Source organism: Acipenser ruthenus, chromosome 40 (assembly GCF_902713425.1).
Source record: "Acipenser ruthenus chromosome 40, fAciRut3.2 maternal haplotype, whole genome shotgun sequence".
Lineage (NCBI taxonomy): Eukaryota > Metazoa > Chordata > Actinopteri > Acipenseriformes > Acipenseridae > Acipenser > Acipenser ruthenus.
In genome coordinates, this window is record NC_081228.1 from 10422347 (window position 1) to 10493656 (window position 71310).

At 43.2% G+C, this 71310-nt stretch overlaps 4 protein-coding genes and 1 long non-coding RNA gene across 6 annotated transcripts; 2 read left to right on the forward strand and 3 right to left on the reverse strand.

Moving 5' to 3' along the window:
- Positions 1-8167: 8167 nt before the first annotated feature.
- LOC131708054 (NAD(P)(+)--arginine ADP-ribosyltransferase 2-like) lies at positions 8168-8829 on the reverse strand. Its single transcript, XM_059009970.1, has one exon. The coding sequence runs from the start codon at positions 8822-8824 to the stop codon at positions 8168-8170; it is 657 nt and encodes a 218-aa protein (XP_058865953.1). The 5' UTR covers positions 8825-8829.
- Positions 8830-14452: 5623 nt separating this feature from the next.
- On the reverse strand, positions 14453-19036 carry LOC131708055 (T-cell ecto-ADP-ribosyltransferase 1-like). Its single transcript, XM_059009971.1, has 2 exons — positions 18394-19036; positions 14453-14460 (listed from the first exon to the last, which is right to left on the reverse strand). The coding sequence occupies exons 1-2, from the start codon at positions 19034-19036 to the stop codon at positions 14453-14455; spliced, it is 651 nt and encodes a 216-aa protein (XP_058865954.1).
- Positions 19037-25573: 6537 nt separating this feature from the next.
- LOC131708056 (N-acyl-aromatic-L-amino acid amidohydrolase (carboxylate-forming)-like) lies at positions 25574-29775 on the forward strand. Its single transcript, XM_059009972.1, has 4 exons — positions 25574-25598; positions 26790-26857; positions 28128-28372; positions 29743-29775. The coding sequence occupies exons 1-4, from the start codon at positions 25574-25576 to the stop codon at positions 29747-29749; spliced, it is 345 nt and encodes a 114-aa protein (XP_058865955.1). The 3' UTR covers positions 29750-29775.
- Positions 29775-32617, forward strand: LOC131708108 (uncharacterized). The gene is made up of 3 exons (XR_009311260.1): positions 29775-29842; positions 30577-30686; positions 32507-32617. It is a non-coding gene; the product is annotated as an uncharacterized LOC131708108 (long non-coding RNA).
- Positions 32618-53985: 21368 nt separating this feature from the next.
- Positions 53986-59252, reverse strand: LOC131708112 (uncharacterized). Of its 2 annotated transcripts, XM_059010291.1 has the most exons (3): positions 59176-59252; positions 57947-58050; positions 53986-55652 (listed from the first exon to the last, which is right to left on the reverse strand). In XM_059010291.1, the coding sequence occupies exons 2-3, from the start codon at positions 58042-58044 to the stop codon at positions 54674-54676; spliced, it is 1077 nt and encodes a 358-aa protein (XP_058866274.1). In that variant the 5' UTR covers positions 58045-58050; positions 59176-59252; the 3' UTR covers positions 53986-54673. The 2 variants fall into 2 exon arrangements, with proteins under 2 accessions (XP_058866274.1, XP_058866275.1); XM_059010292.1 differs by lacking the exons at positions 57947-58050; positions 59176-59252 and adding an exon at positions 56553-57916.
- Positions 59253-71310: the final 12058 nt, after the last annotated feature.

The following is a 71310-nucleotide window of genomic DNA, read 5'->3' on the forward strand; positions in this document are numbered from 1 at the left end:
ATTTATGTCGGCGAGTGCCGTATGTTTCATTGTTTGTATTTTGACGGCGTAGCCGATTTTGTTTTGTTTAGCGTGGATGGGTAGCCCCATCCACAACATAATTAAAACTCATGCAGAAGGAGATGGTCACCTGTTGCAGCTCTCGGCACTCAGGGTGGGGTGTTGGAAGGAGAGAGCGAGAACGAGAGGAGAGAAACAAAACAAAACAAAAACATAAAGATTCCAGGAACAGTGACAGCAACTGCCCAGCCTGACCTGGGATCGGATTATTTATCTGTCCTTTGGTGCCATCTTGCGGATATTTTCTGTAATGCGGGTTATTTTATCCTCAACCAAAATGGCTGCTACTCCAATGCTAAGTATAGGAGTGAAGCCAGGTATTGCCCTATTTGCTGTCTGCCAATGCGGCGTTGTTTCCGTGTTGCAGCGAAAACCGGTGTTTTTACAGTTCCGGGCAGGCAGTTAATTCTGAAGGAAAAAACAACGCGAAAACTGGTAGGAAGGAAACTGCAGAACTTATAAAATTACCAATGAATATTTCAGTAGTTCGGGACAAACACCAATCACAAAATGTTTTAGTACAAATATTTATTGTAGAGAATGCGGAGTATGCGATTTAACAGAAAAGTATGCTGTATATACACATTCATTTGGCATCAAACCTAACTTGGTTTGAGGGTTCGCTGCCTGGCCAACTGGACGAGGCTGAGACCCCCAAAAAGAACAAGCCGGTCTCAATGCCACAATTAGAATTGAATATAGCCCACTTGAAGGTTTAGCCAACCTTTAACAAATGATCATCAGCACGCAGGAGAGGAAAACAACACCCATTTTTGGGAAATAAACCTCTGGGAATCCATGGCTGATTCGATTGCCCTTCCTCCAGGCAGGCTACTAACAATTAAGAGCACATTTCTGTAAACGCATTTTTAGGCTCCATAATATTTGTTATAATGTGAACTTGGTAAGCACCGGAGGATCAACGACCTAACCGTTTGATAAGAGAGTCTGGAACTCAGTGGGGAAAAAGCTGCTACGATTCTGAAGGAAGGACCGGAAAACTGCTCAGCTGCGAATCCGGACCTGGAAATAAATCAGGTGAAAGAAGAACAAATGTTGGGTGACGATTGTTCAGTTTTCGTTAATAAACAGCGGGCCTGAGGGTGATGCGCCCTGAGAAAGATAGAGATGGACAAGAGAGAAAGGGGTCATATGGCCAACATGGGAGTTTAATTTATAAACAAAATTGAAAAGCTTTCTCTAATCTTCCTGGTCCGTTTTACTTCTTTTGAGCAGGAAGGAAAGAGTATCAGATGAGGGGATTGCTAGGTCAGAGATTAAGGGGTGAATCTGGGGGTTGAATTTGAGAGCGATGTAGACTCCCAGCACCTATGGGAACCCAAGAAGGCTAAGAGAAAGATCTGTAAGGTTTTATCTAAAACAGGCAGGAGTAGCTGGAGCAGATGAGAGGCACCAAGAGAGTACGTTGATGGCAAGCAGGATTCTGATAGTTGAAGCCCTTTCAGGATTAGTGAAATTTGTGAGTTGCAGAGTGTAGAGCTGGGACACTGAAATTGAGTTGAGTTTGTAGAAAAACTTGATGCCGGAAATTCAAATCTTATAGCTCTGTTCTTAAGGGACATAAAACAGGATGACACTACGGGCACTGAAAATGATGGAAAGGAATGTTGAATGCAAAGTGAAATTTTAAAGCAATTCCAGGATGACCGGTACATTTGCAGTGAGCGGGGAGTGATGCTGAGAAGAGTTGTTTCTAGAGCCTGCAGAAATCAGGGAATGCAGCAGGTGGCTCACATGAATGTCAGGTCTGAAAAATGAGGAATCTGAGTTTGCAGGAGGTCGTCTTCGGAAGCCAATGCTCTGAATCTCTGCATTTGGAAACGAGAAAGAGAATCAATTATATTCAGGTGGCCGAGAATGTGTTGAGCTCTGGAAATGAACTGATGAGTAACAGATAAACAGGTAATCCTTCTGAATATTCTCATTATATGGTGGGAGAATGAACGATCTTGTTAAAGATTTAGACTGAAGGTGAATTGTGAGTGGAGAAGAATGGATTTTGAGCCCAGGAAGACCCCCAAAAGGAGTGCGGCTACAGCAAATGGACACACTTTGCGCAATGACGAGGAGTGATCGGTTATAGGAATAATGCTGAATTCGTTGGGCCATGGAGCAGAAAACCAATTTTCCCTTGTAGTATCCTCCAAAGCCAAGAGAGAGAGCTGCATCTTTGAACGGCTGAATGTCTTTGTGCAGCAGGAGACAGTTGTCGTAAAAGAAAGTACTGCCATTCCTTTCTTTTAGTAGGAGCTCCCACAGGCGGAGTTCCTTGCGAAAAAAAAGGAACCAAACCATAAGTATGACATCATTGAGGGAATCGACAGAAAGGATCAAATAGAGAGAGGGTAGGAGATAAAAGCTCTGCCTCGAGGATTTATCCTCATTGCGTACAAATTGCAAAGCATATGACATGGTTTATTTAAATTTCGAGAAAGCTTTTGACAAAGTCCCACATAAAAGATTAATTTCTCATATTGAACGCAGTAGGGATTCAAGGAAATGCATGCACGTGGATTAGGGAGTAGTTAACATGTAGAAAACAGAAGGCCTCCAGAGTATGCAGTATTGCGGCCCTGACTGATATTCAAAGAAATGGGAATGGTTTTGAAAGTGTTTGAATAAACTGCCGGTAAGCTGAAAGAAGAAAAGCATCTCACAGAGAAGAGACCACTATGGGGTCGTGCTGGACACCCATGGTGGCCAGGGAGGTCACTGCAGGGGCCTGCTGAATGCCTGCAGTGAGGGGAGGGTAGCCTAAAAGGTTACATTTGGAAGACAGCGGAGGTAAGGAATAGAAGGGGGCAGTGGGGCCCTGTTGAAGCTCACAGCTGGTAGAAAACCGTTTGACAGAGAAGGGAGCACTATGGAGGCCTGCTGGAAGCCCATAGTGGCCAGCGTGGTCACTGCAGGGGCCTGCAGTGATGGGGGGTGGGGAATGCGGGAGCAGCCGCACCCAACTGTAATTACTGATTAGAGGAGACATCAAAAATAGAGCAAGGTAACCAGTGGTGTATTACAGGGATCAGTATTAGGTCCTCTGCTATTCCTAATCTACATAATGATTTAGATTATGGAATAGTAAGTGTCACCAGTCGTCAAAGCACGAGACTGCTTAATCTAATATGTTATTTATAGTAAACTTTTGGTTTATTAGTAGCCAACTACGCCACCTGGTGATGGTCAGGCACCAGGACCTGGATTTTAAACAAGTGAACACAGGTTCGTTTGTAAATGTAACTAGTTGGGAACCACCACAAAACGCTAACCACACCAAGAGGCAGACACAAATTACACGGTATAAAATGGTTTATTAAAACAACACAATAAACCAATAAGTAAAAATCACAAAATAAAAACCCAAAACATAACACCCATATCAATAGCTAGGGCGTAAAGTAACAAATTAAAAACCCCCCACTACAGTGACTAGGGAGCAAAGTAACAAAATAAAATTAATAAAGCCCTCCAGTAATAACTAAAGAGCTATCGCTTCAATTTGCTCAATCTCCACTCGAGTCTTCAGGGGCAGGTAAACAGCGTATTCCCAGCTCCACAAAATCCCTGTCTTCCGTACCACAACCAGGACAGTCCCCCATTAACATGTGCCCTCTCCTGGAGAAAAGAGAAGGAAAGAAAACACAGCAGCAATAATCTGTTCCAACAGCGCTTAGTTCTCAATCGCACCTTGCTAGGTAGAGTGAAACAGTGACAATATAAAGGAGGTCAAATAAAACCAAGACATATCTAAAATCCCACAACAAATAGAAGCACCTCCAATCAGAATCAATACAAATAGGAAGAAAGGGTACACCAGGGTCCACTGTAACAACTAAAGTTGCTGACAATTATAAAATCACACGCAATTTCCATCACCCAACGATTTGCTTAATACACCCAGTAATCTAGGTAGCAGACACAATCCAATGCAGCCTCAAACCATAATCCCAGTTCCAGCTCCAGTTCCGGTACTCCAGTATTCCAGTACTTCAATCAGCAATCCCAAGGTGCACCAGAATTCTCCTCCCCAGTTCTCATCCTCTGTATCCTGACATCTGTATCCTGGTGCGTCTCCTTCTGTATCCTGGTGCGTCTCCTTCTGTATCCATGGTGCGTCTCCTTCTGTATCCATGGTGCGTCTCCTTCTGTATCCATGGTGCGTCTCCTTCTGTATCCATGGTGCGTCTCCTTCTGTATCCTGGTGTGTCTCTCCGTTCTATTCATGCTGTGCTGCTTATAAACCCAGTTGGCCACTCCTATTCCTGCTCAAAACCAATCAGACACCCAATATCTAATTGGCACTAGCACTAGCCCAAAAACTACATTTCCCAAAATCTAACAGGAAATGTCTATATAAAGGCGCGGGTTGATGACGTCACACTTCTGCTTCTCCTCAGTCACAGTGCTCCGTGTAATACAAACAAAAAAACGAGGTGAGTAACTTAACTTACAAAAAATAAATAAATGTGCTTCATAACAAAGTAATAAAGTGTTCTCACAACAAAAACAAAAGTTAAATATGTGATAAACCAATAATATAATAATAATAAAAAAACGTTATTTAAAAATACAAACAATACAAAATTAGAGACTGGGCTGGAAACGCTAAAATTGTCATTCTGTGACATAAGCAGACTTGTTAAATTTGCACACAACACAAAAATAGGTGGAGTGGCAAACACTGTTGCAGCAGCGAAGGTCATTCAAAATGATCTAGACAGCATTCAGAACTGGGCAAGCACATGGCAAATGACATTTAATAGAGAAGTGTAAAGTACTGCACACAGGCAAGAAAAATGTGCATTATAAATATCATATGGAAGATACTGAAATTGAAGGAATCCTTGAAAAAGACCTAGGAGTTTATGTTGACTCAGATATGTCTTCATCTAGACAATGTGGGGAAGCTGTAAAAAGGCCAACAAGATGCTCGGATATATTGTGAAAAGTTTTGAATTTAAAATCAAGGGAAGTAATGTTAAAAATGTACAATGCATTAGTAAGACCTCACCTAGAATACTGTGTTCAGTTCTGGACACTTCATTAAAAGAAAAAGGATATTGCTGCTCCAGAAAGAGTGCAAAGAACAGCGACCAGAACTGTCCCGGATTTAAAACACATGTCGTATGCAGACAGGCCAAAAGAAAAGAAGCTATTCAGACTTGAACAAAGACTACGCGGTGATCTGATTCAAGCTTTCAAAATCCTAAAAGGTACTGACAACGTCAACCCAGGAGACTTTTTGAACCAGGACCAGGGGTCACAAATGGAAATTAGACAAAGGGGCATTCAGAACAGAAAATAGGAGGCACTTTTTTACATAGAAAATTGTGAGGGTCTGGAACCAACTTAGTAATGTTGCCGACACCCTGGGATCCTTCTTGATCCTTCTTGATGATACTCTGAGATCAATAAGCTACTAACAACCAAACGAGCAAGATGGGCTGAATGGCATCCTCTTGTTTGCAAATCCTCCCATGCTCCCATGTAGTTTAAATGGCCTAGGAGGGACAGAAGATTGCGTTTAGTGGGGGGGGGGGACCGGACCGGACAGAAAAGTGGAAATATAAAAAATACAATCCCCTGAGGACAGGCTCAATGGGCATGATTTTAAATGTGTTTGATATATTGGCTTTAGTCAGTCATGCGTTTTTCCCAGCAATTTTGGTTAAGAATATGGCATGGTCGATTTGCATATTGCAGGGAGCAATCTTCGTGAGGGACTGTTGATGCTGGGTGTGGTGGAGTTACGGTGAGCGGAAATGAAGGAAGTTACAGGCAGAATAGCACAGGTTCCATCAATGAAGTTATTACAAATCTGGCAAAACAATATCTGGATACAAATGCTCAAAACTGCAGATGAGCAGTGAGGGAAGGGAACCAGAAAGGTTAGGGAACCTGCAGTGAGAGAAGGGAACCAGAAAGGTTATAGTTAGAGGTGAAGGGAGCACTATGGGGGCCTGCTGGACGCCCATAGTGGCCAAAGAGATCACTGCAGGGGCCTGCTGGACGCCTGCAGTGAGGGAAGGGAACCAGAAAGGTTATAGTTAGAGGTGAAGGGAGCACTATGGGGGCCTGCTGGACGCCCATAGTGGCCAAAGAGGTCATTGCAGGGGCCTGCTGGACGCCTGCAGTGAGGGAAGGGAACCAGAAAGGTTATAGTTAGAGGTGAAGGGAGCACTATGGGGGCCTGCTGGACGCCCATAGTGGCCAAAGAGGTCATTGCAGGGGCCTGCTGGACGCCTGCAGTGAGGGAAGGGAACCAGAAAGGTTATAGTTGGAGGTGAAGGGAGCACTATGGGGGCCTGCTGGATGCCCATAGTGGCCAAAGAGATCACTGCAGGGGCCTGCTGGACGCCTGCAGTGATGAGGGGGTGTAACCAGAAGGTTACAGATGCATATTATACAACAGTGGCGGGTGTCGAAACCCCCAGGATAGATCGCGGGAGCAGCCGCTCCTAACTGTAAAAACAATCTCTGGAAACAAATGCTCAAAACTGCTGAAGCGCAGAAAGAAAAGCATTTCACAGAGAAAGGATCACTATGAGGGCCTGCTGGACGACCATAGTGGCCAAAGAGGTCACTGCAGGGGCCTGCTGGACGCCTGCAGTGAGGGGAGGTAACCTGAAAGGTTATAGTTGGAGCCAGAATGCTCAGGAACTGCTAAATGAGCCTTTGATTGACAGGTGCGATGGTCCTGCTTTCGGATTTTTCCGGTAGTAGAAGCGCTTCGTGGAGATGCAGTCGGTGCGGGCGAGGTGTTTCAAGTCCGCTTATAATACGCGGAAATTGGGCTAGCTTCTTGAGTCGTGGGTTGGAATTTGTAAAAACACCCATACTGACATGGGTTGGGCTTGTTTTGTCGTGATACTTGGCAACACTGGGTAAAGCAACGATCAGTGCTGACGTCATAGCGCCTGCGACGGGAAGGATGAAATAAAGTAAACAAATTCTCCTTACGTGCTGTAGATTTGAATGGGATGTTGTTGCTACGAAGATAAAGCTGGATCCGGGAGATCGTCCAGTCTCTGATTTCAGGAGTTGCGGAGGAACGAGTGGCCAGGCGGGAGCCACAGCAGACAGGAGAAGCTGACATCTGGGCAGAGATGTTTGGAGTGGTAATACTGCCGACCGAAGTTGTGGTGGAGTTGGCCCGGGAAGGGCTGGTTGAACTGGTTGCGTGGATCTCGGCTCCGGGGAAACAGCAAACAGATCGTCATCCGTCGAAACGGAATAATCCAGAATGCAGACCATGATGCGTGCATGTACGATGAAATCAAAATGCAACTGAGAGATAAGTGAAGAGGGTATTTATAGTGCTAACAATTTAAATTAGCTAATGTGTAAATTGAATGATTCAATTTGGTGATGCGGAGATTGGTGTCCGACCCTCCTCCCGAACTTTAATTATAAATTTCATTTAACCAGCACGTGAAGTGATTTGTGCCCTCCTCGTGCCTAAATACAAATCTACACTTTTTAAATCACACGTGAAACACAGACCCGTTTATATCCCGTGTACCAATCTATACACCAACATTAACACACGCACGCAACATACAACACATAATATGCACACAGGGGCGGGGCACATTGCCACAGGCAGGCATTGCAGATCCAGGGCTGGGGTGTTGGAGCATTTTTTTTGGCTGTGCATTGTCAATGCTTTTTGTTGCAGATGTGACACTTGAGCTGATAAGGGAATGGTCACAATCCCCTTGAATTTGTACAAAGAGTATTTCAATGTAAAGCAATGAAAAAAAGAAGCCAAAAAAAGCAGCTTCAAGCTGTCATCAACCCGCTTTCTCTCTGCCACACTATGAGCCCCACACAGTGAAGCCAACCAGACCCATCACGCCGTCGGAGGACTCGCGCAGATCCAGTGATAAGAAGACAGCCAGCAGTAGTGAGGCAGGGATTACCCAGCCGACTTCAGCACTCCCCATATGGGCAACGCTTGGCCAATATTGCGTCGCCCCCTGGAAAGTCCCGGCCACAGCCGGCGATGGCATAGCCCGTATTCAAATCAGCGATTTCCAGGCTATAGCTCCTACACACACTGACACACACATATGCTCAACACAGCCAACTATCTCTCCTTACCTGCCAGACAGTTATAAATGCTTTTGGTTTTTGGCAGTGGTTTCAGGTTGATTTGATTCCCGTTGACGGCCACCACTTGGAACCTCTCGAATGGCGGCACCAGCACCTCGTCTTCAGTTGGGAACATCGAATAACTTTGAATCGATGCGCCCTGGCATGTGCGCATGTGGAAAATTGTTCCGGATCCAAAATGCATGGCTTTTTGTAGGCTTCGTGAAGTGGAGGTGAACTGGCCGAAGCGGACAGTTTTACCCTTGCCCACGCTTGTGGGCTTGGAAACGCCCCTGTACACATGATAACAGTTTTTAAATGTGGTTTTCAGCTTTTTCAGGGCATCGGTTATGTAAAAATGCAGCGCCTTGAACGGGAACGCCTTGTAATTCTTTCCGCCTCCGTTTCTGACCGCTGTGTTGAAGTCACTGTAAACGCCTGGCATTGTGTAAGCGTAGATGGCAGTGGCTTGTTCTAGAGTCAGATATCCCAGAGATTTGGATTTCATTGCCGATTTTGCGTTGGACCAGGCGGAATTAAATTTTGGGTTCTGTTTCAGTTCTCTAGGCAGGTAAACCTTTTGAACTTTTTGTAACATTTCGTTTCTGCAGCCTTTATATTGATCATCCAGGGAATGTTTTGAGAAGTCCATCGGTATTGGAGAATTCTGAAAATAGAAAAAACAAAATGGCCGCCGTTCATGGACAGCAGATTTTGTGCAGTTTTGTGTAGATTTTGTGCAGTTGCATAAATCATGACGATGTGATCACAAAATATACTTGAAATCTCCCAACCTAAACAATTTTAAAACATTTCCAATTAAGCAAATTATTTTAGTTCAATTTAAGGGCTCAATGAAGTAAACTCCTCGGTTGGAACAAAACCCAGCAGAGACACAGACAGACAGTCTGTTAATTTAGATATTCTTAGAAAAAAAACAAAAATATATATATAAATAAATATAAATTAGGGCTTCTAGTTTTGAGTTTTTATTTTTGATAATCACCCTGTGACGACGTCCCTTTAAACATGTTTTGATATGTTAATCAAACTCTAATTACCAAAATAACTAGTTTCTTTTTACCCTCATATACATCTTGATTGATTTAACAAACGACATTGTGCAGCATTGGTCTCTCCTGATTCATTTCGTTCTGGCTTCAGTGTAATTATTGCCTAATTCAGCCTTGCAGCTTGTTGTTTTCTAGGCATCTTTAATTGTCAAATACCTTTGAATCAATTGAAAAGTCATTCAATCAATTCCTTTATTAAGGGGGCCTGGGTAAATCAAAACCAGGAGGGTCTGTCTGTGGCACTCCAGAGCCAGGGGGTGATTTGAATTCCTCTTCAATCGCCCCTGCCCTGCCCCGTCCCGAATATGCAAAACTACAGACCCGTCTCTTTGGTGTATTTCATTATCAGAGCTATAACATAGGAGAAAAGAAAGAAACCTGCAGTTAATGCTTATTTGAATACTAATACAAAGTGTGTATGAATATTGAAGAGATTAGTAAATGGATGATTGTACCATTGCCGATAGTAAAATTGGTTTCCATTGCAGGTAATTTCTGTGAAACAGCTCATTTTAATAACTGCAGCATTTTAAATAAAAGTCCTATTTTTTTATTTATTTTTTAATAATCTAAGAAGAATTGAGTGTACTGCAGTCTCATTGAAACTGCTGTGCGATAGGAGTCTCATTGAAACTGCTGTGCAATAAGAGTCATATTCCCACCCCTGAAGTGCATGAATGCCAGATCATGCTCTATAGTTAAAGCAATAACTCCACACAGACGCACAAGTGATTTTTGAATGATGCTCAAAAAGCTGTTTTATTGCAGAAAGAAAATGAAAGAAAGACCACATCAAAAGCCACGGAGAGAGAGAGACTCCATACAATGCTTTTTCTTTTTTTTTTTTTACATTTCATGTTCTGAACATTCAAACACGGACCCTCTATTTCTGAATGTAGCTTTGCTCTTATAAAAGCTGCCAAGTCTTTGACTTAAAGACTTGTGTCTCTCCATCTGTTTGAAATGGTTTATACAGCGCACAGCAAATGGCCCACAATGAATGAATTTAGATTGAATATCTGTATTGTGCAGCCTGCGTTGGTCACATGACTCGTGTCACGTGACTGTAGACTCATCTCTGACATCACCCGTGTGTCTTTCCTTTATGCACTGCAATGAAAAAGAGAAATAAATGACAAGTGGGTAGCAATGTGAAACACAGACTATATTCATGCAAAAACTGTTCAAGTAACGCTAAGCTTTCTCAAACAAAACCTGCAAAACTAATGCAATTACTAGTTACCATTTTTGTTTTATTTGGAATCAGCAATTATTTTAACCACGTTTTCTCCCCAATTTGGAATTCCCAATTACTTTAAAAGAGCCTGTCTGACCACTGCAACCTCCCCCCCACTCCCCCTGCAGTGACTCAGCTTGAAGAGATGAAGACAGACAAGTATGGCAAGCCGTTTTAACATATAATCCTCAATTGCTGATATCAAGAATGGTATTATTGATCTCACGAATGTTATCTTTGATATCAGTATTGTAATCGTTTTCTTGATGTCAAAAATAGAATTGTTTATTGGAAATACAATTGTTGATATCAAAATAAAAGGTACTATTGTTGATATCCACAATTATTTTTCCAATATCAACAATTCTATTTTTGATATCAAAAAATAACATTGAGAATTGTTGATATCAAAAATAGAATTGCTGATATCAGCAATACATTACTGATATCACTATTAAAATTGCTGATATCAGCAATTGAGGATTAGATGTTAAAAAGGCTTGCCATAGACAAGCGCACTCAAGCTTCAGTCCTCCGAAACAACAACGTGCTTCAAGCTGTCAAGTCGAGCTGCCTGCTTTCTTTCACACTGCAAGCCAGCTGTGAAGCCAATCGGGCAATCTAAGAAACCGCTGTCACTGTAATGACCTGCTGCCCAGTTTGTAATGTACCTGGCGTAGGGAGGTTGTTTTTCCACGTCGCTCTCTGTCTGGAAATTATTATTATTATTATTATATAAATTGGTTTACTTATTGTACATATCGTTATTATAGTGTTTGTATACTGTGATATGTGGAGGGAAAGCTTTGTTTTTAGTCTTTATTTTTTATTATTGTTCTCGAATCTATTTAGAAAATAAAACCGTAACGCAAATAAATACCAATGTATATAGAATACAATAATTATGTTTATTGGTAAATGTTCTCATGTAAAAATGGAAAATTACAATGAGAAAACATTTAAAAAGTATATTTATAAATCAACCTCTAGCGGTATGATGCGCGTGCAGTTCACATTTAAATGTGTGTGTGTGTGTGTGAATGAACACTGTATAAAGTAATAACCGTTATTCTTTATGGATGTATATATTGTTTTATATTATTATTTTTGTCTAGCAAATTAATTGTTTTCCTTTGATCCTTTGATGTATGTAGGTGTGGTATTGAAGGAGGGCCACTTAATTCATCCTTTTCTTCTTTACTTTTGCCTTGAAACAGACAGGCCGTATGATACGGTAGACTCAATAAACAGCTGTTGGTGAATGACTAATCCAGGACTGATTCTTTAAAAAAATAAAAATAAATTACACAAAGCAAAATAAGGCCAGCTACACTTGGTCAATTTGCCACCCCCTGGGACCTCCTAGCTTCAGCTGGCAATGGCATAGCCCCGGATTCGAACCAGCGATCTCCTATAGGGCGCATCCTGCACTCCAGCAGATTGCCTTTACTGGATATGCCACTTGATAGTCTGCAATCAAGAGTTAAAAGTCAAACTAAACTTCCTGCGTTTTTGAGCCAGATGGCCTGCCGCAACATCTCTCTCCTTACCTGCCAGACAGTTGTAAATGCTTGTGGTTTTTGGCAGTGGTGTCAGTCTGATTTGATTCCCGTTGACGTCCTCCACTCGGAACCTCTCGAATGGCGACACCAGCACCTCGTCTTCAGTTGGGAACATCGAATAACTTTGAATCGATGCGCCCTGGCATGTGCGCATGTGGAAAATTGTTCCGGATCCAAAATGCATGGCTTTTTGTAGGCTTCGTGAAGTGGAGGTGAACTGGCCGAAGCGGACAGTTTTACCCTTGCCCACGCTTGTGGGCTTGGAAACGCCCCTGTAGACATGATAACAGTTTTTAAATTTGGTTTTCAGCTTCTTCAGGGCATCGGTTATGTAAAAATGCAGCGCCTTGAACGGGAACGCCTTGTAATTCTTTCCGCCTCCGTTTCTGACCGCTGTGTTGAAGTCACTGTAAACGCCTGGCATTGTGTAAACGTAGATGGCAGTGGCTTGTTCTAGAGTCAGATATCCCAGAGATTTGGATTTCATTGCCGATTTTGCGTTGGACCAGGCGGAATTAAATTTTGGGTTCTGTTTCAGTTCTCTAGGCAGGTAAACCTTTTGAACTATTTGTAAGATTTCGTTTCTGCAGCCTTTATATTGATCATCCAGGGAATGTTTTGAGAAGTCCATCGGTATTGGAGAATTCTGAAAATAGGAAAAACAAAATGGCCGCCGTTCATGGACAGCAGATTTTGTGCAGTTTTGTGTAGATTTTGTGCAGTTGCATAAATCATGACGATGTGATCACAAAATATACTTGAAATCTCCCAACCTAAACAATTTTCAAACATTTCCAATTAAGCAAATTGTATTAGTTCAAATTAAGGGCTCAGTGAATTAAACTCCTCGGTTGGAACAAAATCCAGCAGAGACACAGACAGACACACAGACAGACAGACAGACAGACAGACAGACAGACGGGGGGGGAAGGGGGTCCCTAGGAAGGGAAATTACAAACTTACTTGTTTAGGGGCCACAAACCACTGAGGGGCCACAAACTGAGCGGCCAATAGGAGAAGGAAGCAGAATTTCAAGAGAGATTGAGCCATCTTCTTCACTGTCCTGTTAGTTTAGATACTCTTAGAAAAAACAAATGTATATATATATATATATATATATATATATATATATATATATATATATATATATATATATTGTGAAATAGCGGGTTATGAGAAACAGCAGGGAGGGGGTTAAAACCTCCCTGCGAGAGAATCATGTGCGTATGCACATTTTGTTTAATTGTTTTATTATTTTGTTTAATTGTTTATTGTTTAATTATCACCCGCACCAGATATATATTGTAAATTAATGTCAGGTACAGGGTATATAAGACGTGCAGCTTGGCTGTACGTGGCTGCTGAGTAGAAGGAGACAGAAGACGTGCTCTGTTTCCGAGCAGTCCTAAGAGTAAGTGCTGTGTTAAGTTTGTTTGTGTTAGCAGGTAAACGGCTTAGCTGTCCTGCAAGGTAGTAAGGGAAAAACTTGTTTAGTAAGCACTCCAAACGGAGTTAGGTGTTTATTTCTGTTTATTTTATTTTTGTGTGTGTAACAGGGGGAGACCTGTGCTGACTCTTCTGGCGTGTTCATAGTGCTGCAGGGAGAGGGCAGCAGCTCGTCAATATCCACCTGTCAGGCATGGCGGTGACACGGAGAGGGGGGAGAGTGGGTGTGCGAACTTTCCTTCTCTCCGAGTGGCTGGGAGGCGGGTCTTGGGAGAATTGCTGACCCTATAAGTTTCATTCTGCTGTTCCCTCAGGTCTGCCCACGGAGATGTAACCGGCGTGCGGAAGCGCTGGAGGACAATTAGCCGGGAGGAAAAATCCCAGCAAGACAAAGAAATAATAAAAGAAAGAAACCAAAGAACTAGCGGTAGCGGGGAGAACTCTTGGGCAGGCCCCGATAAAGTGTATAGCAGGCTGAGGGAGCTGCTAGAGTAGGACGGAGACCTGGACCGTGCGGGTAGCGACGGTCGGGGTGAAGCTGCCCAGCGCAGCACTCTTTATTTTGTAGTTTTGTTTACTGTGTTTTGTTTTCCCTGTTCCTTTCGCCTTTTGATTAGTGTTTTGTTTTGTTTTAACCTCTGTACCCTGTACCGCTCTGGTATAGTTGTGGCTCTGTCGCTACCATAGCTGGTACGGCAAGCCACAGCCAACAGCGCCCTCTGCGGGCTGAACCAAAAATCAGCTTCTAATAAAACTGGGCACCTGTGCGGTGTTTTCAGACTCATCTCTCTGTGTCCTGTGTCAGTGAATTACCCACCACCCTTCCACAGTGTGTTTATTAAAAATTAGCGCGTCAGCGCTGAAAACTCCATTTCTTGTGTCCTGGGTCGTAATTTTAAAGGGGCAACAAACCCGAATGAGTGCCGGGCCGTTACATATGGTGTCAGAGTGTGTGGGCGCCCCTACGACCCTAAAAATGGAGAGTATCGAGGAGTTAATTGCGAGAATCAACCGCAATACTGCTGCGCAGGTAGAGCAGACAGCGACATGGGAGAGACAGATGAGCGAGATGGGGTTGGCACCGCCGAACAGACAGGAGCGAGAGCTAACAGAGTTAGAGCTGTTGCTCCAGAAATGGGAGCAGGCTAGCGCAGCTCCACAGTCTCCCGAGCCAGAGAGGGAGGAGCTGCTATCGCCGCTTCCAGAGCCCAGAGGAGAGAAGCCGCCGCTTCCGGAGCCCAGAGGGGAGGAGCCACCGCTTCCGGAGCCCAGAGGGGAGGAGCCGCCGCTTCCGGAGCCCAGGGGGGAGGAGCCGCCGCTTCCGGAGCCCAGGGGGGAGGAGCCGCCGCTTCCGGAGCCCAGGGGGGAGGAGCCGCCGCTTCCGGAGCCCAGAGGGGAGGAGCCGCCGCTTCCGGAGCCCAGAGGGGAGGAGCCGCCGCTTCCGGAGCCCAGGGGGGAGGAGCCGCCGCTTCCGGAGCCCAGAGGGGAGGAGCCGCCGCTTCCGGAGCCCAGGGGGGAGGAGCCGCCGCTTCCGGAGCCCAGAGGGGAGGAGCCGCCGCTTCCGGAGCCCAGGGGGGAGGAGCCGCCGCTTCCGGAGCCCAGAGGGGAGGAGCCGCCGCTTCCGGAGCCCAGAGGGGAGGAGCCGCCGCTTCTGGAGCCCAGAGGGGAGGAGCCGCCGCTTCTGGAGCCCAGAGGGGAGGAGCCGCCGCTTCCGGAGCCCAGGGGGGAGGTGAAAAGCATACCTCCACCACAGCCCCGACCACCACCCCTACGGTCCAGTCCGGCACCGCTGCGTCCAGTCTCTCACCCCTTGCTCCAGGACACCCGGCCGGTCTTCCTGGACCTCCCTGTGCTGGGACTAGAGCCCAGGAGTCTGCAACACTGGACACAGCTCTGCCCCTGGTTCCCTGCTCCGCTCTCCCCGAGCACCCAGACGTCGCTGGGCTGCTGCCAGACGTCGCTGTTGCTCCCCCTGTTCGCTGCTTCGCTTCCCCTGGGTGATCGGACATCGCTGCGCCGGTTCCCAGGGGAAGATCTCTGTCCACTGCTGCATCCTCCAGTGCCACGGCCTACGCTCCGGTAGCCCCTGTCGAACCGTTGGGTCCCCTTGTCGCCGGTGAGTGGTCCTTACCTGGCGGGGCCGGGATGTGGACCGATCCACCCTCAAGTCCGCCCGTGGAAAAGGGCGGAAAAGGACAATGATGGACTTGAGGTTGGGTGGTTAGGTTTTAAGGGAGGAGGTGGCCGTCTCGTGGCCTGTGTCTTGTAAAGACAAGGGGGGGGGGGGGTGTGAAATAGCGGGTTATGAGAAACAGCAGGGAGGGGGTTAAAACCTCCCTGCGAGAGAATCATGTGCGGAATGCACATTTTGTTTAATTGTTTTATTATTTTGTTTAATTGTTTATTGTTTAATTATCACCCGCACCAGATATATATTGTAAATTAATGTCAGGTGCAGGGTATATAAGACGTGCAGCTTGGCTGTACGTGGCTGCTGAGTAGAAGGAGACAGAAGACGTGCTCTGTTTCCGAGCAGTCCTAAGAGTAAGTGCTGTGTTAAGTTTGTTTGTGTTAGCAGGTAAATGGCTTAGCCGTCCTGCAAGTTAGTGAGGGAAAAGAACTTGTGTAGTAAGCGCTCCAAGAGGAGCTAGGTGTTTGTTTTGTATTTGTTTTAATTTTGTGTTTATTAAAATATTAGCGCGTCAGCGCTGAAAACTCCATTTCTTGTGTCCTGGGTCGTACTTTTAAAGGGGCAACGAACCCGAGTGAGTGCCGGGCTGTTACAATATATATATAAAAAATCTATAATTAGGGCTTCTGGTTTTGAGTTCTGGTTTCAGGAGTTATAACATACAGTACATTTGTGCTATTTTCATATACAGTATACCAATAGAAAGTTGTTTAAAAATCCTTTAAATTGATGTGAGGAACAGCAAGGATCAGATAAACGATGCAAAGAGTAGAAACATGCAAAGAAAGATGTCTAAGTTAACCTAATGTCTAAGACTTTTGCACAGCATTAAATTATCCATTTCTTAACATCTGGAAGAATTTCACTGTGATCAATCAGGTTGTGATTTTGTTAAATGAAATCATTTGGAGATCGTTTGAAACAAAAAAAGCTCTTTTTGTATGCGTTGTATTTGAATCGCAGCTAACTGTGCCTGCGTTTATTAGTTCATACACAGTCCTGCTGCCTGTTCAGGGAGTTTTCAGGTTTAACCCTGAATGCAGATCCAATTAAACTGGGTAAAACCCTAAAATCAGACCCCTGAATTACAACCAATAGAAACTTTGTAGGATGTCTCTGTGGAGTTTGGAATTGCACTTACCTGTCAATTGTAATGCAGTCCAGCAGCCTGTCTCTTCAAACACTCAAGGGGTGAGTTGAATTCCTCTTCAATCGACCCCACCCCGCCCCGTCCCGAATATGCAAAACTACAGACCCATCTCTTTGGTGTATTTCATTATCGGAGCTATAACATATGAGTAAAGAAAGAAACCTGCAGTTAATGCTTATTTGAATACTGATACAAAGTGTGTATGAATACTGAAGAGATTAGTAAATGGATGATTGTACGATTGCAGATGGTAAAATTGGTTTCAATTGCAGGTATTTTCTGTGAAACAGCTACAATGGGTTCTGAATCATCCCAATGTTACTTTGTTGTCAGTTTACAAATTGGAATGAAGAAACGGAAAGCAATCGCGACATTTTAATAACTGCAGCATTTTAAATAACAGTCCTTTTTTTTAATAATTGGGTTTAAGAATAACTGAGTGTAATGCTGGGCAATAGGAGTCTCATTGAAACTGCTGTGAAATAGGAGTCTCATTGAAACTACTGTGAAATATGAGTCTCATTGAAACTGCTGTGCAATAGGGAGTTTCATTGAAACTGCTGTGAAATGAGTCTCATTGAAACTGCTGTGCAATAAGAGTCTCATTGAAACTGCTGTGCAATAGGGAGACTCGTTGAAACTGCTGTGCAATAGGAGTCATATTCCCACCCCTGAAGTGCATGAATGCCAGATCATGCTCTATAGTTAAAGTAATAACTCCACACAGACGCACAAGTGATTTTTGAATGATGCTCAAAAAGCTGTTTTATTGCAGAAAGAAAACGAAAGAAAGACCACATCAAAAGCCACGGAGAGAGAGAGAGACTCCATACAATGCTTTTTCTTTTTTTTTTTTACATTTCATGTTCTGAACATTCAAACACTGACCCTCTATTTCTGAATGTAGCTTTGCTCTTATAAAAGCTGCCAAGTCTTTGACTTAAAAAAACAACAAAAAAAAACAAGTCAATTTGTGTCTCTCCATCTGTTTGAAATGGTTTATACAGCGCACAGCAAATGGCCCACAATGAATGAATTTAGATTGAATATCTGTATTGTGCAGCCTGCGTTGGTCACATGACTCGTGTCACGTGACTGTAGACTCAACTCTGACATCACCCGTGTGTCTTTCCTTTATGCACTGCAATGAAAAAGAGAAATAAATGACAAGTGGGTAGCAATGTGAAACACAGACTATATTCATGCAAAAACTGTTCAAGTAACGCTAAGCTTTCTCAAACAAAACCTGCAAAACTAATGCAATTACTAGTTACCATTTTTGTTTTATTTGGAATCAGCAATTATTTTACCCCTGTTTTCTCCCCAATTTGGAATGCCCAATTGTTTTAAGACCGTGTCTCATCACTGCTGCTGCTGCTGCAACCCCCTGGCAGTGACTCGGGAGAGGCAAAGACAAGAGCCCTCAAGCTTTAGTCCCAGCCACAGTCCCAGCCACAGCCAGCGATGGCATAGCCCGTATTCAAATCAGCGATTTCCAGGCTATAGCTCCTACACACACTGACACACACATATGCTCAACACAGCCAACTATCTCTCCTTACCTGCCAGACAGTTATAAATGCTTTTGGTTTTTGGCAGTGGTTTCAGGTTGATTTGATTCCCGTTGACGGCCACCACTTGGAACCTCTCGAATGGCGGCACCAGAACCTCTTCGTTTTTAATGAACCACGAATAATCGTTGATCGATGTGCCTTGGCAGGTTTTCATAACAAACACAGTTGCCGTCCCGTAACCTGTTGCAACCTTTAGGCTTCGTGAAGTGGAGGTGAACTGACCGAAGCGGATGATTTGACCCAAGCTCACTTTTGTGGGCTTGGAAACGCCCCTGTACACATGATAACAGTTTTTAAATTTGGTTTTCAGCTTCTTCAGGGCATCGGTTAAATAAAAATGCAGCGCCTTGAACGGGAACGCCTTGTAATTCTTTCCGCCTCCGTTTCTGACCGCTGTGTTGAAGTCGGTGTAAATGTGTTTGGTGGAGTAAGCGTAGACAGCCGTGGCTTGTTCTGGCGTCAGGCCTTTGAGAGGTTTGTTTTTCATTGCAATTTTAGCCATAGACCAAGCCTTTCTAAAGTTCTCGCTGTTTTTCAATTCTTTCTTCAGGTAAACTTCTCGCACTTTTTGTAACATTTTGTCTCTGCAGCCTTCATATTGATCATCTAGGGACTGTTTTGCGAAGTCCATCACTATTGGAGAATTCTGAAAATAGAAAAACAAAATGGCCGCCACTCTTGGACAGTACATTTTGACCAGTGGAAAAAGTCATAATGATCACACAAAATCTCCTACTTGCATAAACAGACATGTTTTTTTTTTTTTTTGAATCAGCAATTATTTCACCGCCAGCTTTCTGTCACACTGCAAGCCCCACACAGTGAAGCCAACCAGACCTGTTACGCTGTCGGAGGACTAACGCAGATCTGGTGTCATCAAGATCTTTTTAAACTTTAGCTCTTCAAGTTTAACTACTGAGTCCATGAACTGATCTCAGGGGGAAGTACTCCAGGATCAGGGTTGAGAACCACTGCTGTAGCATGTCTCTGCGGAGTTTGGAATGGCTCATCACAAAACATTTAACAACATCAATCGCTTGTGTGTACTAATGGTACTAATGCATCTCTTTATTGTTTAAACCACTTGAGAAGCGTGTCTTCTAATTCAGCGTACATCGAAGTGCGCACCTGTTTACAGGCAGGTGCACATACTGAAGAATCAATCACTGACTGGATTTTCTCCCGACTTTTCCATATCGTATTCACAGTGCTTTTTGACAACCCCAGTTTACTACATAATTGTGCCTGCTTTCGTCCCTTTTTGATTTCACTGATAATGTAGAGTTTATCCTTGAGTGAGAGAGACACTCGTTTAGCTCTCGCCATGTTAATACAGTACATGAACTGTAATCAAGAGCAACGCTCAAACAGCAAGCACGTAATATCCGCCGCACAGACGTGCTGCGTGCCATCGTTTTGCGTGCGTAATAACAGCAAGCATGTACCATAAGAGTATGCAATAAACAAGCTTTTTAAAAAGGATTTAATACGACATTTATTTGGGCCCACGATACAGGTACATTATATCAGAGTGTACGTTATATACCAGGTATGTTGTAAACGAGTTTGACTATATATATATATATATATATATATTGTACTTGCTCTTAGTTAAACTGGCTCTTTATTTAGGACTGAAGACAGTTCCTGTTTGTACTGTATTGTGTTATTAAGCTATTCTTTTTTAATGTGGTGAATTGAACACTAAAGGGAAATTACAAACTTACCGGTTTAGGGGCCTGAGGGGACACACAGACAGACAGACAGACAGACAGACAGACAGACGGGGGGAAGGGGGTCCCTAGGAAGGGAAATTACAAACTTACTTGTTTAGGGGCCACAAACCACTGAGGGGCCACAAACTGAGCGGCCAATAGGAGAAGGAAGCAGAATTTCAAGAGAGATGGAGCCATCTTCTTCACTGTCCTGTTAGTTTAGATACTCTTAGGAACATGTATATAGTGACCATATGTATTGATTTTAGAAGAAAGAAAGAAAGAAAGACAAAGAAAGAAAAAGAAGGAAGGAAAGCAAGCAGGGCTGTCGCTCAATCAAAATATATGGGCTTTACTTGATTAACTGGTAGATTAATCAGTGCACAAAGGAAGAAAAGAGAAAGCAAGAATAACAGAAAGAAAGAGAAAACAGGCAAGGAATAAAAGAAAGAACTAAAAAAATAAAGAATGAATATATGTAGGGCTTGATGTTTTGAGTGTTTATTTTACATCTCTCTCTCTCCCTTTTAAACCTGTAATCAATAGTTGTTTTTAAGCCTTGAAATGATCAAATGCACTGTAAATGACTGCATGCTGTGAAATGCACTGTAAATGACTGCATGCTGTGAAATGCACTGTAAATGACTGCATGCTGTTAACCTCTGCTGCTTACATGTGATGGTGAACTGTTTTTAGTCCTTGAGCCCTTCATATATATATATATATATATATATATATATATATATATATATATATATATATATGATTCAATATGTTTCCTATTCATTTAGAGTGTGGAACCCTGTAATGCTAAAAATGAATTAAAAAATTAAAAAAATAATCAGCTACTTTAGTTGTATATGGACATCACAATAGTGATCAAAAATAAAAACAGAAAACTTCAAGCCCCGTATTTTGTAAGACTGTGTGGAGTTAACCCAACAACCCCCCGTCTGCCTGCCTGCCTCCCTGCCTCCCTGCCTCCCTGCCTCCTCGCCTGCATGCCTGCCTGCCTGCCTCCCTGCCTGCCTGCCTCCCTGCCTCCCTGCCTGCCTGCCTGCCTGCCTCCCTGCCTGCCTCCCTGCCTGCCTGCCTCCCTGCCTTCCTGCCTGCCTGCCTCCCTGCCTCCCTGCCTGCCTGCCTCCCTGCCTGCCTGCCTGCCTGCCTCCCTGCCTGCCTGCCTCCCTGCCTCCCTGCCTGCCTGCCTGCCTCCCTGCCTGCCTGCCTCCCTGCCTTCCTGCCTGCCTGCCTCCCTGCCTCCCTGCCTGCCTGCCTGCTTCCCTGCCTCCCTGCCTGCCTGCCTCCCTGCCTCCCTGCCTGCCTGCCTGCCTGCCTGCCTGCCTCCCTGCCTTCCTGCCTGCCTGCCTCCCTGCCTTCCTGCCTGCCTGCCTCCCTGCCTCCCTGCCTGCCTGCCTGCCTCCCTCCCTGCCTGCCTGCCTGCCTCCCTGCCTCCCTGCCTCCCTGCCTGCCTGCCTGCCTGCCTGCCTGCCTGCCTCCCTGCCTGCCTGCCTCCCTGCCTTCCTGCCTGCCTGCCTGTCTGCCTGCCTCCCTGCCTGCCTGCCTGCCTCCCTGCCTGCCTGCCTCCCTGCCTTCCTGCCTGCCTGCCTGCCTCCCTGCCTGCCTGCCTGCCTCCCTGCCTGTCTGCCTGCCTCCCTGCCTGCCTGCCTGCCTCCCTGCCTTCCTGCCTGCCTGCCTCCCTGCCTTCCTGCCTGCCTGCCTCCCTGCCTCCCTCCCTGCCTGCCTGCCTCCCTGCCTGCCTGCCTCCCTGCCTGCCTGCCTGCCTGCCTTCCCTCCTGCTCTGCAGGTTTATGTTTAAACCACTGAGCTGGTCTCAATTACTTCACTGAACTCATAAAAACTTGGGAGAGATTTCAAGGTAAGTATAAAAAAAAATTGTATGAGGAACTTAAATGATCCAACTTTTTATAAAGCAATGCCAGCGGTGCCCAGCCCTGGTCCTGGAGGGCCAGCGGTGCCCAGCCCTGGTCCTGGAGGGCCAGCGGTGCCCAGCCCTGGTCCTGGAGGGCCAGCGGTGCCCAGCCCTGGTCCTGGAGGGCCAGCGGTGCCCAGCCCTGGCTTTTGTTGTAACTGTGCCCTAAATTACTTAATTGATCCAATATAATTGGTAATAATTGGTCTAGTTAGTAATTTAGGGCACGGTTGGAACAAAAACCAGGAGGGACACCAGACCTCCAGGACCAGGGCTGGCCACCACCAAGATACACAATAAAACAAACTCAAATTAAGCAAATTATTAGTTCAATGAAGTAATTGAGAGCAGCTCGGTTAGAACAAAAAACAGCAAGGCAGGCAGGCAGGGGGAAGTACTCCAGGACCAGGGTTGAGAACCACTGCTGTAGCATGTCTCTGCGGAGTTTGGAATTGCACTTACCTGTCAATTGTAATGCAGTCCAGCAGACTCTTCAAACACTCAAGGGGTGAGTTGAGTTCCATTCAGATTATTTGCTCTTATACTTTATAATATAGACCCTCCCGAATATGCAAAACTACAGATCCCTCTCTTTGCGTGTGCGTGTGTGTGTTTCACTGTCCCAGGTAGAAGGTGTTTTAATACTAATGAAAGCCAGCCATTGTGTGGTGAACAAAGTGCAGGGGTGTTATATTGAAGGGGTTTACAATATGGAGCTTTTGCAAAAGAGCAAGTATCAGGAATCTTTATCTTTTAAAGTTCAATTTTGACATTTTTTGCACTTGGAAAGAAAGTCTCCACATAGCAATCATGGAGATTTTGTGTAGCATACACCATAATAATGATGATTAAATGCTAAATAAATCCTATCTCCATACACAGACACCCAGAGAAAGAAATAGAGACGGGGAATCGAACCCAGGGCACTAGGGTTGTGAGGCAGGCAGGCATGCAACAGCGCTAACTGCCTACGCACCATGCACTACTTATGAAAAAACATTGAATTGAGATCATAATAATAATACAGGGAGCTGGCGAGATCTGCAGCGTATTTGTTGGGTGTCTGTTTTTTTTTTGTTTTGTTTTAAACATATTATGAGCCAATTCGCTTTCTTTCTTTCTTTCTTTCTTTCTTTCTTTCTTTCTTTCTTTCTTTCTTTCTTTCTTAATCAAACACGAATTACCAAATAATGTTTTTTTCACCCTCATATATGAGCTGAGTTACAAACAGCATTGTGCAGCATTGCTCTCTGTTGATTCTAGTTGAACCTGCATTTCGTTCTGCCTGCAGTCTGATCGCATTCGAATTCAGTTTGTTAACTTCCACTGCGTTTAGTTTCTAGTAGTAGCAGTGTTACTAGTTTGTTTTCTCTCTCTCTCATCCCCGCTAAATTAAAACAATGTTTCTCTTTATCCGGTACGCAACAGCAGCAGCAGTTAAAAGCTAAAGCGAGAGATGTAAAATAAACAGAGCAAACCACAGTATTTGCTATGGGAATGGGCCTTGTGGAGTTAACTTTGCATGTTATTGTTCATAGAGAAACGTGTCAGTAATAATAGTTTAAGAGTTTGTGTTAAAGCCTTTGTGGATACATATCGAAACATATTACTCTGCTGTATACAATGTAAATTTGGCGATATTTGAATGGCAGTAAAGATCTGTGAACAAAAAGTGCAGGTCAATCAATCAATCTTTATTTAATATAGCACTGTGAAAGGGTGGCTTGAAGTGGTGACGTCAGACCAGAAACACAGACTCCAAACAGTGAGGAATGGCGGGGCAAACTGAGACGCTAAGGCGTCCAGCGTTTTATTAAACAATACTCAAAAGATTTAAACAAACACAAAACAAAAGGGCACAAGGGCCAAACAATCAAATAGTAAACAAATAGTGTGCTGGTTGTGTGACCAGCACATGTAGCAATTGTTCCTTTCCTTTTCCTTTCCCTTTCCCTCCTCCCCCCAAACTTACATCTCATCTCTTACACCTTGAGCGCAGACAGCTACAGGCTTTTATATTCTGGCCGAGGGGTTAACTAGCTATTAATTAAATTACCTTATTACCCCTCGGCCATAGTCTGCACGGGATTAATAAGGATGTGTGACTGTCAGCTCGTTAAATAATCAGTAGCTGATCAGTCACGCATCCTCACAAGGTTTTTAAAAATAAAAACAATAACCTGGCGGACGGCGTCTCGCTCGTCCAGCCAAACAATACATAATAATAATAATAATAATAATAATAAAGGACGGCTTTCGCCGTCACATTAACACATAAATCAAAACAACAATAAACAAAGGGGCGGGACACTCCGCCACAAGCGCCCTTCACAATAAACTGTCACAGGGCGCTTCACAACAGAACAAAACAGCAATGGTTTGTTGAGCACAAAAAACAACAACAATAAATATAAAAATGCAAAACTATACAGATAAAATGCAGTACAATACAAGGTAATAACATTTCAAATATGAACGACAGATTATAAAAATATGTCTTCAATCGGGTTTTAAAAAACGCTACAGTTGGTGCCTCCCTTACAGAAACTGGCAGTTGATTCCATAGTTCGGGAGCCCTAAAGCCAAATGCTCTAGCTCCTGTGTTCATTTTAAAAATCTTAGGGACAGTAAGCCATCCTGCGTCCTGGGATCGCAGTGGTCGTATAGGTGTGTATGGGATTAAAATATCATTTAAATACGAGGGATGTAAGCCATTTAATGCTTTGTATGTAATAAACATAGCCTTAAAATCAACCCTGAACTTTACAGGGAGCCAATGTAGGGCTGCCAGTACTAGGGTAATGTGATCATATCTCGTACTTCTTGTTAAGACCCTGGCAGCAGCGTTCTGCACAAGGTGCAGTCGAGATAAGATTGATCTGGGAATACCAGAGAACAGAGCATTGCAGTAATCTAGTCTGGATGTTATAGAAGCATGCATCAACCTCTCTGCACCTTGCATGGAGAGAAAGTACCTTAGCTTAGCAATATTTCTTAAATGAAAAAAGGATACTTTGGTTATCTTTCTATTATAAGGTTCAAATGAAAGATATCTGTCAAAGATTACACCCAGATTTCTCATTTCAGACCTCAACTTGAATGGAAAGCTGTCAACTGCAAAAACATCTGAATTTGTATTGTTTAATTTGATCCTAATAGCATTGTACTTTTTATTTCATATACCATGATACTGTTTCTAGTAGATATAGTGCACTAGATAGCATTGTATTAATAAGATAGTTCAGGGCTGCACTGTGGCGTAGTGGTTAGGGCTCTGGACTCCTGACCTGACCTGACCGGAGGGTTGTGGGTTCAAACCCAGGTGGGGGGAAGGCACACACTGCTGCTGTACCCTTGAGCAAGCAGGCAGGTACTTTACCTAGATTGCTCCAGTACAAACCTGGCTGTATAAATGGGTAATTGTATGTAAAAATAAAGTGATATATTGTAATAATTGTAAGTCGCCCTGGAGAAGGGGGGTGTCTGCTAGGAAATATAATAATAATTGTATTCAGAGGTGGAAATGGGCTGGAACGTTACCTCTACGGGTAACTCTCCTGTGTAATAAAACTGCTTAGTGTCACCGCTCGCTCGTGTGTTTCTGAAGCGATCTCCTGCAATAAGGGAGCAGTGTGCTTCCTGGTTAGAATGAAGACTTTCTGTTTGTTATTTGAGATTATAGTTCTGACTGTTTAAAAGCTGTGAGTTAAAATGTACTTTTCAAGTTTCAAAGTGAAACGTTTGAATGTAGAGATGAACTATATAATGACTCATTCCTATAGCATGGCTTATCTACATCAGCACTATGATAAAATAAAACTATATTTGGGGCTCCTCTTGACCTCTGGTATAGGCCAAATGTTTTTATTGCCCTATAATTTAACATATTGATGCGTTGATGTTATACACAATGATGGTATAGGATGGTATAGGTCAGGGTTCTTGATTGGACCAATTTAACCATTTGTATCGGTCCTAGGAAAGAAAGGTTAAGTGGTTCCAATCAACCCAATTAGGTCATTAAGAGTTGAACTGGAATGAAAACCAGAAGCATCTCGGCCTTCCAGGTCCTGAACTTTCACCTCCGTATCTTGTTCCAAAATTCAGCGGTACAAGTAACACGAGTGACGTCACATAGACCCCCCTCCCCTTACCATAACGGAACTAAACCATACCTGGCCTGTTACTTTGTGCTGTGCTGGTTTTGTGTTGTCCAAATTAACTTCACGACACAAAACCACCAAAAAACTATTTTTTTTTGCTTAGTTGAGATCTTAACAAATATTGTTTTGAGGGGAGCTAGTCCAGTGTATGCCTCACCTCAGTGGGCTTGCACCCTGTTCCCTATTGTAGCTTTTTTTTTTGTCCCGAATTCTGTAGCGATTGTATTCTCTCCAGTATGTGGCAGTTTGTTTCGCAGGCGCGATTACGTTCAAATCTGAAAGGCCGTGTTCAATCACACAGTTCTGTTTTTATATAATATAATAATAGTGAAGGGGGTTGAATTGAATACACCGATACATAGTATCGTAAGAGGAAAACAATAAAAAGTTGTGTAAAAAGTTATCAGTTGCTGCAATAATTATCTGTCCTTAGGTGCCATCTTGCGGATATTTTCTGTAATGCGGGTTATTTTATCCTCAACCAAAATGGCTGCTACTCCAATGTTAAGTATATGTGTGAAGCCAGGTATTGCCCTATTTGCTGTCTGCCAATGCGGTGTTGTTTCCGTGTTGCAGCGAAAACCGGTGATTTTACAGTTCCGGGCAGGCAGTTAATTCTGAAGGAAAAAACAACGCGAAAACTGGTAGGAAGGAAACTGCAGAACTTATAAAATAACCAATGAATATTTTTTGCACCATATCTCTGTGCTTAACAATGCATTCCATTGATTTATCAAACTTTCATTGTGTTTCATTACACTTTGCTGTTTATAAGGCTTATCCTGTTTTTAATTATGCTTTATACCACTGTCCCTCTCTGTGCTTCACAATGCTTCCCTGTGCTTTACTTTACCACTGCCCCTCTCTCTGTGCTTCACAATGCTTCCCTGTGCTTTACTTTACCACTGTCCCTCTCTCTGTGCTTCACAATGCTTCCCTGTGCTTTATTTTACCACTGTCTCTCTCCCTGTGATTTACTTTACCACTGCCCCTCTCTCTGTGCTTCGCAATGCTTCCCTGTGCTTTACTTTACCACTGTCCCTCTCTCTGTGCTTCACAATGCTTCCCTGTGCTTTATTTTACCACTGTCTCTCTCCCTGTGCTTTACTTTACCACTGCCCCTCTCTCTGTGCTTCACAATGCTTCCCTGTGCTTTACTTTGCCACTGTCCCTCTCTCTGTGCTTCACAATGCTTCCCTGTGCTTTACTTTACCACTGTCCCTCTCTCTGTGCTTCACAATGCTTCCCTGTACTTTACTATGACTGTAAACTGTGCAGTGCATTTTTAATAGGATATTCGGCTCAAATGGGAAATGATAACAATCTCTCTGCCTGTATAACGAGTTAGCTTTTAAGCCCAAAACTTTATTTTTGGGGTCAGAGGTCACTAGGTCAAAGTTCGGTCAGTCTGTCACACTGAAACATCTTTCTGTATATCTGGTACAGTGTTTCCCAGTCCTGGTCCTGGGGACCCTCCTGTCTGTTTGTCTGTCTGTGCCTCTGCTGGTTTTTGTTCCAACTGAGGAGCTGCTCACAATTGCTTTATTGAACCTCTTAAATGAGAGTCTGTCTGTCTGTGTGGAGTTTGCATGTTCCCCCAACGTGTTTGCGTGGGTTTTTTTTCACCACCGAGCGCTCCGGTTTCCTCCCACAGTTAAAAAAAACGTGAAAGCAACTGTGGGGAATGTATGCATGTATTGATTCCCATGGTGGTGCTACAGTATGTATGGAACTGCTGCATGGTGCATTGATCAGCTATGGATATTGTATGAGTGCGTGTATGAATTGACCTCAGATCTGGTGCCTGTATTTCTTTTTTTTTTGTTACATATAATAGTTGTTGACTTTTTGTTTTTATTAAATTTAAATAAAATGGATGTGTTTTTTATTTTCGCACACCCCTCTTCTCCTCAGATGAAACATTCCACTGCCTTTCCCTCCCGACCTCTCAGCAGAGTGGTTGTGACCGGCGGTACCCACGGTGACGAGCTGGGAGGAGTCTGTCTGGTGAGGGAGTGGCTGAGGCAGGGTGACGCCCCCTTTCTGCACCGGCGCAGCTTCAGAGCTCAGACACTGCTAGCCAATCCGAGAGCAACCAAGCAGAACAGGAGCTACCTGGAGACAGACCTGAACAGGTGCTTCACAGCAGAGATATTGAGGTGAGTGAAAAACCTAATAGAACTGCATATAGTGCAGCTACCCCCAGCACAGTGTGTATATATAACACTGAATAGAAAACCCTGGACAGAACTACATATAGTGCAGCTACCACCCAGCACAGTGTAGATCTATCACTGAATAGAAAACCCTGGACAGAACTACATATAGTGCAGCTACCCCCAGCACAGTGTAGATCTATCACTGAATAGAAAACCCTGGACAGAACTGCATATAGTGCAGCTAGCCCCAGCACAGTGTGTATATATAACACTGAATAGAAAACCCTGGACAGAACTACATATAGTGCAGCTACCACCCAGCACAGTGTGTATATATAACACTGAATAGAAAACCCTGGACAGAACTACATATAGTGCAGCTAGCCCCAGCACAGTGTGTATATATAACACTGAATAGAAAACCCTGGACAGAACTACATATAGTGCAGCTAGCCCCAGCACAGTGTGTATATATAACACTGAATAGAAAACCCTGGACAGAACTACATATAGTGCAGCTACCACCCAGCACAGTGTGTATATATAACACTGAATAGAAAACCCTGGACAGAACTACATATAGTGCAGCTACCACCCAGCACAGTGTGTATATATAACACTGAATAGAAAACCCTGGATAGAACTACATATAGTGCAGCTAGCCCCAGCACAGTGTGTATATATAACACTGAATAGAAAACCCTGGACAGAACTACATATAGTGCAGCTACCACCCAGCACAGTGTGTATATATAACACTGAATAGAAAACCCTGGATAGAACTACATATAGTGCAGCTAGCCCCAGCACAGTGTAGATCTATAACACTGAATAGAAAACCCTGGACAGAACTACATATAGTGCAGCTAGCCCCAGCACAGTGTGTATATATAACACTGAATAGAAAACCCTGGACAGAACTACATATAGTGCAGCTACCCCCAGCACAGTGTAGATCTATAGCACTGAATAGAAAACCCTGGACAGAACTACATATAGTGCAGCTACCCCCAGCACAGTGTGTATATATAACACTGAATAGAAAACCCTGGACAGAACTACATATAGTGCAGCTACCACCCAGCACAGTGTGTATATATAACACTGAATAGAAAACCCTGGATAGAACTACATATAGTGCAGCTAGCCCCAGCACAGTGTAGATCTATAACACTGAATAGAAAACCCTGGACAGAACTACATATAGTGCAGCTAGCCCCAGCACAGTGTGTATATATAACACTGAGTAGAAAACCCTGGACAGAACTGCATATAGTGCAGCAAGCCCCAGCACAGTGTAGATCTATAACACTGAATAGAAAACCCTGGACAGTATAACTGCATAACCTCCTCTCTCTCCTCTTCCTCAGCTCTTGAAATTGGTCCCCAGCCCACAGGACTAAGATATCTACAACATGATGAGACGCCTCGTAGTAAATGTCCTGGACTTTATAGAACTATTCAACCAGGGTCAGTCTGTGTGTCTTTGTATTTGTGTCGGTCGGTCTGTCTGTCTGTGTCTATCTCTCTAATTCCAACTGCCTGTGCTTGTGTCTCTGCGTGAGTCTGTGTGTCTGCGTGTTTGTGTGTCTGTCTGTTTGTGTGTCTGCATGTCTGCGTGTTTGTGTGTCTGTCTGTTTGTGTGTCTGCGTGTCTGCGTGTTTGTGTGTCTGTCTGTTTGTGAGTCTGTGTGTCTGCGTGTTTGTGTGTCTGTCTGTTTGTGTGTCTGTGTGTCTGCGTGTTTGTCTGTCTGTCTGTTTGTGTGTCTGTGTGTCTGCGTGTTTGTGTGTCTGTCTGTTTGTGTGTCTGTGTGTCTGCATGTTTGTCTGTCTGTCTGTTTGTGTGTCTGTGTGTCTGCGTGTTTTTGTGTGTGTCTCTGTGAGCCTGTCTGTTTGTATGTGTGTGTGTCTGTTTTTGAGTCTGTCTGCTTGTACCTGTGCATGTGTGTCCATCTATGTCTCTCTGTGTCTGTTGTGAGTGTGTGTCTGTCTCTTAAGACGTCTGGAAGTCTGTCTGTATACAATGTTAACTTCCTCTCCCTCTCCCCCTCTCTGTCTCCCCTCTCTCTCCCTCTCCCCCTCTCTGTCTCCCCCCTCTCTCTTCCTCCCCTCCTCTCTGTCTCCCCCTCTCTCTCTCTTTCTTTCTCTCTTTTCTCTCCCCCCTGCCCCTTTCTCTCAACTCTCTCCCTCTCTGTCTCTCTCCAGGTCTCTCTCTCCCCTCCTCTCCTCTGCAGTGTTTTGAGCTCCAGCAGCCCTTTGATTACCCCTGAGACGAGGAGGGCGTCCTGACAGCCTGCATCCACCCAGAGAGACAGGTCAGTGTGTGTGTGTCTGTCCTGACAGCCTGCACCCACCCAGAGAGACAGGTCAGTGTGTGTGTGTGTCTGTCCTGACAGCCTGCATCCACCCAGAGAGACAGGTCAGTGTGTGTGTGTCTGTCCTGACAGCCTGCACCCACCCAGAGAGACAGGTCAGTGTGTGTGTGTGTGTGTCTGTCCTGACAGCCTGCATCCACGCAGAGAGACAGGTCAGTGTGTGTGTGTGTGTCTGTCCTGACAGCCTGCATCCACCCAGAGAGACAGGTCAGTGTGTGTGTGTGTGTCTGTCCTGACAGCCTGCATCCACCCAGAGAGACAGGTCAGTGTGTGTGTGTGTCTGTCTGTCCTGACAGCCTGCATCCACCCAGAGAGACAGGTCAGTGTGTGTGTGTCTGTCCTGACAGCCTGCATCCACCCAGAGAGACAGGTCAGTGTGTGTGTGTGTCTGTCCTGACAGCCTGCATCCACCCAGAGAGACAGGTCAGTGTGTGTGTGTGTGTCTGTCCTGACAGCCTGCATCCACGCAGAGAGACAGGTCAGTGTGTGTGTGTCTGTCCTGACAGCCTGCATCCACCCAGAGAGACAGGTCAGTGTGTGTGTGTCTGTCCTGACAGCCTGCATCCACCCAGAGAGACAGGTCAGTGTGTGTGTGTGTGTCTGTCCTGACAGCCTGCATCCACGCAGAGAGACAGGTCAGTGTGTGTGTGTGTCTGTCCTGACAGCCTGCATCCACCCAGAGAGACAGGTCAGTGTGTGTGTGTCTGTCCTGACAGCCTGCATCCACCCAGAGAGACAGGTCAGTGTGTGTGTGTCTGTCCTGACAGCCTGCATCCACCCAGAGAGACAGGTCAGTGTGTGTGTGTGTCTGTCCTGACAGCCTGCATCCACCCAGAGAGACAGGTCAGTGTGTGTGTGTGTGTCTGTCCTGACAGCCTGCATCCACCCAGAGAGACAGGTCAGTGTGTGTGTGTGTCTGTCCTGACAGCCTGCATCCACCCAGAGAGACAGGTCAGTGTGTGTGTGTGTGTCTGTCCTGACAGCCTGCATCCACCCAGAGAGACAGGTCAGTGTGTGTGTCTGTCTGTCCTGACAGCCTGCATCCACCCAGAGAGACAGGTCAGTGTGTGTGTGTGTGTGTGTCTGTCCTTAGAGCCTGCATCCACCCAGAGAGACAGGTCAGTGTGTGTGTGTCTGTCCTGACAGCCTGCATCCACCCAGAGAGACAGGTCAGTGTGTGTGTGTGTCTGTCCTGACAGCCTGCATCCACCCAGAGAGACAGGTCAGTGTGTGTGTGTCTGTCCTGACAGCCTGCATCCACCCAGAGAGACAGGTCAGTGTGTGTGTGTGTGTCTGTCTGTCTGTCCTGACAGCCTGTTCAGTGTGTCTGTGTCTCCTTTGAAGGGGGGCTGTGATAATGTTAATAAAGCTAATAATAACAATAATAAGAGAGGATTTTAAAGATTGTTAGTTAGCATTAGGGAGGGAGGGAGGGAAACATACTTTCAGTTTACTGCAGTTAATGACGGTAAACTGGCAACAAACTACTGGAACTGATTCCCAGGTACAAATATCCCTTCAGTTCCACTGTAGTTATTGCACTACTAATTTAAATCCAGTACAGTACATATAACACATTTAAATTACAATACATTGGCAACAGACTGCAAAACTCTCACTCTCTCTCTCTCTCTCTCTCTCTCTCTCTCTCTCTCTCTCTCTCTCTCTCTCTCTCTCTCTCTCTCTCTCTCTCTCTCTCTCTCTCTCTCTCTCTCTCTCTCTCTCTCTCTCTCTCTCTCCCCCCTCTTTCTGTCTCTCAGGATCGTGATTTTGAGCCTGTGTTTTTGGGGGACTCTCTGTTCCAGACTCTGGTTTCGGGGGTCACTGTTCCCTACAGTGGTGACTGGGAGCCTGTTTACCCCGTGTTTATCAAAGAGGCGGGGGGGGGGGGGGGGCAATATTACCCAATTATCATAACATCATAATCCATAACTTTCTTTCTGTGGAGCTGGCTACACTCATAAGAAGTAAATTCATGAGGAGTTACCATCTGGCTCCAGATGAACCGGACGCTGTGAGACAGACCGGGATTTCAAACTTGCCCAGAATCTGAAAGTAATGAATGTGTAAATGAACCATCCTTCACTACAATGAATAATGCTGCTTAAATACCCGCATCCACATCAAATAATTGTATTATACTTGAATGAATTGCAGCCAGTCGCTGTTTCTTTTCTGTTTGTTAATATTCAATCACCAAGTATGAAAACACAATCAAAGCATCCTCCTCATCATCACCCCGCTGCTCTATTGATAGATTAGCTATTCATTCATTAAGATCTGGTCAGAAGCAGCTGATCAGTGGGATTGTTTGCTGCACACAGCAATTCCACCACAGGATTAATCTCAGCAAAGGTGGAGCTCATTTATACGTGAATTACTGTCAGTTTAGGGGCAAGTTTGAAATCCCGGTCTGTCTCAAAGCATCCAGTTAATCTGGAGCCAGATGGTAACCTTAGTTTCTTTATTTCATTTATTTGGTTGGGACCACGTGTAATTAAAACATTCATGATTGAACATGCGATGATGCGTTGCACATTCCGATTCAGCCTAAGCTAGTTTTCATCGGTAGTCCCAAAAACAGTTCATCCATTTGAGTTTGATTTATAGTTAGTTTGAACATTTTCATTGAATTTAAAAAGTAAACAGCTAGCTGAGGCAATATCTGGCTTTTCATTAGAACTTGTGCTTTTTGCTAAAGAAACAAAGTGCTGGAATCAGGAAAGACGCGGAGATGTAGACGGAGAGAAGCTGATCAACCAGAAAAGGGATTTACCGGTGAACTTCTGGTCTGTCAAAGCAACAGTTTACAGGCCTGCGTATTTCCTGCAGATTTGGGCTTGCTGTTTTTTTGCAGGTGTTTTAAATGTTTGAGAGCCACGGGATGCAGTTTTTTTAAAGCTGGTTTGAGTTTTTTATTTTATTTTATCTGACTTCAGCACAAAGTTATTGTTTTAAAAACTGGTTGCAGGAGTAGTTTGGGCGATTGACTGGCCTCGATGTATCCAGCTGCCTTCAGCATTATTCACACCCTTCATAGACTAGAATGGGTTTTAGCAAAATAAATGCAAGTGTACATTCAGTATTTGTTGTATAAATGAATGAAAACATTAATATTTTTAGACTTACATATATTTGTTCCCATATGTTCTGTATATCTGTCTTTCCAACAGCCAAAAATGTCAGCATTTGCCCTGAAACTTTGTGTCTTTCCAAGTTCAGTAATCCTCTCATCTACAGTCAAGGGGACCTTTTCGTTTCTCCGTGTCTTCTCTCTTCCTTTACAAGAGAGCTGCGCTGCTGTTGTTGTTTTAATAGCATGTTTATTGATTGCAGATAAAAGCCGGACTAAAATGGTCGTTTAATACAGGTTTGAGTCCAGTGATTAAAATGTTTCATTGCTGGGTAAGAGAATTGTGGTCACTGGTCGATATATGAAATGAATGTTCTTAATTTGGTAAATGGCATGGGACTAATTGCAATGCATGAACAGCCACACCTTGTATTTTCTTTCACACCTGTCTAACTGTGGTTTGCACATCGTCAGCAGGCATTCTGCGCATTCCTTTCTGTGTGAATGTAGATCTGTTCTGACACAACAGTAGCACAAATTCCCCTGCTACATTTTGCTCGGGGCTATATATGCAATAGACGAGACAAATTATTCTTTAGCAATGTCTCCAAATGCATTTTAGATCTTTTTAGAATGCATTTAGAAATCTTCAACTGATTTAGAGGTATCTGTAAGTGATCATTCGGCTTGCCCTCTCCCCTCCCTCCAGACAAAGGCACAAAAAAAGTCCCTTTCACAACCAATAATTTCCGAGAATCGTGGGCTTACCACCCTAGTCAGTGCAGCAGCACTCGAGATACCTCAAATACAGTGCTGCTTGAGTGAGTGTCTCTCAGTGTGTGTTAATAAATCAATAAGAGAGGATTTTAAAGATTGTTAGTTAGCATTCGGGAGGGAGGGAAACGTACTTTCAGTTTACTGCAGTTAATGACGGTAAACTGGCAACAAACTACTGGAACTGATTCCCAGGTAAAACAAAGTGTGTCCCTTCAGTTCCACTGTAGTTATGGCAGTACTAATGTAAATACAGTACATATAACACATTTAAATACATTGGCAACAAACTACAAAACTCCCACCCCCCCCATACTCCCCATCACTGCCTTAATAAAAATAAGTTGAGCTACTCATTTAGTTTGAGTTGCGAGAGCTTTCTCCGGATCTGGCTGCAGTCCTAAGAAGTTTGTGTAACTCCTTAATGCATTTTAGTTCAATATATATTTTAAAAGTCTAGTTAATTTGAACATTTCCATTTCATTTAAACAATAAACACTTTGCTGAGGCAATAGCTGGCTTTTTTTTTAGCCGCCCTTGCAGCTCTTCTGTTTCAGCGCTTTTTGTGAAACGTACAAGTCCTGGAATCAGACTTTTGGAGCTTGAGGTTTTTTTGTTTTTTTTAGATGACTTCAACACAAAGTTATTGTTTAAAAATGAGGGCAGGAGTGTTTTTGGTGATTGCCAGGTGTCAATGTGTATGTGCGTTGTCAAGATAAATGATTATTTAGTGATGTCTCCAAATGCATTTTAGATCTCTCATTCAAAGCCCTGTTTAGATTAATCTGTAAATTGTTGGTGAGATCTCGAAATGTATTTAGGAATCTTCAAATGATTTAGAGGTATTGATCATTTGGCTTGCCACACCCTCCTCCTCCCCCTCTTTTGTATCTTCTGTATTATAGACTCGTTAGACTGTGACAGGGCTCGCTCACTTCCTCTTAACTGGCCCAGTACAGCACCGGTTTGCCAGGGTATTAAATATGCTTCCTCCGCTCAAAGCTGTCCTTGCTTCCTCCTGAAAGCAGCACGTCATGAACAGAGCAATGGTTTGGTTTTCGCTACTGTATACAAGCCGAGTGCCAGAATGCCGGCTCTCCTGTCAAAGCTTCCACTGTCATTTCGTCTGAAGGAGCAAGGAACTGCTGGGATAATACAGTGCCTGTTTAACTGGTCAGCCATCCCTTAAGAGCCAATCAGATATCGCCAGCCAACACACCCTGACCCGGTCTCTCCATGGAATCAGCCAGATTCCAAAATCTGGTCAGGAAACTGGGATTTGGGAATTGGGTTGAGTGAAGGAATAGGATTATTCCTTGTAATAATCTGAGGACCTGGCCAGTTGCTTTTAAGAGCCTGTAACCCTAACAGTGACTCATGAGAGGTGAAGACCAGCGCACTCAGGTGTCCTCTGGTGAAGCCACCAGACCTTCTCATGTCAGAGGAAACGCAGTTCCGGTTACAGGGGGAACAACAAAAACGTGGTTAGACTTTAATACTCATACACTCCGGGGCCCATGGCTATTAAAATGCACTAACTACAGTTTTGCAGTTTTTGAGATACTTGTATTTTTAACTCATCAATTCATTCTAATACAGGACAGTAATCTGAATTCTGACCCCAGACAAGTCTGTGACAAACATCTTTCAACTTCAGAAATATATTACAGTGATGTTTATCTGATGAAGTCAGCTGTCAATGTGATGCCACTCTGCAGCTATTTTGTTTAATGTTTTTTATTTATTCAAATTAAAGCCTGTTGTGTAAGAGGCAGTGCCAGCAGCTTTTAAAACAAAACTTATGTGTTGAAATGGGGGTCACTGTGTCCCAATCGTCCCGTAACCTTTATATTATCATACTGTGACCCAATCGTCCCGTAACATTTATATTATCATACTGTGTCCCAATCGTCCCGTAACATTTATATTATCATATGAGAAAAGGGTAAGAGGGGGAAGCCAGTTCATTTTATATTATCATATTGTGTCCCAATCGTCCCGTAACCTTTATATTATCATATTGTGTCTCAATCGTCCCGTAACATTTATATTATCATACTGTGTCCCAATCGTCCCGTAACATTTATATTATCATATGAGAAAAGGGTAAGAGGGGGAAGCCAGTTCATTTTATTCCATGCCAGTGATGTCAGACTTCGTTCCTGTAGGTCGGTACTGCAGTGTTTGCTGGTTTTCATTCCAACTTCTGCTCTCAATTACTTAATTGATCTAATTATTTAGTTAATTTGACATTTTTAGGGGTTTTTTTGCACGGAATTTTACAGTTGATGATTATTTAAAATGTGCCCTGCTTGATTCAAGAAGGTTAAATTTACCTGGAATAATATTTTGGGGCCTAGATTAGGGGTTCAATGTATCCAGCTAATTAAATAATTAGAACAAAGATGTCATTGAGGAGGACTTGGGTGGAAAGAAAACTAGCAGACACTGCACTGCATCTCCAGGACCAGAGTCTGACTGACTGACACCCCTGCTCCAAATCAATCCCTGCAGCCATGGCACTGGAGAGGCTGTACAGCAGTCCTTCCCAAACCTGTCCTGGAGTACCCCCCCACCCCCTGCTCGTTTTTATTCCCACTGAGCTGCTCTCAATTACTTAATTGAACCCTCAATTTAACTAATAATTTGCACAATCAGAGCTTTTTTTAATTATTTGAAACAGTTGGAGATTAAGTTAAGTATAACATTGTATAAGGAACTTCAATCTCCAACTTTTTAAAAAGCTAAACAATTGAAAAAGTCTAATTAAGCGACTCGCTACTTCAATTGAGTGTTTAATTAAATTATTGAGAGAAGCTCGGTTGGAACAAAAACCAGCAGGACAGGGGGTACTCCAGGACAGGTTTGGGAACCACTGCCATAGGGGATCCTGGTCAGGGGGGGGTCTCCTGTATTTCCCATATCTCCACCACCACTAGGGCAAGGAACTCGGAATCATCCCACAAACACTGCAAACTGTTAGAGACTACTAGTCTGATACTACAGCCCTTTTAATGGAGCTTCTACGTGGTTGCATGGCTGAAAAAACACTTAAAAGTGTCATTTTAAGTACACCATTGTACCCCATGAGTCCACAAATCCTGGACCAACAAACTTGGAAATGTATTTAGGAATCTTCAAATGATTTAGAGGTATTGATCATTTGGCTTGCCACACCCTCCTCCTCCCCCTCTTTTGTATCTTCTGTATTATAGACTCGTTAGACTGTGACAGGGCTTGCTCACTTCCTCTTAACTGGCCCAGTACAGCACCGGTTTGCCAGGGTATTAAATATGCTTCCTCCGCTCAAAGCTGTCCTTGCTTCCTCCTGAAAGCAGCACGTCATGAACAGAGCAATGGTTTGGTTTTCGCTACTGTATACAAGCCGAGTGCCAGAATGCCGGCTCTCCTGTCAAAGCTTCCACTGTCATTTCGTCTGAAGGAGCAAGGAACTGCTGGGATAATACAGTGCCTGTTTAACTGGTCAGCCATCCCTTAAGAGCCAATCAGATATCGCCAGCCAACACACCCTGACCCGGTCTCTCCATGGAATCAGCCAGATTCCAAAATCTGGTCAGGAAACTGGGATTTGGGAATTGGGTTGAGTGAAGGAATAGGATTATTCCTTGTAATAATCTGAGGACCTGGCCAGTTGCTTTTAAGAGCCTGTAACCCTAACAGTGACTCATGAGAGGTGAAGACCAGCGCACTCAGGTGTCCTCTGGTGAAGCCACCAGACCTTCTCATGTCAGAGGAAACGCAGTTCCGGTTACAGGGGGAACAACAAAAACGTGGTTAGACTTTAATACTCATACACTCCGGGGCCCATGGCTATTAAAATGCACTAACTACAGTTTTGCAGTTTTTGAGATACTTGTATTTTTAACTCATCAATTCATTCTAATACAGGACAGTAATCTGAATTCTGACCCCAGACAAGTCTGTGACAAACATCTTTCAACTTCAGAAATATATTACAGTGATGTTTATCTGATGAAGTCAGCTGTCAATGTGATGCCACTCTGCAGCTATTTTGTTTAATGTTTTTTATTTATTCAAATTAAAGCCTGTTGTGTAAGAGGCAGTGCCAGCAGCTTTTAAAACAAAACTTATGTGTTGAAATGGGGGTCACTGAGTCCCAATCGTCCCGTAACCTTTATATTATCATACTGTGACCCAATCGTCCTGTAACATTTATATTATCATATTGTGTCTCAATTGCCCCGTAACATTTATATTATCATATTGTGTCTCAATTGTCCCGTAACATTTATATTATCATACTGTGTCCCAATCGTCCCGTAACATTTATATTATCATATTGTGTCTCAATCGTCCCGTAACATTTATATTATCATACTGTGTCTCAATTGTCCCGTAACATTTATATTATCATACTGTGTCCCAATCGTCCCGTAACATTTATATTATCATATTGTGTCCCAATCGTCCCGTAACATTTATATTATCATATTGTGTCTCAATCGTCCCGTAACCTTTATATTATCATATTGTGTCTCAATCGTCCCGTAACATTTATATTATCATATTGTGTCTCAATCGTCCCGTAACATTTATATTATCATATTGTGTCCCAATCGTCCCGTAACATTTATATTATCATATGAGAAAAGGGTAAGAGGGGGAAGCCAGTTCATTTTATTCCATGCCAGTGATGTCAGACTTCGTTCCTGTAGGTCGGTACTGCAGTGTTTGCTGGTTTTCATTCCAACTTCTGCTCTCAATTACTTAATTGATCTAATTATTTAGTTAATTTGACATTTTTAGGGGTTTTTTTGCACAGAATTTTACAGTTGATGATTATTTAAAATGTGCCCTGCTTGATTCAAGAAGGTTAAATTTACCTGGAATAATATTTTGGGGCCTAGATTAGGGGTTCAATGTATCCAGCTAATTAAATAATTAGAACAAAGATGTCATTGAGGAGGACTTGGGTGGAATGAAAACTAGCAGACACTGCACTGCACCTCCAGGACCAGAGTCTGACTGACTGACACCCCTGCTCCAAATCAATCCCTGCAGCCATGGCACTGGAGAGGCTGTACAGCAGTCCTTCCCAAACCTGTCCTGGAGTACCCCCCCACCCCCTGCTCGTTTTTATTCCCACTGAGCTGCTCTCAATTACTTAATTGAACCCTCAATTTAACTAATAATTTGCACAATCAGAGCTTTTTTTAATTATTTGAAACAGTTGGAGATTAAGTTAAGTATAACATTGTATAAGGAACTTCAATCTCCAACTTTTTAAAAAGCTAAACAATTGAAAAAGTCTAATTAAGCGACTCGCTACTTCAATTGAGTGTTTAATTAAATTATTGAGAGAAGCTCGGTTGGAACAAAAACCAGCAGGACAGGGGGTACTCCAGGACAGGTTTGGGAACCACTGCCATAGGGGATCCTGGTCAGGGGGGGGGTCTCCTGTATTTCCCATATCTCCACCACCACTAGGGCAAGGAACTCGGAATCATCCCACAAACACTGCAAACTGTTAGAGACTACTAGTCTGATACTACAGCCCTTTTAATGGAGCTTCTACGTGGTTGCATGGCTGAAAAAACACTTAAAAGTGTCATTTTAAGTACACCATTGTACCCCATGAGTCCACAAATCCTGGACCAACAAACTTGGCAGTGCTCTCTTTGCATGCACAAGAGTCTTAGCTAAAGAAAGACACCGGCCACGTGTTTGTTCGCCACCCCGCCGCCAGGTGGCGGGCATTGCCCCGAAGGTATTTTATAATGGAATTTCCCATAGACATTTTTCAGGGTGCTAAACCTCGGGTTCTGGGGGTCACCGAGACTTGAAAATCGGTATGGGGGTCCCCCGCGGGGCCCCTGTAGATATATCCAAGCAACGTGTCCCCAGCTGGAAAGGACCCCAATTTAGCCTTTTTTTCCACCCTGGAGCTCAAAGGCTATTACAGATCTAACCTTGACATGCCATCACGGTGAAATTTGAAAATTTGATGATAATGTAGCATTTGAAAACAGGTGGCACCGAAGGAAAGCGGGGCCCCAGACATGACCCTAGGAAGTTCAACCAGAGTTCTAGGCCCCAGAGTTATGGAGATATGACCCTGAGCCCATTCACAGCTTGTTTGACACCCTCTACTACATGCTCAGTTTAGCATACTACAGTAAACCCAATTGCAGTCTCTTTCTATAAATTAAAAGCCAGTCTTTGCAGGAATCATACCACAAACACTGGAATCAGTTATATACTGTCACTTTGACACCACAGCCATTTAAATGGAGTTCTGGGTGTTGCACTGCTGACCATATATTATACAATTTAACACTTTGTAAAACATGGATTAGATGTGTGTGGGTATCTGCTAACACAAGAAAAAAGACAAAGGTTATATTTGATACACCAAACAGGTGAACAACATTTATTAAACATTGAAATTATAATGAAAAATTAACTATTTACATAAATAACTGTATTTTTTAAACAACAACAATAAACAAAATCAACATCCGCAAAATACGCCCCTCCATTTCCCTTTTTAAACTCCTGGTCTACTCTCTCATCTTCACCCATCTTGACTATTGCAACTTCCTTTTCCCTTCATTGGAATAGACTCCCAATTAACAAAAAAATCAATCAATCAATATATACATGCAATTATTTTTTTTAGCTATTGCTGCTCTTACTTTGCATCTTAAATTTTCAATTGTGAGGTCCATTTGTTTGCAGGTCTTTAAGAACTTCGGATGTGCTTTAAGGACTTTGAAGATCTGCCAATACAAAAAATCACATATTAGGTGCTGAAGTTATGCACTATACGGACATGTTTAGTGGTGTTTTTAAGCACTGGAGTGTAATGCATTTTTATACCCTGTGTGCACTAGGTGTTGGGTAAAAGAGGAGTGAAAACCATATCACATTGACTATACATCAGGCAGAAATGGCGATGCAACTTGAAATGCACAGTGTTTTTGTCACCCACTGAAAAAAAATTACTTACTGCCTTTCCTGTTTTTTTTCCGCCTCATGGGCAGAGGGCTTAGCAGTAAAAGGACATACCATTAGAAGTGTATACATGTTACTAAACAGATATCATAGCTACATTAGGACCAGTATCTCACATCATTGTGCTCGGAATCATCTGACTGGGACCTTTCATCCTCCAACCCTTTTTTTCTGAATTTTCTTCTGTCCCCGACTCTTCTGGCCCTGAATCTTTTGGCCTAGACTCTTTTGCCCCAGACTCTTCTGCTCAAGACCCTTCTGACCCCGACTCTTGTGCCCCAGACCCTTGTGCCGTTTGTGACCCTTCTTCCTCTTCATAAATAGTTGGCTGGCTGCATGGCAGCTTCTTTAAGGGAGGGAAAAGACATATTCTTAGAAGTGTGCACATAAGTTACATTATGGCTACGTCAGTCATTACAAGTTTGTACTTTTTGTCTGACAACATTCATCTCATCGGACCTACACGTAAACATCTTTCAATGTGAGATGGTACTATTTAAGGGCCTCACTGACAGCAATGGGCCAAGATTTCTTTTAACCGACACTGTTGGGGGCACAGGGTGGGAGAGTGTCGAAGAGGGCATCGAGGGTCCGGCAAGCTGTTTGAAGTGAGTAAAAAGACATATGATTAGAAGTGTGCACATAAGTTACAAGATACATGATGGCTACATCAGTCATTACAAGTTTGCACTTTCTGTTTGACAAAATTAATTTTATTGGACCTACAAGTAAACATATTTGAATGTGAGATGGTAATATTTAAGGGGCTCACCAAGAGCACTGGGCTAACGTTTTCTGTGGCCACTACTGTCGGGATAGAGGTGTGGCACGTGGTGAAGTAGAGGGCAGCGGTTGAAGACAGGAAATATACATAGCATTACAACTTTCTCCTTGACACCATTCATACAGCGAGGTGCATTTTAAACATTGACTTCAATTTACAGGATAAGGTTTTTTTTGAGAGGCACAGTCAGTATACATTCTATGGGTTTTAAAGGGCTCACGAGCATGTGCTTGAGGGAGACCGTGGAGGAACCACCTCCTCCTCTTGTGGGAGAAGGCTTTGTTTTATTAAATTATACGCTTGTTCGTGGTTTGTCAAACCATGGTCATGCACATTGTACCCCACCTCTACTTTTTTTTTTTGTGTGCCATGTAATGTGTCACTACACAGCGTCCAACTTCTGTGTGTGTTGACCAGGTCTGGCAAAGAAAAAAAAAGACACACAGTCATTAAATTTCCCTTCATTAAATCTATATTGGTAAACAAGTGCATTCTCAGAGTCCAACTTACATAAATATCCACAGCTGACCTAAACATCCCTGGTTTAACCTCGCTTCCGAGGCCAACATGCTGCCAAGCTTTTGTGACTGCCACCTTTGTCACCGGATTTCCTTCAATTGTGAAGAAAAAGGTGGTGGATTTTTTCAACCTTCTCCTCCATGCGGTGTAACTTTACTGATAACTGCTTTACCACACGCTCCAGCTTCAATATTTTTTTTTAAATTCAATGTTTTCTTCTTCTTCCTCCTCCTCCTCCTCCCCCCTTTTCCTCTTCCTCCCCTGACTCTCCCCTGCCTCCTCTTCCTCCTCCTCCGCCTCTTCATCTTCCATCCTCTTCCTCCTCCTCCTCCCCCGCCTCCTCATTCTCTTCGTTTTCCATCCTTCTCCTCCTCCTCATCTCCCTCTCCTCCTCTTCCTCATGTGAACTTGAGCTATCCCTTATGTTTTTGGCTTTTGCCATAAGGGCAATGTACTGAACACTTTTCATCTATAATAGTGAAACAAAACATATATTCATAACTTCATTGAAGCAGTATTCAATAGTTGTTGACATTTTTGTATTTATTTATACACATGCCTTTAGTCCATGCTTCACTGTCAGGTGCTTATCCAGTCTGACCAGTTGAGTGGCACGCCAGCCAGTAACTGGGCAGTCACAGAGTGCAGTTATTCTGGAAAATAATTGTAAATAGTGATTAGAGGTTGTATTTGTCAATATTTAGATACTATATTGTGAGAATTGGAAGGCTTTACACTAACTTCCCCCTTGCTTTTCGCATAACTGCCTTTTTCTCTGCCGGCGCTGTGATTTTATGCACTTTTCGGACGTGCTCTGATAAGTGACATGTTTTTAAATAACACAAAGGGCACTGAAGCTGGTTCTTGGTCTGTAAAAGATTTATCAAATATGGAGAAAAAAATAAATAGTTGAGTATATAAAGAAACTCACATCATTAAACAGGCTAACATAACGTTAGTTTATTTATTTATTTGTATTTTATAGCACTTTTTATACAGAAGTATCATCTGAAAGCAGTGTACAATACATATTAAAAAAATCAACCCTTAATACATTTTTAAAATATATTACTGATCTACCATAATCCTACCATTGAAATATATTTTGCTCTTGCCCATTTATGTGTGCTTGCTGCCAATGTCCCTTCCACTGACCTCTTATTCCTCTCCCGTTCCAGACCACTCCCCAGCCAAGACTGGAGGCGTCTGTAGTGATCACTTCCCTTCTGTGAGGGGATCCGAGGGGAGATCCGGGGAGCAGATTGCCGGGACGGAGCCACCACTCCAGTGTCTTCCGGCATTGTCTGGACACTCGCACCAGCCGGTACCGATCTCAGACCGGGTGCACCTTGAGCGTATTCACCCAGGCTTGAAGTGGGCGCATTCTCAGAAGCCCTAGTGGAAGGATTCTCGAGGCGGCTGCCATCAGCCCCAACAACCTTTGATATAGTTTGACCTGTAGGAGAGCGTCCTCTCTGAATAGGGAGAGTGTGGTCTCCAACGACCGAATCCTGTCTTCCGACAGTGAGGCAAGCATGCTCACAGAGTTCAGTTTGATCCCCAGGAATACTGTGGAATGAGACGGTACGAAGTTGCTCTTCTGTTGATGTATTGAGAGCCCGAACTTCGCCACATGATCTATGACCTGTTTTGTGTGCACCTCTGCGCGTGCTTTTGACTGCACGCAAATCAACCAATCGTCCAGATAGTTTAGGATCCGAATACCCCGCAGCCTGAGTGGAGCCAGTGCTGCATCCATGCACTTTGAAAATGTGCGGGGCGCCAGCGAGAGGCCAAATGGCAGCATGCAGAATTCGTACACGTTGCCTTGAAAGGTGAAGCGCAGATATTTTCTGTGCAACGGATGGAGCGGGATGTGAAAATCGGCGTCTTGCAGGTCGATCGATGTCAACCAGTTGCCCGGTTGGACGAACTGGAGGATATGCTGTGCTGTCAACATGTTGAACAAGTTGAGGACACTGAGGTCCATAATTGGTCTGAAACCGCCGTCCCTTTTGGGCACCAGGAAGTACCTGGAATAAAAGCCACTGAGGGCATCGCTTGGACTTACCAGACGTACAGCGTTCTTCTGTTGAAGATTGGCGATCTCCTGTTGAAGGACTATCGCTCTTGCTGGTTCGACGGTGGTGAGGATCATACCCTTATAGCACCCAGGAGTCCTGGGTGCAGCGTTGCCATGGGTCGTTGCCGTTGGTCAGTCTGGTTGTGCGGGAGGTTGGTGGCAGCCAGGGCCCGTCAGGGGCGGTCTCCCTTGGGTTTAGGAGGGGGCGGGTCTTTCTTAGGTCCCGGCCTCAGTCTCCAACCGGAGAACCGGTTACCCCTGGCCTGTGGTGGTCCCTTGCCGTGGTTCTGCCTCTGCCTGCATGTCTATTCTGGGGTGGAGGGCGATGTTCAGACCCTTTCACCCCGGCAGGCTGCCCATGCCACCTTGGGTGCTGACGGTAAGCCGGAAGGCGCAAAAACTTGGAGGCGACCTCCGTGGCCTTATGGGACCTCTCAAGGCTCACATAAATTGTCAGCTTCTTGGGCTCCTGCAGTAAAAAGCAGATAGGCTGAGGGTGCAGATGCTGGGTTGCTCCAGGAGGAGCGCATCAGTTCCAGGAAGTCCTGGCATAAAGAGAGGGCATGTTGTGGGCGCCCTTTCTGCTGGAGGAAGCGGTTCCCCTTTACCTCCTGTTCTGTCGGCCAGGGAACGTCCGTGGCTGCAGCTGCGCACTGCATCAGTGCCTGAAACTCTTCCTTCTGCGACACATGTGGCAAGGGCGGTAAGGAGCCCCCCACCGTGGCCTGCCCGATGGAGGTGGCTGGGTCCAAGATGTCCGATCTGGACACCGTGAAGGACAGCTCGCCTGGGCTAGGGGGTCTGGGTAGTGGAGATGGGGAACGAGACTGTGGGGGCTGGGACTACCCGGTGGTAGGGGGCAGTCTGCCCTGTGATTTCAGTAGGGTCTCCAGCATGGTCTGCTGAGCCCTTACAGTCTCTGCTAGCTCCGCAAAGCGCCGCTCGGCTGAGCTTGGGCACCTTCGAGGCGACTGTGAAGGGGATCATCTGCGGCTGCGTGGGGAAAGGGAGCGTTGCCTGCACGGCGACCGCCTGTGCCCTGGTGATCGTCCCCTCGAGCGGTACTGCCTCGGCGGTGACCATCTCGTCTTCCCTGAGAGGTGTCTGCAGCTCTGTACCGGTGGTGGGGAAGGGGAGGATGACCCAGGTGTGCGTGAGGGCTCCCTGGTCACTGTAGCAGGGGGGGTCCTGGATGACCTCTGCTGCGGCTCTTGGACCACGTCTCATTCTTCCATGACTCGAGGAGAGAGACTCTGCTGGGGATAGGGCTGCTCTCCGTCGCTTAGTTCTCCTCGAGAACTTCCTACATGGAGAGCAGTCCAGCTCACCTGCCAGTGCTTTGGCCGCATGTTCTGGCCCTAGACATCTGGCCCAGGACCGGTGCTCATCCTGTCTGGGCAGCTTCACCGCGCACTGGTCGCACTGGTGGAACCCAGCGGAGGACCCAGTCGACTAGACCGACATGGCTTCGCAGGCGAAGCTGCTGCGCTCGATGTAATAGTAACGTAGTCGGTGCCGGCTGTAGACACTTCCAAGCGATTCACCGGTGCCGAATCAGTCGGTGCCGGGATCGGCATCGAGGTGAGCGCTGTTGGTGCCGAGTGCTTGGTGCCGATGTGTAGCGCGGTCTGTGCCGGGCTGTAGACGGCTCCAAAGATAGTCACCGGTGCCGAATTAATCGGTGCCGGGATCGGCGTCGAGGAATGCGCTGTCGAACAGTCGGTGCCAAGTGGACCTGTTCCAAGGTTGGTGCCGATGGTAGGCATGGTCGGTTTTGGGCTGCATTAGGGCCCGGAACTCTTCCCTCTGGTCCGGACAGACAATACTACAGTGGTAGCCTACATAAACCACCAAGACTGCCTGCGCTCAGCAGGCCTTCACCACACAGCATACAGACTCCTGTCCTGGACGCACAGAAACTTGCATTCCATCAGAGCGGTTCACCTCCCCGGTGTGGACAACAAGGCAGCAGACCTCCTGTCCAGAAGAGCTCCAGACAACTCGAAGTAGAGGCTGCATCCTCAAGTGGTGAAACAGATTTGGGAGAGGTTTCGACCGGCACGAGTCGACCTCTTTACCACAGCCGAGTCCACGCATTGCCCCCTATGGTTCTCCATGGAGAGAGACGGGGGCCCCCTGGGAGTAGACGCGCTAGCCCACAACTGGCCAGAGGGGCTCTTGTATGCTTTCCCTCCGCTACCATTATTACCCCTGACACTAGAGAGGATCAGGGTGGAGAGAGAACAGAGAGCACGGGTTTTGCTGGTTGCACCCAGATGGCCGAGATGCCCCTGGTTTGCTCTCCTCTCCAACATGTTGTCGGATCAGCCGTGGCGCAAGGACCTCCTGAGCCAAGCGGAGGGGCTATTATGGCACCTGAACCGTCTGGAGACAGTCCAACCAGCTTGGAGCGCCAAATGTTCAATTTCGCTTTGATTTTTATAGTCTTTTCAATCTGCTGAGTAGCCACGTTCATGAGATCATTTGTGTATCTTGCCTTTTCAACTCATGAATTTTGGAGATTCGTCCTTTATCTGCTTCCTTTCGTCCAGCAGCTTGTTGTTGCAGTTGGGATTGGTTGACATCTATACTTTATGTCTTCCTTGCACCAAACCGCTTGTGTTTGCAGTTTTGCACTCTCTTCACTGTCCTTTCAGCATCACCCAGTCCAGATGCCCCCCTCCTAGCCCTGGTCATCTTCAGTTAGTATTCCTGCCAGGAACCAAGGGGCCCTTTTTCTTAAGACACGGCAGTTTGCTTTTTCCTAAGACACAGCAGTTTCATCAATTAGTCCAGTTATATCATTAATACATGTTCATGTATTATTATATTCAGGGAATATGTCCTACAGGGTTCAGGTAGTACTTCTCAGGGCATCAAGAACTAAGAGTTAGGGTTTTCACTAACTAGTTGTTCCTGTCTTAGATGGGTTGATGGCCTGACGGCTTCTTCGATGGCCGTCACTACGGTCCGGCGCCAACTGCTGGATGTGGTCCATTTTTTGGGCTACATCTTCGCCTCCCCACTGCTGGGCAGCCGGGTTTCGGTCAAGACGGTGAAAAAAGTAATTTTTTCTTTAAGATCATCCATTAAGGTTGTCAACAGAGACATCACCACGCATCAACAGGTATTCCGGGCAGAGAAATCTAGTAAGTTTGAACCAAGATATTCTGTGCATTGGGTAATTTCTTGAGAAATGTAGCATATGTTAATCTTTACCTAATTTCTCCCCATTATCTTTTTAATGTCAGAGAACTTGATTTGTGCAAGATCGGTGAACAGGTTTCTTGTGGGGGCCAGAAGGGCCATTCCTCTTGCGCTTGGTAAGTTTTGCACTCTCTTATTCAAAGTTATTAAGGGATTGAAACCAATGGTAATCATACACACACATATGACATTCCTCTCTTCTTGTGTGTTTTCCAGCAAGAGTCCAGGAAGATGGTTCCGAACAGTGCCTGGCTGCCTTCTATGGCCACCTCACTGGCTACCTTTTATATTATATGGGGAACCGGACCGGTGTCCTTACGAATATGTTGGCCACAGAGGTGGCTGGGGCGGCCTCAGGCAGAGGGGGACTGCGCCTAATCTAGGAGGTAGATGAGATAGCAAGGTAGATGAGATAGCAAGGTAGATGGGATAGCAAGGTAGATGAGATAGCAAGGTAGATGAGATAGCAAGGTAGATGAGATAGCAAGGTTGTCGTGTTCCACCATAAACTTGCATTGACGGCGTGTGCGTATTCATGTATTCACTTAACATTTGATAAAGTAACATTAATTCAATCAGAGGAAAAGGTGTAAACTATTATTGAATAGCCAAAGTGGGGCTTAATATAAAGAAGTTTAAGAACCCCTGAAATATAGCATACAGGGTTACAAGCTAAGATTTGCAATATGATATTGACACAATGCATCAGGTGGAATTGTTTCTGCAAATGCTTGTTTGGTAGATTTGCGCAGCAACAAGAAGCTGGAAGGAAAGGGCAGTGAGCTTGGGCTGTAACTACAACAAAAGAGTATACACGAGAACAACTTTGCTAAGAACGTCAGGTATTTTCTTGACTCTCAGCTTTTTTTATGTTTGATTTGTTGGTATAACTTTCAAGTTTGTTATAACAAATAAATACATTGCGTTATGTTCAGTACATATTTACATTTAATATTCAGCACTATACTCTAAAGTGAATAATACAATACAGTCAAACCTGTTTGTGTGACCACTTTAAATTCTTCCCAATTATATTATGTTGTACTTCACTTTACCTGACTAAGAGACCACCGTCTAATGTGACCAGATTTCTCTGAACCAACAATGGACTCAAACCTGTATCAAGCAACCATTTTAGTCGGCTTTTATCTTGAACATATTGAAACAGAAAGGAGAACTGGTCATATTCATTGCTTTCACATAAAAATGTCTTTGTAAATGCATTAACTAAATTAACGTCATTTAATCACAGTATTTTTAACATACATAATTACAGGAAGGCATGTAGGAGAACATATACGGGATCTCTCTTTTAAGAGACCCCCTGTGTTAAGAGAACACTATTTGACTGTCCCTTGAGTGCAGGTCTCTTCATACAGGTTTGACTGTACATGAGCAAAGATGCTTTCTAATTCTTTCTACTTTAGTTTTATATGCAAAGCTCGCAGCTGTTGTTAGGAATCAGATACACGTCTCTTCAGCCCTTATATAGTTAAAGAAAATCCCTGAACAAATGAAGAGGGACCTATAAAGCAGGTTATGCAGAATACACTAGCCCCTCCCCCCACCACCCACCCATATTTCTTTTCCTCCCCTAGTACGTGGGCGTTGGAATGTAACATTGGTTTACATAATGATGATCACGGCCACGGTTTAACAATTACTACTGAATTTGTCCAGTGTGCATGAATTACTATCCCAGGATTGGAGGGGGTCTGGTCCCCTGTATACAAGACCGACACAATCCAGCCCAGATTGGTCCAAATCATCAGTTGTCCATTGTTCCAGTACCTGAAAGAGAAGGCAGGCAATGCCAGTCAGTATCTCACAGCGTCAGCAGAAGATGACTAGATTGTTTTCTGCTGTATCCTTTCAATCCTCAGCAGTGGTTTCAGAATGAGATTGAGGCTGTTACTGTGTTTTGTCATTGAGAGGAGTGCTGTCCACCCAGAGCCACGCCCCTTCAGTAACAGCATCAGTCAGGCCCATCCAGTAGTAATTCACTGTAGTCTTGGATTTTTTTTACTAAAAATCTCTAAACAGAAAACAAACTCCTATCAGTTATACTGGAGATCTTGAGACAAGGAAGAAAAATCTGTCTCTAGAAAGCAGAAACAAATGAGCATGACTTTAGCATGGCAGCAGCCAGGGGTCAATGTCATAGTCAGCTAACCCTACTATGAGCTTTTTGAACAGTGACTCTGATTGCTGTGCTGTACCTGCTCTGTTTCGCTCTCTATAATCACCTGGTCTGCTTCCATTGACTTTCAGTTATTGCGGCTGGAGTGCCAGTCTTTATAATCAGTTGAGAAGAAGTAGCACTTCCCATTGAATAGTTCCCAGTTCTGTAGGCAGAGAGGTTTACAAACCTGCTCTGCACAATGAGAGACGCAGTGGTCACAGATGTGAAGAAAATGGTTAAACATTTATAATAATAATAACTAATAATGTGACTGTGTATCTGTTCCCATTCTGAACTCTGTGAGTCTTTATAAGTTTTGCATTTAGTATTGAATCTGTTGATCTTAGCTGTGCATTCAGATTGCTCTGTGTTGAATGTTCTGTTCTGACCCTGCAGGTTGCTCTAGTCTGGATCTCAGTCTTCAGTTGAAAAGCTAAGAGAAATGATTTTGTTCGGCAACCTCAATGTAGCCTGGAGCTGCTGTGGCAGCCCAAAAAACGGTGTGTGGACTGCCACTACAAATTTGTTAACTCAATTACAACTCCAGATATTCTGGGGAAATGGGGGAGGAGTGATTACACAAATAAAACAAAAACACAAATAATCATAATAAAACTCATTTATTTTCTAGTTTCTTAAAGTACTTAGTTGTGCTTGTTTGTCTCATCGACAAACAAGCACACTTTTATGAATATTAGTCTGTAGCACTCACAACGTGTAATTCTGCTGCTTATTATTATGAAAATAATCCACCAGCACATTAGAGCTTTAGATTCCTTTAAAAAAAAAAAAAAACTTGGCTTGATAAGCACAAATCAGTCCAGACGCTGGCATACCTTCAGCTCTTTGTTGATTTTTCCCAATCATTTAAGTTTACTCACACCCATATTTGCATTTACCATGGCACTGAGTGATTAGAATTAACCAATGGAGCATGCATAATATTTTTTTCTGTTAGCATGGGTGATCTGCAAGCTGGAACATCTGGCCACAGAAAATCGACTATGCTTTCACTTCGTTCCGCTGGCTCAGCACTTTGCATCATAGTTACTGCATAAATGTTAACCTATATGTGGGGTTCAGGGGGCGGAGCTAGGCACCAACAACCTATCATCTGCTGTCATCAATTAAATCTACCTTATTTAAACATTAGTCACCTCTACCTAGCTGTCCTGTGATTTTTCGTTTCCTCCTCCTCTAGCATCTCAACCGCCTTTGCATCGGTCTCCTCTGGGGGGTTAGTGATTCCACTTTCTCCAACCCTTTGTTAAGCTCCGCTTCATTTACCTCATAGAGGAGGGTTTTCCATGAGTCAGAGGGGACCCCCGGCCAAACGCTTCCATCTGCATGTATGTTTCTTTGGATTCTTCTTTTAGGTCTGATGCCTCTATGTGAGGGTCCCCAAGCGGTGGCATCCCTCGTGTTTGTCAGGTCTCCTCAAAGATGATGGCCCCTTCCTGTTTGTCGGGTCTCTTCAGTGATGGAACCCCCCTTTATTATGTTGTGCTTTGAAGAGGCGGAACACCACGCACTATATGTTTTAACAAATACTAACTTTATGTTTTCTCTTTCCAGTTCGCGAACCTCTTCGTATGTCGGGTAACCTGAGAGACGGTACCCCTCTTGATGTCCCTACAGATGCCTTGACCAGACTGCACCCAGTTACCTCCAGACCCTCATCTCTCCCTACACCCCCACTCGACCTGTCCGCTCCTCCTGCACTAGAAGACTGGCTCTACCTCCTCTACGCTCCCCAGCCTCCAGAGCCCGCTTCTTCTCCATCCTTGCCCCGCAGTGGTGGAATGACCTTCCTACAGATGTCAGGACTGCCCAGTCCCTGACCACCTTGCGGCGCCTCCTCAAGACTCATCTCTTCAGACAGCACCTGTTGAACTCCTCTTTTCATCTGGACACTTATCACTCTTCCTTAAATTCACTTTACTGGCTCTTATCTGCTCCCTATTTTACGGCATTTAACCCTGTACTTTAGAGTACTGTAATCTGTCAAGTGTCATTTAATCTGTAGTATTTTGTATCTAATCATATCTTGATGTAACTATCACTGACACTTATCTGATCCGTTATTGAATCGTATTCTGTCAGACTTATACCTACTAGAACCGAAGTGATTGTATTGTATATTGCTCTTAACTGTATTAATAATTGTACTGATTCTCGAAATGTATTTTTTGTCTATGATGTAAGTCGCCCTGGATAAGGGCGTCTGCTAAGAAATAAATAATAATAATATGTAGGGTCACCTCAAAGACGGTGCCCCCCCTCCTGTTTGTCAGGGTCTCCTCAGCGACGGAACCCCCCTACTGTATATGTTGGGTCAGGAAGAGCTGGAACCTCTTTTGTGTTAATAATACTAATTTATGTTTTCTCTTTCCGGTTCGCGAGCCTCTTCTTATGTCGGTTATCCTCAGAGATGGTGCCCCTCTTGTATGTCGGGTCACCTCAGAGACGGTGGCCCCCCTCCTGTTTATCGTGTCTTTTGATCAAGTAAATGTTGGTCCTTGAAGAGGCGGAGCCCCTCTCTCCATGTGTATATGTTTACCAACTCTGTCAATAAACACTATGGGGTGACATTGCTCCGTCAAGTATTGATTACATGCTTCCATGTGACTTGGGTCTGTTGCTTAGTAACCACTGACAGACTGATTTCTCGAAGCAATCACAGAGCTCGGCCACCAGGTGGTGCAGAGGAGCAGGCCATCTTTGCAAACCCCTTGACAAACCTCCTGTAGTAACTGGAGGTACTTTACCTTCTCCGGGTCCATTGCCACCCCATCCCTGGAAACCACATGCCCCAGGTACTTTACCTTCTCTGGGTCCATCCCCACTCCATCCCTGGAAACCACATGCCCCAGGTACTTTACCTTCTCTGGGTCCATCCCCACTCCATCCCTGGAAACCACATGCCCCAGGTACTTTACCTTCACCGGGTCCATCGCCACCCCATCCCTGAAAACCACATGCCCCAGGTACTTTACCTTCACCGGGTCCATCGCCACTCCATCCCTGGAAACCACATGCCCCAGGTACTTTACCTTCACTGGGTCCATCGCCACCCCATCCCTGGAAACCACATGCCCCAGGTACTTTACCTTCTCTGGGTCCATCGCCACTCCATCCCTGGAAACCACATGCCCCAGGTACTTTACCTTCACCGGGTCCATCGCCACCCCATCCCTGAAAACCACATGCCCCAGGTACTTTACCTTCACCGGGTCCATCGCCACCCCATCCCTGGAAACCACATGCCCCAGGTACTTTACCTTCTCTGGGTCCATCCCCACCCCATCCCTGGAAACCACATGCCCCAGGTACTTTACCTTCTCAAGGTCACTCAGCCGCTCCCTCCTCGACGTCTAGACAGGAAGAAGCCACATCTGCAATGTGACACACATCAGTGTGTCTGTCAGTCTGTGTATCAGTCAGTCAGTTAGTATATCGGTCAGTCAGTGTATCAGTCAGTCTGTGTATCGGTGAGTCAGTCAGTGTATCGGTCAGTCAGTCAGTGTATCATTATTTATTACTGCTACTATTAGTTTTTTTGTTTTTTTTGTCTGACAATTTAAAGCATTGATATTACAATAAAAAAGAAATGCACAGGAATGCTGTTTTGCTGCAGTTTAATGGTGATTACACAGAGGAGCATGGCAGTTCCAACAAGGTAGCTGCAAGAGGGGTAAACACACATGCTGGTTACGCTATACATGAGAGCAGGCATTAGCTTGCTATGTATTTATTTTATTTTGTTCTTGGTAAAGCTGTATATTAAGGTTCTGCTTATTGATGCTATATTAACTTTTGATTAACACGTAATATATATTTAATAATGACTTTATAAAGTATTATTAATTTTGCTGACATTTATCAGACACCTTTATCCAAGGTGACTTGCAAGGTTTAGCAAGCTGTAAAATGCTATAAAAAACATCAACAGTACTACAACAAATTCAACCACGGACAAGAGCAAACCCTGACCAACTTTATCCCTCCCTAATCCTGCAGTGCTTGGCCAATTGCACGCTGCCCTCTGGGAACTCCCGGCCAAAGCTGGCAATGGCATAAGTGGCGTTGGAGACAAGCCTCTGAGTCGCCTATAGTGGTGCACCTTCCCAGCCGGGTGCTTTTAGAGTATGTATTTTTGAGCACTGCCAATTACTGACTGACCAGACTGATTTTGTTCCACCAAAGCAGAGAGATGGACTGAAATGTAAGAGACTAAAAACAAACATTGAAAAAAAGAAAGTAAAAAAGAAATCAAGAAAGCTGAGCTCATTTTTTCACCTCCTTTTCTTTAGTTCTCCACTTGGCACTCGATGCGCTGGTTGAGGCAGTTGTAGCAGTCCAGGTGTCTGCTTCGGCAACTCTTGCAGGCAAGTTCCCGGGTGTACTCGCATGACAGGCACTCACTCTGATCTTTAGAGCAGTTGTCGCAGTACACCTTTTGGCACTTTAAGCAGTCATTTCTGTGATTCAAACAGTCCCTGCATTTCAACTGTTTCACCTTGGGGATATTGTCGCAGGTGCACTTCCCCTTAAATTCTGTGCAGTCATTGCAGGTCTTCTGGTAGTCAACAGACTTGCAGTTCTGGCACTTCCTCATCTTGTCTTTGCAGTTGTTGCAGAAGGTTGTCTTGCTCAAGCAGTCTGTGCAGGCAGTCATGGCTTTACAGTCGGGGCAGGACAGCTGCAGCTTGTAAGGGCACTTCTCGATGGTGAAGCCCAGGTTCCTCAGGTTAGAGAAACCTTTCTGGACGAGTGTCACGTCGTCACCATCGAAGAGCTGGGTGTAGGTGAAGTACATGTGCACGTTGCTCGCTTCGCGCCACAGAGAGAAGGGCCTCTGCGACAGGGGCTCGTCGATCTTTCTATCGCATTTGTCGCTGAAACAGTGCTTCAGGCAGGGTGAGTTGGTGGTGTAGAAGACCACGCAGCCGCCACCTTGCAGGGTCTGCTCTAGCTTCCCCCCCAGCCACTCCGCCCCCGTCATGGGCTCGGGTTTCTGGCCTGGAGGCAGGTCCCATCCGTTTGTTGGGTTCTTCAAGATCTTGAACTCGGAGCAGTAGACGCCGGGATCCGGACGCACTGCTATGTAGTTGGCTCTCAATGGGGTGTTGAAGTCCTGTACCGATTTGGTGACTCTAGGCTGCTGCTCTTTCCCCTTCTCCAGGTACTGGACTGGACTGTTACCCTTGCACTGGTCGGGGGTCAGTCCGATCATGAAGCTCATCTGGTCCAGCTGTCCGGGGTTGTCTACATTCTTAAGAAGGAAACTGCCAGAGAGAGAGAGAGAGAGAGAGAGAGAGAGAGAGAGAGAGAGAGAGAGAGAGAGAGAGAGAGGAGAGAGAGAGAGAGAGAGAGATTAATTAAAAGGCTTTAGTCCTTTGAGAAAAAAAGGGCTTTAGTCCTCAGCAGCTACAACAGTGACTCATCAGTATAGAAGTGGAGAAAAACATTCTGACCAACCATTTTGTCCCTACTCTCAAGAATCAGTGAACTACCAAAGTACAAAGTACAAAATGCTGTGTAGTGATTTATTATTTTAGTGAGAAACCTCAAAACACATCCCTCTACAAATGCATTTACATTTTCCTTGTTTTTCTTTCCATTGCTGTATAAATATTTGCTATTTAAATGAACTTCCAATGTATATTAGTTCTCTTTTACTGATATTACTAAATGCAGCGTCGTGCCTGTAAACGGTTGATGTGAACCTTGAACTCTGCGCTGTGGAGGTGGAAGATGTGTGTTACATTATCTGCCATTATTAGCACACCAGCTATTGGCTATTTATGAAATATGGTTTCTTTTGTAAATCATACACTCTAGCTAATCACTGTTGCTTATACACAGTGCAGCAAGTAATACTACTGCTCTAAGAAGAATGTTTCAGCTTTCATTAAAAACGCTGTTTATTTGTTTCAATTATACTCTAGTGTTTTTGATAAGGTTGTAACAATCTACCTTTGACCCAAAAGGCCAACAAAACATTCCCAGAATAAGAATAGGTTACTACCAAAAACTCCTTAAAAATGACATAAAAAGTAGATGGCAGAAAGGCAGATACACAGCAAAAAATAGAATTGCTAGGTTCGTTTGGGTGCAAAACATTTAATTCTAAAACATTTGCCCAACACACACAGATTACCAAATAATCTTATGACCCACAGTACCTCGGGTAGCTGCTGACCCATGCACATAACATTAAGTCCAAACAGAAATAGGATGGTGGTAAATCCACTGGTAAGCCTACAGAGGCAATAAATAAGTAAAAATAATGTCCAGAAGAAATGTCCCAAAATTATAGTCCAGTATCATAAACAAACAAAAAATAGAAAAAACCCAAAAAATCAAAATTCAGTTTGAAATCCACCACAAAAATAAAGTAAAAGGAAATTAAACAAACATCTGCCATACAAAAATAATAATAAATTAGTTCGGTCTCACCGGTTTGTGTGGTTGTTCAGGAGCACTCCAGAAAGACAAACAAAGTCCAAAAAACACAGCTGTAATCAAAAATCCATGGGTATGTTTTGTTTTCCTCCAGATAATAGCAATGAAAAAAAATAAGTGCCAGCCACGTTTGCTAAACAAAGAACATTGACTAAAACTGAAAAAACTAAAGCTAGATAAACAGAGTCTACATCTAACTTTATACCGTTTTGCATTAACACATCTAAGTTTAGAAAACCTGTACACATGAAATACCCGACGGCAAAGCTTCAGCAGCAAACTAAGCAGAGTTTAAACTCCCAACAGAAAAAGGTGCCGTCCCATAGTGCATTAGTGCAGGGTTTTTAAAGGTCAAGGTCCTCCAACATATTTAAAGGGGCAACGTTTCCTAAAACCCACTCTTAAAAAGGTAACAGAAAGCATACTTCGAAGTATCATATATTCTGACTTCAAACACACATTTTGAATACCTGGGCAGGCTAAAAAGTGGTGCTCTTAAATGGACCACTTACATAATATTTACTTTTGTGTGACAGGCGTCACAAGGTTATTCATTACAAGAGTTGTTTTTTTCCTTTAAGTTTCACATTTACTCTTTGACTCAAAAAACTGTAGTACTGACCAATGTTTCAAGGGTGTGAATAATCCTGGAGGCTCTTGCCCTGCACACGGACTTCGATGTGGGGGAGGGCACGCTCCGCCTGGGATCGCCCAGCTGGGGGGCGGGTGCCCGTTTAAAAGAGCAGCGTGTCAGCGGCTCGGGAGCGTGCGCGCACCAGAGAGTCGCTTCCATGAGGGCCGTGCTCTGTGCTTGTTTTGTTCTGTTTTTATTGTTTTATTGTTGTATTGTTTTATTATTTATTTTTGTATTTTTAAATTAAATACTGTGCCAGACGGCACATACCCTTTACTCTGCGTCTCGAGTCTTCCTTTCTGGTTCTCTGCTGCCTACTCTCCAGCATGGTAGGAACAACAAGCCTGTCACAATATATATATACACATTTAATTTAGGGGGGATATTAAACTTTTTCCAACTTTACTTTTACAGATCCTGACCAATGTGTCCCTATCCCTGTGACCTCACTGAATGACTTGCATTTCTCTGAACACTTACTCCTTCACCAGCGTCCTCAGCACCTCTGGCTTGATTTGTTCAGCGCTGCCAAGCCCAGCCTGGAGCAGGAGCAGCACGGCTACCCAGCTGAGACGCATCTTTCACTTAAAAAAAAAAAAAAAAAATTAATGCTTTAAAAAATAAAGACATTTTGTCAAGTTCAGCAGAGTTCATATTGGGCAGCAGTGTGGAGTAGTGGTTATGGCTCTGGACTCTTGACCGGAGGGTCGTGGGTTCAATTCCAGATGGGGGACACTGCTGCTGTACCCTTGAGCAAGGTACTTTACCTAGATTGTTCCAGTAAAAATCCACCTCTATAAATGGGTAATTGTATGTAAAAATAATGTGATATCTTGTAAGTTGCCCTGGATAAGGGCATCTGCTAAGAAATAAATAATAATATTGGGCCAAGATAATTGTCTTAATATGATTTTTGAAAATAAGAATTATTTCCTAATATCAGGCAATATTTTTTTACATTTAAAGGGTAACTAAAGTTGTTTTGTGTGTGCGTGTGTGTGTTTCATGTTCCCATGTGTTGCTGTGGCACACGCTCTCTCAAAATGATGCGAATATTCTGCCTGAATAAAGGACATTAAAAGTAAGAATAACACGTTGTTCTGATCATTTCAATACCTTCGAGCTTTCTCTGACTAGCACAGAATAAAGGAGAGAAAGTTCAAGCAAACATCAGGCCACATTCTTCTCCCTCCCTTCTAATTGAAGGGAGGAAAAAGGCTACATTGATTTTTTAGATCAACTGTGTGATCAAGCTATGGTGAGTTGTATTTCCTTGCTAAATGATGCATTAAAAAGTGTTATTTGAATTTTTATTGTTTCTAAAATAAATAATTGAATATTATTTTACTTGCATCCAGGGGTGAAATTCTGCCAGTCCTCAATGGGAACGGAGTACCAGAACGTATTTTTTAAAGTGGTACTGGTACCGGGACTTATTTGTGCTGATTTTTGTCGGACTCGCATGTGTGCCATCGTTCCGTCAGAAAGCTCAGAACTCTCAGAATCAAACAATCATTTAAAAAAACAAAACAAAACAAAAAGATTTGGCAGATAGGATGCCAATCATTATTATTTATTTTATTTATTTATGTATATTGTTTTTAAATTTAATTATGTATATTGTTTTAAATGGGTAAAATGAAGCAAACAGAAGCACATTAGAAACACCCACCATCAACCACTAATCTAAAGTGTTTCCACAAACTTACCTCTGTTCGGTGTTCCAAGTAAAACTCACTCCGTCGCTTGACTGCAGCTCTAATGCACAGCAATCTTTCAGTCCTTCTTTTATACTGTACATATCCCTACTTGGAACCAGTCCAAGAGACTTTGCCAACTGATAAGGGGACAGGTAGGAGTTGTGTAGGTGGATATTTGTTTTAACTTGCCCATTGTATGGATTGTCCATGAACTGGGGGTGTAGACTTTTGACATTAACTGTGTGTGCATTCCACGTTTTTATTTATTTTTTGATACGTTCCATGTTTTCATATTTTAATTATTTTAATACAAAGACGATCTCCTGTGATGTTCCATTCAAATTTTGCACTTGTGCTTGTAAGGCAGTGATATGTGTATATACAGTGGATGCCGCTTATTAGCAACCCTGATAAAGACACACCTTCGGTTATTAGCAACATTTTTACAGGAACCCAATCCTGTCTAATTTATATATATATATACAGTGCTGTGAAAAAGTATTTGCCCCCTCTCTGATTTTCTGCATTTTTGCATATTTTTGACACTGAATGTTATCAGATCTTCAACCAAAACCTAATATTGGATAAACAGGGACCCTGATTGAACAAATAACACAAATTTGATACATATTTAATTTATTTATTAAAGAAAGTTATGCAACACCCAATGCACCTGTGTGAAAAAGTAATCGCCCCCTTAGACTCAATAACTGGTTATGTCACCTTTAGCAGAAATAACTGCAACCAAACGCTTCCTGTAGTTATTGATTAGTCGCTCACAGCGCCGTGGAGGAATTTTGGCCTACTCCTCCATGCAGAACTGCTTCAACTCAGTGACATTTGTGGGTTTTCGAGCATGAACTGCTCGTTTCAGGTCCTGCCACAACATCTCAATGGGGTTTAGGTCTGGACTTTGACTAGGCCATTCCAAAACTTTAAATTTCTTGTTCTTCAACCATTCTGATGTAGACTTGCTTGTGTGTTTCAGATCATTGTCTTGCTGCATGACCCAGCTGCACTTCAGCTACAGCTCATGGACGGATGGCCTAACATTCTCCTGTAGAATTCTCTGATACAGAGCAGAATTCATGGTTCCTTCAATGATGGCAAGGCTTCCAGATCCTGATGCAGCAAATCATCCCCAAACCATGACACTACCACCACCATGCTTGACCGTTGGTATGAGGTTCTTACTGTGGAATGCAGTGTTTGGTTTTCGCCAGACATAACGGGGCCCATGTCTGCCAAAAAGTTCCACTTTTGACTCATCTGTCCATAGAACATTGTTCCAGAACTCTTGAGGATCATCCAGGTGCTTTTTGGCAAACTTGAGACGAGCATTCATGTTCTTCTTAGTGAGCAATGGTTTCCGCCTTGCTACTCTGCCATGAATCCCATTTTTGCCCAGTGTCTTTCTGATGGTGGAGTCATGAACACTGACCTTAGCCAAGGTGAGAGAGGCCTGCAGATCCCTGGATTGTTCTAGGGTTCTTTGTGACTTCCTGGACGATTTTACGACTTGCTTTTGGAGAGATTTTGGCAGGACGGCCAAAGCCTTAGAAATGGCTTTGTAACCGTTTACAGACTGATAGGCATCAACAACTTTTTTTCTGGAGGTCTTCAGGAATTTCTTTTGTTCGTGGCATGATGTGCCTCTAGAACCTGTGTGCTGACAACTTCACTCTGATGGTAAGGGCCAAAGTTAGTCAGATTTATATTGGGCAGGGCTGGCCCAAATCAGGGCTGGTTTTTAACCAAAGTACTCAAACAGCTGACCCTAATTATCCCTTTAATTGGGTGAGTTAACTAGGGGGGGCAATAACTTTTTCACACCTGAAGATTGCATGTTTGATTACCCTGCACACCAAACAAATGAAAGAAGCACCAAACTTTGGTGTCATTTTTTTCTCTCAGACTCCCTCTATATACTACAACAACCCACAAAAAAATCTGACCAAATAAAATGTGAAAAATGTACAAAAATGCAGAAAATCAGACAGGGGGCAAATACTTTTTCACGGCACTATATATATATATATAAATATGTAGCTTTTTGCTTATTAGCAACTTTCTGATAATGGCAACTTGTTTGATGGCTACCAAGAGGTTGCTAATTCTGTAATTCATACTGTACAATGGAACTCAGTTTAAAAGTTAAAATGAACACAAAGACAAGAAGGAAGTTATACAGCAAGACTGTGAAGGGTTAACTCAGTGTGTTGCAACAGCCTGGAGGTAAAACTTCTGAAATATCATTACTTGGAAAAAGGAGTGGTAGGATTTTACAGTTAATGTCTGTATTGAGTCAATTCCTCACATAAACTGATTCTGCAAAAACATCCTGTCGAAACTAAAGTTCAGGAGGAAAGACAACAGCCAGCTTCTAGGAAGGGGGGAGGGGCTCTCACTAGCACTCTCTTATACCCTGCTCCCAGTGTCTCACACTGCAAGAAGTCCTTCTTTTTAAGTGTCTCACACTGCAAGTAGTCATTCTTCTCAAGTGTCTCACACTGCAAGGTCATTCTTTTTAAGTGTCTCATACTGCAAGAAGTCATTCTTCTTAAGTGTCTTACACTGCAAGGTCATTCTTTTTAAGTGTCTCACACTGCAAGAAGTCATTCTTTTTAAGTGTCTCACACTGCAAGGTCATTCTTTTTAAGTGTCTCACACTGCAAGGTCATTCTTTTTAAGTGTCTCATACTGCAAGAAGTCATTCTTTTTAAGTGTCTCACACTGCAAGGTCATTCTTTTTAAGTGTCTCATACTGCAAGAAGTCATTCTTTTTAAGTGTCTCACACTGCAAGAAGTCATTCTTTTTAAGTGTCTCACACTGCAAGGTCATTCTTTTTAAGTGTCTCACACTGCAAGGTCATTCTTTTTAAGTGTCTCACACTGCAAGGTCATTCTTCTTAAGTGTCTCACACTGCAAGAAGTCATTCTTTTTAAGTGTACACACGCTAAAATGTTTCTGTCCAAACAAAATCTTCACTTTTATGGATAAATATTTCCATAAATTTGTGCATAGGAAGAAAAAAGAATCCTGTGGGAAGCATCTATTGAAAAGGTGGCCAGTTAATAAAGTCCATGTGACGGAAATATAATGAGTTCTGGTTGTAAATCTCCCTCTCGACCTGTGAGGGTACTAAGTAGCGAAAGGGAAAGGCTTTGGACAGGTTGGTCTGACAGATAATTCCCTGGGTTGGGAGGTCAGTCAGCCTGGAAAAAGATGAGACTCTGATGCGGGAACGTATTGACCTGGAAGGTAAACGAGGTAGCAGCTGCAAGCAATAGAATTCAGCTGTAATCATTTACCAAGGGATCATGCATAAACGCATAAAAGGGGCCGGAGAATTATAAATCTTTTCCTTCACTTGGGTTTCAGCGATACGAGGAGACGGGAAGGACCGGAAGATATCCCCAAAATAAAATAGAGTTTGTGAGTGTTTTGTTGGTATTTTCTGTTTAGTAACTGTCTGTGTTTGTTTTGCTAAATTGCACTAGACGGCTAAACAAATCCAGAGCTGTCGCCAGGGGCCAGCACAAAGCCGGATCACCACAGCACTTGTTTTCACCAATAGCACGTAATATATTGTACTTCATCACAAGCACTGAGAGCACTCACTTTGGACCTGTGATCGTGTGTGTCTAATTGTGTGTGTTTTGTACCGTGTTTATTGTTTGCGGGACTGCAACCCTTTTTCATTACTGTGCAATACACATTGCTGTGTATTGCCAGCTCATTATTTTTTTTGGGCTGGTCATCAGACAATTGGATTTCTAATCATTAAAACCCTCATTTCACCCGTACTTTGTTGTCTGTTATTTGGAAGTACTGCATCCGCACTGCACCTGCTATACACCTGTTACTAATTACCACTTTGCCACACGTGGTGTCAGACACGGGATGGATCGCAACGCGCTAGCGGAGCTGCTGGAGGCGCTGGATTTCACCATCAATACTGGACTCTCTTCAGGACTTCATTTTTCATTGGTGAGATTATTCCTTTTCTGTTGGCTGTTTTTTCAGCTTTATTTTGATACTTTGGTGTTATTTTCGGTTTTGTTCTTTTGTTACTTTGCTGGACTTCCATTTCATCAACCATTGCCTTCAAGACTGTCTTTGTAATTGTTTCCCCTGTAATCATCCATTCACCATTGTCTTTTTTTGTGTTGTACTTAAGAACATAGAACATAAGAAAGTTTACAAACGAGAGGAGGCCATTCGGCCCATCTTGCTTGTTTGGTTGTTAGTAGCTTATTGATCCCAGAATCTTTGCTTCTAATGGTTCAAGACGGGTTGAAGCGGGTGAGGCTTTGTACCCATCACTACTGCATTCCTGTCGCTGAGTCTCGTCACTCTGGCTACCCTGCCACATGCCCCTATCCTGGAATCGTCCCCTCCATGTATAACCAAAAGCACAGTTGCTTTTTTATCATCCTTCACAAATGGACTGCATGTAAAAAAGAAAGAAAAGTACAAGTCTTTGGTGCTGTCTGTGCAAGGCAAGTAAAGAATATAACTGAAAAACAATTATATAATGAAGACAACAACTCTATATATGGTTATATCTGCATAGCAACACAATGTAAGTGAATGCCACAAGCCTCAACATGTCAAGCTGTTTTGTCCTTACAGAAGCTGGGAGTATCCCTCAGTTTCTTGGAATTAGATTAGAACTTTCCTTTTTATCTGAAGCTGATTGAATAAGAAGCCAATCTTTAGCCTTGTGAAAAATGTCTCAACAGCTCCACACTCTAAAAAGATAGTGGTGGCTTCACTGCACACCCTGTGCTTTAAAAAGAGCCCCCACCCTCCCCCTTCTTGTTGCTTAGAGAATCGACTAAATATGAAAAACCTAGCTAGTAAGCCTAGATGCTTTGTTTAGACACATACTTCCTCTTAAAAGACCTGTTTCTCGGACGCTGTTATTTTGTAGTTTGCGGTTAGGACACAGAACATCTTTTAGTCAGCATTCCCTGAAACTGTTTCAGAACTCAACTTAGACATACGTAATAGTTTCTTGTCCTAAAATACATCTTCTTGTAACTATAAAGGTTTTAAGATTGCATGAGAATGATCAGCAATCCTGGTCTGCAGGTTTACAGACTTATTTCAAGTGGAGTCAAATGTAAAATTATGTAATTATTCAATAAAAAAGAAACTGTAACTCTACCAGAAACAATAGAAAATCTTCTGTCAGTCTGCACCAATGGTTATTTTCCACAAGAGGAAGCCAGGCCACCTTAAAATAAACTGTTGGTCAAAGGTGAAAAGGGCAGTCATTTCCCATTAGAATAAAATAAACTAGGGTGGCACCGTGGCACAGGGGTTAGTGCTGCTGCCTCACAGCTCCAGGCCCTGGGTTCCATACCCGGTCTGTTTATTAGTGCATAGATTAGTGAGTTAGAGTGATCATGCCTTCCAGTATTGGTTTCCCTTGACACACAGTATTTCAGGTGATTTACCACCGTTTAGTGCATGTGGATGTGAGGAAAATGTGATATTACTAAGTGTGATTAAGGACAACATATTTTGTGTTCATTTTAATACAGGCACTGTGTTGGAACATTAGGAGAAACACAGGCAGCACTGTGTTGGAATATTTAGGAGGGACACACTAGTATCCTACACAGAAAGTGCAAAAAAGAAGTAAGAAATGTGTCAGTTTTATTACAACAGTACATCATTCATGACTCATGACATAATTAATCACATGACAAATGCTCAAAATATGAAACACATAAAAACCCACTGAATCGTATACAATCAATATGTTAAATGGTATAGTTATTTAAGTTCCAATTAGGTGTTCTGATTTTGGTTTTGATGTAAGATCTAAGAGATCAGAGCATGTCGGTTCTACAGGTCCAATGAACAATGAAAAATCATTGCAGCCGTTTATTAAAGATCACATTTTGAAAGTTTTGTCAAAGGAACTTGTCCAGGTAAACTATTAATTACAACAACACAAATACACACACATAGGCTACATTAATGATATAAGTGTTGTAGTGGCGGCTAATTGGGTTTAATGGCAATTTGTAAATTCCCATATGGAGAATATGTTTGGGGACCAATTGTTACCGGGACCAATTATCGCAGGGGTGAATTGTCACAGAGATCAATTACTGTGGGGACCAATTGTCACTGGGACCAATTATTGGGGGGACCAATTTTTGCTGGGACCAATTGTCGCCGGGACCAATTGTCGCCGGGACTAATTGCACCGGAGCCAATTGTCGCCGGGACTCATTTTAACCCGGACCAGTTGTCAGGGACATATTTCCGCGGGATGAATTGACTGGGGCGAATTGCCATGGAACCCTCTTAATACAGGTTTGTAACTTACAACATGAGAAGTCAAGTCATTTAACAACGGAAAAAAGAAAAAAAATGTAATAAGAGAAAATACTATTTTCAACCTGCCTGCTGGTGACTATCTATGTTGTCTGAAGTGAACCCACTACTGTTAACCCCTTGTGATCCCACTGTAATTCACCCTCCCGACCACTGGTGGCATTGCACAGGGCTGACCGAGGTCGGGCGAAAGACTAGAAGGTGGCCAGACTGGAAGTTCCGGTTGATCTGTGGCTTCAGCACATGTTTTCTTTATTTTTGAGAAGATCTGTTTTTCAACTGTGGCAATGGCCCCCCCACTTTTTTTAATCTGCTACCTGGCAACCGACTGTGCCTCCCCCCCTGGTTTTGAACAACCACTAAACACCTCCCCTCAGTGGCCACTGCTGGCTCTGAGGTTTTGTGAAAACCCATCTCCGTGTTGTGTGTGACATCATTTCTGGTCCTCCAGGAAGTTCCGCACACCCCTGTAAAAATGTACCATGGTACTTGTACCACTAGATTTTGGAACAAGTGTGAAAAGTACAATTTTACTGTATAATACATATCTATCCTATACCATCAATGTACAATGCTGTATTATAGTACTATAATGCCGTATCACTATAACAGGGTTCCTGCGGATCCTTAAAAAGTCTTACATTTGTTTTTCCATTTTTAAGGCATTGAAAGGACTTAAATATGACAGGTTTGCAGTTGAATGTCTTAAAAAGGTCTTATTTTAATTTTTCCTTCTTTCACACTGCAAGTCGACAGTGAAGCCAACTAGACCTATCGTGACTACTCAAGATCCAGTTTTAACATTGGGGTCTATGAGGAGAAACAGCCTGGCTTTAACATTGAGATCTATGGAGAGAAACAGCCTAGCTTTAACATTGGGGTCTATGAGGAGAAACAGCCTAGCTTTAACATTGAGGTCTATGGAGAGAAACAGCCTGGCTTTAACATTGAGGTCTATGGAGAGAAACAGTCTGGCTTTAACATTGAGGTCAGTGGAGAGAAACAGCCTAGCTTTAACATTGGGGTCTATGAGGAGAAACAGCCTAGCTTTAACATTGAGGTCTATGGAAAGAAACAGCCTAGCTTTAACATTGAGGTCTATGAAGAGAAACAGCCTGGCTTTAACATTGAGGTCTATGGAAAGAAACAGCCTAGCTTTAACATTGAGGTCTATGAGGAGAAACAGCCTAGCTTTAACATTGAGGTCTATGGAGAGAAATAGCCTGGCTTTAACATTGGGGTCTATGAGGAGAAACAGCCTGGCTTTAACATTGAGGTCTATGGAAAGAAACAGCCTAGTTTTAACATTGAGGTCTATGAGGAGAAACAGCCTAGCTTTAACATTGAGGTCTATGAGGAGAAACAGCCTAGCTTTAACATTGAGGTCTATGGAGAGAAATAGCCTGGCTTTAACATTGGGGTCTATGAGGAGAAACAGCCTGGCTTTAACATTGAGGTCTATGGAAAGAAACAGCCTAGTTTTTGCATTGAGGTTTATGAGGAGAAACAGCCTAGCTTTAACATTGAGGTCTATGAGGAGAAACAGCCTAGCTTTAACATTGAGGTCGATGGAGAGAAATAGCCTGGCTTTAACATTGGGGTCTATGAGGAGAAACAGCCTGGCTTTAACATTGAGGTCTATGAGAGAGAAACAGCCTGGCTTTAACATTGTTGTGTATATTTACTTTTTTAAGTCTAAGGTCATATCACAACGTTGTTTCCTCACACATTACTATTCAATAACTTAGCCAGTACAGTTCATCATATCATTAATAAACTACATCAATACATTATCAATACATTACTCCAACAGTAATGCACAGTTTTGGATTAATTTTGTTTTCTTAAATTATGAATGCCTATTTTTGATAAAAGCGCACCTTATTTCAAACAAAAACCACAGACAATTTGAAAGTAGTGATTTTTAATTATTTTTATTATATAGCACTGTGATGGGGTGCCAGCTCGCCCGTATGATTTGTGTTTATTATTGTTATTTTTACTGTTGTTTTCATTGTGTTTATTATAATGCTTGTTTGTTTTGGATTGGCAGGGAGGGGGTTAAATTCCTCCCTGCAAAATACATGAGAGAATGTGGCTGGAGCCTTAAGTGTTTAATTGTTAATTATTAGTTAATTGGGCTCCAGCCACAGAGCATAAAAGACAGCTGAAACTTTTTGTTGGGAGGGTGGTTTGGAGTGCTTTTGTTTGAAGAGACACAGAGTAAGTGGTGTCTGTAGAAATACTTGTTTAATTTGATTTATTTTGTTCCAGTGTTTTGTTTGAAGCCTTTTGTTTAGTGTTTATACCTTTTGTTTGGCCCTCGTGCCTCTTTATTTGTGTTTTTGGTCAATTAAAGTATTATTATTTCACTGCATTTTCTGACTCTGAGTCTTCCCTCTGCGGCTATCCTGCCACAAGCACACACACACACATGTAAAGATAACACATCATATATCTACTAGCTATAGATAACTCTTGATAGACTAAGGATTCTAAATTTACCCTTGTGGAATTTGAAGAGAAAGCTTAAAAGCAGAAATGTCCTCTAAGTTTTGCAGATCCAGTTGTGGAAAGAGTCCATTAATATGCAAAACTTGATTTGGGAGTCCTGGAGTTTGATAGTACAGTGTTAGTTTTCCAAGAACAAAGTTTCTTTTAAAATCCCACGTTGAAAGTCAATTGTAGTTAATCTTCTTTAAGTGATTGTCTTTCGGTTGCAGTTCAGTCTTCAGTGCAGATCAAAGTTCGTAAGTTGAAGAAAGGTTTTCTCAAAGAAGGCGTCTCCTACAGCTCTCAGGTGTGGAGATTATTCTTCAATAATAGGTCAATAATGATGGTAAAATCAAGACCTCAAGACGAGAGAGCCTTGAATCATTCAATTTCCAGTCTTTTAAAATTGGCATAAAAGAGGTGTTCCGAAACACCAGCCAATCAATTGGGATTGACCCAAAATATCCACGCCTAAAATAAGGCTGTCCATCAAGAATGTTTAAGAGAGAACTTAAAAAAAGTTTATTTTATTAATAACTCCACTGTGGTCCTTGCTATCTCTATAAAACCTTCTGATTCATATTGCCCATAAAAAGATGAATAATTCCATACCTTATTACATATTACTACTCCGAGCATAAGCAATAAAAACATATTTTGCTATAATGCACTATCTATTTGTTGATTTACAATATACCTTAATATTTGTAAATTCAACTATGTATGTGTTATTTTAAAATTTAGAACTAAACAAATATGTTCAATAATAACAAAAGTCACAAGAATACAATTGTACACATATACCTCATTATGAAGTGTATAGCATTTGGTATTGTTAATTAAAGACATTTAAGAATAACATGTTAATGTTTTTCTTATATTTAGAAAGTTTTATGGAAGCCATGTATACATGTCTAAACATTTTAAAGTTTGTGAGCAAAACCAATTCAAAGATACATTTAATTAACAGACTCGTAAATTTCAATAGACATTTTAACACTTGTGTCAGAGACATTCGCTTTATCAAAGACTAACAATTCAGAAAAGCAGACACCCTTTCTTAAGCCATTTGGCCGGTTATTCTTATCTAATCAACACAATCTTTTTATTGTTGGCTAGGCCTGGCATCAGGTCCTTTCATGTTAATAACCAAGTCATGTTTTCCAAACTTATTTGAAGTTTGCATTTTTCAATTGGTTGAGGGGAGAGGGGAGAAGGAATGCAAATAGAATGCATCATAATAGGTGTCAGAGAGTGTCTTGCGTTTTGTTCCTCCTTGGTCATTCCTGCTTCCTGGTCCTGTTTGTGCAAGTGGTCTATGATGGCCAGTATGGTAGGGCATCACCGGGAGATGAGGATTTCTGGTGTGACGCTGATACCCCATGGAATTCAATATCCCCTGTAGTTTCACGCCTGCCTGCTGAATTGGAAAGTCAAATATATCTGTGTTTACGCTCCACACTATTTTCTCCCAATAAAACCGTGCTGCAGTCAGGCTTGTTGTTTAACTTCGTTTGAGGCTCGAAAGTGTTACATTATATTTATTTTTAACAATTCTATATATTGTTTTTGACATATGAAATTCTGTATCTGAAATGTAAACGAATCAATGAGGTATCGCTGCCCAGAAAGACTTTGATAATATTTAATAAGCAATGAATAGAAGTCAGACCAAGTAAAACATAACACAAATAATGGGCAGTGTATCTTTTTTTAATTTATGTTTGGTTTAAGCTCTCTTTATCCCTCAGTGTAGACTACAAATACATCTTTGGCTGCGTTCACATTACTCCTAAAAAGTCTGCGTTGCAGTTGGCAGTCATATGTTTTTTGTACAGACTGTCCTGTGAGGTATGTGTTCAATTGTATTAAACACTGTGGTCCCCCAATATTCTACATGGGTGGGGGTACAGTATTCCATAGCTATTGAGAAGCCATAGAATTTTGTTTCCCCTCACAATGTAATCAAAATATGAGTTTAATGGGATGTGATCTCTGTACAGTGTTTCTGCCGTTTGCTTAGGCACCAACATATCTAAAATAAAAGCTGTCTACACTAGAACATAATGTTACAAATCAAAGTTTTATTTGAACAGTCCCTTATTTTTACCGCCAACAGCAAAGGAAAAGAAAAAAAAACAATAATATTTCAGTAACTTATCTGGGCTAAAAATAAACAAATAGAAACAACATTAATGTGATGTAAAACTAGTTTGAAGTTGATGGAATAATAATAATAATAATAATAATAATACGAATATAGCTGCAAACAGCAATACAGGGTGCCAAATATGGAAAAATAGATATGGCATATGCCAGTCTGTGAAGATCCACGAGTGTACAGCATTGTGGCTTGGAAGCCTCATTATTGTATGCACTTGCAGCAATAAAAAAAGGAATGGCCCACATCTTTTGGCTGATGCTGTGGATTAATGCAATCCAAATGGAAGCAGAGGCTGCAGCCATCACAAGCAATCTGTAAAAGAAAATGTAATGGATTGCAATTCAAATGAAGCATCAATATTAAAGTAATTATCAAGCATGGAAATCAACTTCATTATGATTTTGAAATTTAAAAAATATATATATTTTAAAAAAACAGGGAGGGCAAGGTAACAGCATGTGATATTTCTATGAGATTTATGTACAATTAATGATTTAGATTCTGGTATAGTAAGCAAACTTGTTAAATTTGCAAACAACACAAAAATAGGAGGAGTGGCAAACACTGTTGCAGCAGCAAAGGTCATTCAAAATGATCTAGACAGCATTCAGAACTGGGCAGACACATGGCAAATGACATTTAATAGAGAAAAGTGTCTAGTATTGCACGCAGGCAATAATAATGTGCATTATAAATATCACATGGGAGATACTGAAATTGCAGAAGGAATCTATGAAAGGAGGAGTTTATGTTGACTCAGAAATGTCTTCATCTAGACAATGTAGGGAAGCTATAAAAAAGGCCAACAAGATGCTCGGATATATTGTGAGAAGTGTTGAATTTAAATCAAGGGAAGTAATGTTAAAACTTTACAATGCATTAGTAAGACCTCACCTAGAATATTGTGTTCAGTTCTGGTCACCCTCGTTACAAAAAGGATATTGCTGCTCTAGAAAGAGTGCAAAGAAGAGCAACCAGAATTATCCCGGGTTTAAAAGGCATGACGATGCAGACAGGCTAAAAGAATTGAATCTATTCAGTCTTGAACAAAGAAGATTACGCTGTGATCTGATTCAAACATTCAAAATCCTAAAAGGTATTGATAATGTCGACCCAGGGGACTTTTTCG

What these genes read in the sequence shown, in the direction of transcription:
- LOC131708054 (XM_059009970.1), bottom strand. Translation starts at nt 8,824, where the DNA reads ATGGACTTCTCAAAACATTCCCTGGATGATCAATATAAAGGCTGCAGA.
- LOC131708055 (XM_059009971.1), bottom strand. Translation starts at nt 19,036, where the DNA reads ATGGACTTCGCAAAACAGTCCCTAGATGATCAATATGAAGGCTGCAGA.
- LOC131708112 (XM_059010291.1), bottom strand. Translation starts at nt 58,044, where the DNA reads ATGCGTCTCAGCTGGGTAGCCGTGCTGCTCCTGCTCCAGGCTGGGCTT. An exon ending in CTGAGGACGCTGGTGAAGGA is followed by an intron (nt 55,653 to 57,946) that starts GTAAGTGTTCAG and finishes TCTCTCTGGCAG; the next exon opens with TTTCCTTCTTAAGAATGTAG.
- LOC131708056 (XM_059009972.1), top strand. Translation starts at nt 25,574, where the DNA reads ATGGGCTGGAACGTTACCTCTACGG. An exon ending in CTGGAACGTTACCTCTACGG is followed by an intron (nt 25,599 to 26,789) that starts GTAACTCTCCTG and finishes TCCGTGTTGCAG; the next exon opens with CGAAAACCGGTGATTTTACA. An exon ending in AAAAAACAACGCGAAAACTG is followed by an intron (nt 26,858 to 28,127) that starts GTAGGAAGGAAA and finishes TCTTCTCCTCAG; the next exon opens with ATGAAACATTCCACTGCCTT.